Source organism: Vulpes lagopus, chromosome 11, assembly GCF_018345385.1.
Source record: "Vulpes lagopus strain Blue_001 chromosome 11, ASM1834538v1, whole genome shotgun sequence".
Classification (NCBI taxonomy): domain Eukaryota; kingdom Metazoa; phylum Chordata; class Mammalia; order Carnivora; family Canidae; genus Vulpes; species Vulpes lagopus.
Window position 1 is genome coordinate 13,505,661 of NC_054834.1, and position 71,706 is coordinate 13,577,366.

A 71,706-nucleotide genomic window follows, 5' to 3' on the forward strand; every position below is an offset into this window, starting at 1 on the left:
CAACTACTCCAGATGATGACGATGATGATGGTGATGATGCATTTATGGCATGCTGATTAAGCGCCAGATCTTGTTCTCAGTGCTTTAATATTACTAATTTCTGCTATGTTGTAAATGCTTTTATTACTATACCCGTTAGATGAGAGAAACTCCGAGAGTGAGGTGCTTATTCCCTTATCTTCTCAATGTTTCTTAGTTTAAATTTTCAAGAGAAAGACTCCTTACTTTTCTATACCAGGACCCATCATAGGTCATTAGCCAAGCTATGGATTGGCTCGTATTCAGCTATAATCCCGTGAGGTCACAGTCCTTTAGAACAAAGTGGAGTTCCATAGGCTGGACTGTGATGGGTCGGGCACCACGGCTGATACACTTGGTACATCCTCCAAATGATACACATGTGCAGTGCTTTCTGTTTCCTTTCATGTTTGCTCCTGGATGAGAAACCTATGTCTACTTTGGGGTTCTGAGCAAATGAACATCAACAAAACTTCTTGAGGGCAGAACCAACCTGCTGTAAGATACACAGGTGAACTCCTATGGGATCAGGGATCTCTGCTGTACCAGTGCCCCTAAAAAATATTTAAGAGGCTCACCAGATTTGCTCGGCTGACCAGCAAGCTTTACCTGGTTGGCCTATCAAAGACTAAGCTTTCAGGTTTAATTGTGGGTGTGCTACTGGGGTTAAGTAGTTGAAGCATTGGAGGAAGGTGAGAAAATATAACCAAATGGACATATCCTGAAAATTGGGTGGCATTGACACCCAGAGAGTCTGTAGACCCATCTTTCCTCCCCTCCCCAACTTTACCGGCTCCTAAAAGGAAATGTTTTTCTGTCACTCTGCCAAGGACAAACCTCATTGTTTGTTTTAAGAGAACACTCCATTAATTCTGCGGTATAGAAAGGGAGTTGGAGTTTTGCATTGGTCTGTGAACATCTCAAATATTTACGCATTACACTGGCGAATTTTAAGGTGTTCGTATTACTCATGCTTTTGTGAAAGCTGTCTGTAGGAAAATTGGACTGTTGAGGAATCTAGAAACACCTGGATCTTTTAAGATCATCAAGAATTAACCAGTTTTCCATCCGAGTCTCTCTGGCTTACTTTTGAAAGCTTCCTCTGCTTTGCAGGCTATCGTTGTTCTTTCTTTTATAGGATGCAAATCTTCCACTGAAAAGAGATCTAAGTGCGGGAGCATTGGGAGACTTGAGTGTTGTTTTTACCAGGAAACCAAACTGGAGGAAGATGATGGATAACTGTGAGCAGACGACCTCGTATTTAGATGACTGTTTATGATTTACATTTTATTCAAATTCTTAGGAGTTCTTGGAAATAAACACAGAAGGAAAGCTTTGGGAAACCACCAGCTAAATACCAATGCCGATGGAGGACACTTATCCTGCTCTGCTTTGTATCTGGATTATTTGTGGCCATTTCCAACTCATTAGGTTCCAAGACCCTTGAGAGTTGTGTCTAAGTTATGTTATGTTCTTAGCCCCCATGGTGCTTCATATTGTATATAATAATCATTGTGCCTAAACGGACTTTCATTTAAAGACAAAAGTTTTTTCCCCTATGTTGGAAAAAATGAAGATCTTATCAGCAGAGGACTCTAGAAGAAGCACACGGTAAACACAGCATAATCAGGGCTAAAGGCTCTCTCAGTGTGACAAGCTCTTACTGCTTTAAAATAATATATATTGGGGCGCCTGGGTAGCTCAGTCAGTTAAGTGGCTGCCTTTGGCTCAGGTCATGATCCTGGGGTGCTGGGATCCAGCCCTGCATAGGGCTCCCTGCTCAGTGGGGAGTCTGCTTCTCCCCCTGCCTCTGTGTGCGTGCTCTCTCTGAAAAAAATAAAATGTTTATTTAAAAAATATCTATTAAAATAATATAGAATTATTCTATTATTGAACTTTTGAGATGAAGGATGGCTCAACCAGAACTCTCTAGGAGAGCTTCGGAGGCAATCTATAGAGAGTACAACCTGAAGGCATGCTACTGTCTAAATTTGTTGGGTAGAAGAGAGCAAAACTGGCAGAGCTCCCAATTAAAAGCCTCTTACTTTTTACCTGCCACCCTTCGCTTCCTCCTTTCTGTCTTCTTGGAGAGCTCTTTGTAGTTATCTTTTCCTCACACTCTCCAGCCACTGCTTTCAGATTTTCAGATTTTCACAAGGTTCTAGTACATTTAAAAGTCTGCTAATACTATAGTACGTGAGGCATCAGGCAAAGAGAAGGTAAGAACTTTATTTTTTTAAAAGATTTTATTTATTTATTCACAGAGAGAGAGAGGCAGAGACTTAGGCAGAGGGAGAAGCAGGCTCTCTGCAGGGAGCCCTATGTGGGACTCTATCCCAGGACCCTGGGATCATGACCTGAGGCCAAGGCAGGAGCTCAACCATTGAGCCACTAGGTGTCCCTAGAAGGTAAGAACTTTAAATGAAGGCCCCTAAAAGCATGCTGGGGAGGGGGTGGGGAAGGACCTTTGGGTTTGGGAAAACTGTAAAATCGTAATCAACATCTTATCATTTTTTAAAAATGATGCTATTGTCATTGGGTCATACTTTTCCTTTTGTGTATAAGCTCAGTTATCACATAGTAGCTCATGAAGTTGATGGGAGCAGATAACCTCATTTTAGAAATAGCACCAGGGAGAAATGAAAGCAGGGAGAAAGAAACTCATTTGGATAGCACCACTCTTGTCCTAAATTAAGATGTGAGATTTCTACTCAGCCTTTGCAGTAAGGAACCAAGCCTGAGATGAAACCAGTAGAGTAAAGGCATAATATATTAGCATCAGGGTCTTGTTTCTAGAATAGAAAGAGAAACACCCAGAGAAATAGGAAACACAGTCATTACTATATTAATCTTTTCGCCTCAAGGGAGATTAATCTTAGCCTAAAATCTAACATGAGGTTGGTCTTAGAGAAGACTCTTATTTGTTGATTCCTGGAATTGCTGTCACAACTGGAATAGTTTATTGAGGTGCCTGATGGATGCTCCTTTACTTTAGGGCCTAACAACAATAGATTTCCAGCTAGTGTTACTATATAGAGGTTGTGCCTATAAGCAAGGTAGATAAATTGACTTAATAAATTCTGGTTGGGGTGCCTGGGTGGCTCAGTGGATTAAATGTCTGACTCTTGATTTCAGGTCAGGTCATGATCTCAGGGTTGTGAAATGGAGCCCTGCGATTGGCTCTGTGCTAGGCATGAAGCTTACCTCGGATTCTGTCTCTCCCTCTCTCTCTCTGCCCCTCCCTGTTTGTGCACTCTTTAAAAAATGAAAAACTTGGATCCCTGGGTGGCTCAGCGGTTTAGCGTCTGCCTTCAGCCCAGGGCATCATCCTGGAGTCCCGGGATTGAGTCCCACATTGGGCTCCCTGCATGAAGCCTGCTTCTCCCTCTGACTTTTTTTCTGCCTCTCTCTGTGTGTCTCTCATGAATAAATAAATAAAATCTTAAAAAAGGGGAAAACTAAAAATAAATAAATAAATCATTCTTGTTGACTCTTCTGATCTTCTGGACCATTGATGTTCCCTGGTGTTGTCACTTGCTTACTATTTTTTTCTTTTCGCTTTTTTTAATATAAAAGTTTTATTGAGCTATAATTCACATACCATACAATTCACCCATTGAAAGTATACAACTATATATGCTCACAGAGTTGTGTAACTGTTATCACAATCAATTTTAGTACGTTTTTCATCACCTCAAAAAAAAATCCCATGACCATTAACAGTCACTGCCCTGTTTCCCCCCTACCACTATCCCCTCACTAACCACTTGCTAACCACTAATCTACTTTTTTTGTCTCTGTAGATTTACCACATCTGCACATTTAATATAAATGAAATCATATAATATGTGGTCTTTTGTGACTGGCTTCTTTCACACAAACAGCGTGCTGTTTGTGATACATGCTGTAGCACGTATCAGGGCTTCGTTCTTTTTTGTTGCTGAATAATATGCCATTGTACATTTTTAATTCATCAACTGGTGAGTCTTGGGTTGTTTCTAATTTTTGCCTATTATGAATAATGCTGCTCTGAACATTTTGTTCTGGTTTTTATGTGAATATAGGTTTTCATTTCTCTTGGTATATACCTAAGGGTGGAACTGCCAGGTCATATGGTAATTCGATGTTCAGTTTTTTGAGGAAGTGCTGTCTTCCAAAGCAGCGGGGCCATTTTCCATTCCTACCAGCAATGTATGAGGGTTCCGATGTCTCCACATCCTCACCAACCTTGTTATTCTCTTTGTGTTTATTGCCATTCTAGTGAGCAGGAAGTGGTATTTCATGTGGGTTTGATTTACATTTCTTGAAGGCTAATGCTATTGAGCATCTTTTCATGTGCTTATTGACTTTAATATTTTCTTTGGAGAAATGACTATTTAGATCCTTTGTCCATTTTCAAATTGAGTTCTCAGTTCTAGTCCATTGATCAATATGTCTATCCTTATGCCAGTATCACATGGTCTTCATTACTGTACATTTGTAGTCAGTTTAGAAACTGGGAAATTTGGATCCTTCAACCTTGTTCTTCCTCTTTGAAATTGTTTTGGTTATCCTGAGTTCCTTGCATGTCCATATTAGGATCAGCTTGTCAATTTCTATAACAAAGCCACCTGGGATTTTGATGAAGACTGTGTTGATTCTGTGATTAATCTGGGGAGTATTGCCATCTTAACAATATTGTCTTCTGATCCATGAATATGGGTTCTTCTATGTTTATTTAGCTCTCCTTTTATTTCTCTCTTTTTAAAAATATTTATTTATTTGAGAGAGAGAGAGAGAGAGAGAGAGAGAGAGAGAGCAAAAGAGAGCTTGAGTGCAGCAGGAGAGAGGGAGAAGCAGGCTCTCTGCTGAGCATGGAGCCCAAAGTGGGGGCTTGATTTCAGGACTCTGGGATTATGACCTGAGCTGAAGGCATACACTTAACTGACTGAGACACCCAGGTGCCCCGTATTTAACTTATTTCAATAATGTTTTGTAGTTTTCATAGTATAAGTTTTGCACCTCATTTTTAAATTTGCTCCTAAGTATTTTATTCTTCTCTGTGTTATGGTAAATGGAATTTTTTTCTTTCAGATTATTCCTTGCAAGTGTATAGAAACACAACTGAATTTTGTACATTTGATTCACTTTTGCTCTAAGATAACACTTATGCTGGTAACAAAAAACACCTACAAGAAATACTGCTTGTTCTAAATAGATTGTTCTAATGAAATAGCACATTATTAGCCAAGCAGTGGCTCTGTTTCATCCTGAGGACTGAAATATCTCATTAAAAAGCAGATACATAATGCAGAGGGATTTAAAGGTATCATATCCATCCCATAGATGGCTTTTGATGCTTAAGTACCTCCCGGAGCAGGTAAATAGCATTGTTTATGTCTATTTGTTCTAGATAAAGACAATTTTCTACTAATTGTCTTCAATTTCTCCAGCAACAGCTAATAATTACCTAAGTACTGGCACCCCAATTCTCTTCTTTCGAGTTTTGGCTGAGAACTCAATTCCTCAGGAGGTCTTTCCTGAACCATCTATGTCATAGTTGCATTTCTTTGGTAACACATCACCTAGTTTATTGCCTTAATCACACCTCCTACAATCTGTAATTATCTCATTTGTTTAGTGTTTGTCTGTACTACACAGTGTAAGTCCATGAAGATGGGGATTTTTCCTGTATTTGCTTGCTACAGAATTTCTAATGACTAACACCACTAATTTTTGTCCACTAGGGAATAAATGGATTTTCCAACTACAAAAACATAGCATTGATAACTACTAAACATGCAAAGCAATAAACAAATGGCACTGACATTGCACTTGTGAATGCTTTTATATATACCTGGAAGAACAGTAGAGATAAGAATAAGAGGGTCAGAAAGACTCACTCATTAGCTAAGTGCCTCAACTTCTCACATGAGCCTCAAAGCCTGGGTCCAAATTCAGCTTCCTACAAAAAAAACGATCAGTTAGTACATACCATGATCCTTCGGAGTTGCCCCCCCCCCCCCATAGGTTAACACTTGGATGTTAGATTTGCAAGTGTCCATATTTTATGGCTGTTTTGGGAAAGTTCATGAGAGGATTTTCTTTGAATCTGGGTACATTTTAGATTCTAACAATTCTAGTTGTCACAGTATTATTCTTTTGATTATTTAAGTCTAGTTAGACATCCTGAAATCCTTCATTCTATTCTGTAGTTTCTATATCCGTCCAGATTTGTGTAACTTCAAAATATCCCCAAGTTAATTGACATGCTCAGTGAAGACAAAATATTATAAGAATTCAAAATATGCCTTACATATTTCACTAAGATAAATATAACTTCTTATGAGCGTTCCAGGAAATTTTAGGAAAAGGAAATGCAGCTTTAGTTATCAATCAACAGCATATTTCATGTTATTTACAGAACCAGAGGGTTGAATTTAGAAGGCAGGGCCGCTAACGAAATGATGAGCTTTTATCGAGCTTTGCAGGTGAGCTGATGGGAGTTCTTGCTTACACAAATCCTGTGGTAATTTCGATTTCTGGTTCCATTTTCCTTTTAAGAAGAGCAAAGGCCAGGAAGGATAAGAATCATTCATCAGTGATAAACATTTAAAGAACTTGAGCTCTTATGTTTCAGAAAATTTAGAAAGCCAGCTGATTCATGAAAGTTTTTTCATACCTAATATTTAATCCAGATTAACTAGGGAACATGATTTTTCCCTAAATGTGAACCAGAAAAAATACAAGTAGGAGACTTAATTACTCTTTCTCTGAAGGAATTGTGTATTACTAATTCTGAATTCCAAAGATTTCACATGGTGTCAGGCATACAAATGTTTGATGATCATATTGAAAGAGAAAGGACATTGTCTTGAAAATAGATTGGGTACTTTCAGCCTTGACCTCATGGCACGTTAAGGGTTGAGGATGACTTCAAGTGGACTTGGGGAGAGTGTTTTGGAGGCCTTGCTTAGTAAGGGAATCTGGAGTAAGTGCTGTTCTGGCTAACATTTCTTTCTCTTGCTTATACAAGACTAGTCAGTATTATAATTGTACTGACTGTCCTGTTCTAGGAAAAAGAATCAGGCAGTCTCTTCCATGTTTTATTTTTTTTTATTTTTTATTTTTTTCTTCTTCCATGTTTTAGAACGATATCCCCTTTCCCAGTGTGATTTGCTTGATTTTCATTTGCTCTATTGATATTGGACATGGGGAAGGATTTTGAGACCAGGATATTCAACCGATGCCCTAAAATGTTAAGAGTCTCCAAGGAAGAAGTAAAGTAGACCTCCCAAGTTAAGCATCCTTAAATTAGAGCCAAAAGTTAAAGAAGCAGGCTGATTTCTTTCAGATAACAACCCTGGTTGTTATGGAGATGGGAGGGGGAGGAAACAGGAGGATTGTGAAATGTGCTGTGGAAGAAGGGGTTACTTATATAAGCTGGTAGCTCATAATATACCCCTTAAGCTAGGTAGGAATCATTCTCGAACCTGGCTCCCATGGCACTTTGGGAACTTGGTATCAATAATTTCCTAAAATTCTGCAAAACTGATGGTTCTTTTTTTGGTAACCTTACCCCAAAACTCTAAAAGATCACAGCTAGAGAAAAAGGCCCTGGAATTGACACTGACCTCCACTGTTCTTTCCCAGGTCATTTTTATTCTGATCTGAACATGGCTGCATTGAGAATTCAGCTTCAAATCACTTATAATGATTAGTGAGTTGCCTGAGAAATCCCCATCACCCATCCTGGTATACATACACTATGGGACTTCCTCCACTTCCCTTTGATAAGCCAGTCTTTGCAAATGCTTTAAAAGATGCCAAAAGCCACCTGGGCTTATTTTTCTCCTAGAACCAGGCAGTAAAGAGAGACTTGATACTACGTAATTGTAAGCAAAACAAGCTCAACCATTGCTCCTGAGCTACAGCTGCAGAGCCCTGGCCTTGACCCTTTAATGAATGGCCCCGGGGGGTGGGGTGGGGGAACAATCTTCAGGCAGCTTCTGGGGAGGGTGCGTGTGCGAATTTCTTTAGAAAAAGGTTTCCAGGGAAACCATATAACTTCTATTTTTTTTTTCTTAAATGTATTAAGCACTAAACGTGCCTGCTTGTGCCTGGATTTTTCACTTGAAGTCAGGAGCTGCTGAAGAAGGGTGTTTGCATGAAACACACCTACATAAGCCAGAAATCATTTTTATGCTTCCTTCACTAAAATGTCACTTGCACACTCAGCTGGGGAGAATTAAGTGACCTGGGTTCATCTGTGGGGTGAAAGCTAGGGAAGATGAAATCTAGTTGCTTGAATTGCCTTTCTTCCGTGTCAGCATGATGGTTATTGAGAAATGATAGTCATGTCCTATGTCCTTTAGACTATGTAGACAATAGAATGTCTTTCTGTTTATTGTTTAATATATGAAGAAATATTCAAAAAATAAAAAAAGAAAAAAATATTCAAGCAAGGCACACCCGGGTGGCTCAGCGGTTGAGCAGAAGTCTGCCTTTGGCCCAGGCGGGTCCTGGGATCGAGTCCCTCCATGGGGCTCCCTGCAGGGAGCCTGCTTCTCCCTCTATGTCTCTGCCTCTCTGTGTGTGTGTCTCTCATGAATAAATAAATTTTAAACATGGGATCCCTGGGTGGCGCAGCGGTTTGGCGCCTGCCTTTGGCCCAGGGCGCGATCCTGGAGACCCGGGATGGAATCCCACGTCGGGCTCCCGGTGCATGGAGCCTGCTTCTCCCTCTGCCTGTGTCTCTGCCTCTCTCTCTCTGTATGACTATCATAAATTTAAAAAAAAAAAATTAAACAGTCTTAAAAAAAAAAGAAATATTCAAGAGGAAAAACCACAGAAAACTTGGCCAAAGTGTTCCTACACCTACATATCCCGTCTCGCGGCCAAAGACCCTCAGCAAGCGGGCGCGGTACTCTGCCCCTGTCTCCAGGGGAGTAGAAGCCGCCACGTGGCCCCGCCCCCCTGGTCGGAAATGATTGGCCTAGGGGTGGACAAGCCGAGCCAATCATAGCCTTCCCGGAGTTTAATTGGACCGTGGAGATGCTGGGGGTTCAAGTTAGACGTTGCCACCGCGGGAGGGCTGAGGCGGGCGGTGCTTAGGGACCTGCCCCAGCCCGCGGAGGAGACGGGTGCGGACCGGGAAGGGGGGATGCGCGCGGAGGAGGAAGGTAAGGCCGAGGGACGGAGGGAGGCTGGAAAGCCTCGATGCTTTTTTAGTTCCTATTTCTTTGGGAAGCTTGGATGTACTTCTTTTTTTTTTTTTTTTTGGATGTACTTCTTGATTCAAGGTTTTATGAGACAGATTCATCTCCTTAAAATAAACCCCACTTTGTTCTTAAGTTAGAGTGGTTTTTCTGTGACTTCCAGTGAAAAGGCCTCTCCTACGACACCCAGCTTCGACCTCCACGGGCCTGAGAGGTGGGTGCGCGGCCTTAGGCTCTTGGCGCCGGCTGGGGCCGCCTGCAGGAGATGCGCTTGGCACCCCGTGGTGGGTTCTGGTGGCGGTGTCCACGAGGTTCCCCCCCCTTTTTTTTATGGACCTGACCCTGACCAGGCTGACCAGAGAAGGGCTAGGATTGAGGAGGTTCAGGATGGTCCCCGAGAGGGAGACTTCTGGGGTTAGGGGGGGCGTCAGGTCCCACAACACAGAACAGTGGATGTAGAAGGAACCCGATGCAGAGTCTTGCTCCACCTCTTCTTTGAACAAATGAGCATCGTGCAGCCCAGAGGGGCTCACTAGTGTGGAGCCAGGACCCCTCACCTACAGCAGGGTGTTCTGTCCCCAACCCCGTTCTCCCTCTAGCACTTTCTTTTCTAAAGATTTTATTTATTTATTCATGAGAGACACAGAGAGAGGCAGAGACAGGCAGAGGGAGAAGCAGGCTCCATGCAGGGAGCCCGATGCGGACTCGATCCGGCGTCTCCAGGATCACACCCCAGGCCAAAGGCAGTGCCAAACTGCTGGGCCACCGGGGCTGCCCTCCTCTAGCAATTTCTTAATGCAAAGAGTATTTAGATTCCTTTGGAGGGAAGGAAAAAGAATTCTCTGCCCTCTGAGTGTCTCCAGCTGGGCCTAGGAATGACCCCATAAGACAAGTTAACCGGTGAAAAGCATACAAGTCTTATTAAGTTTTAAGGTATACATGAGGGCTTTGTAAGAGAATGAGGACCCGCAGAAGTGACCAGAACAGAAAGCTTTGATACCTTCTAGATAAAGAAATGGTACATTTGGGAAGAAATGGCAAGGCAAAGGAGTTTGGGGCAGGGGCAGTAAATTGTGGGGCGGTGACTGAGAGATATGTTGGTGCGGGAAGCCAGTGGAACAGGAGCATCTTGTTAGTGTATTTGTATGGATCCGTCCTGGTGGTGATTCCCACGCCTCTGGTGATAAGGATGCGCTTTCCTCCTGATACGGGGAGGGCGGGCATCTCTCAGGGAAGCTTTTATGAAAGGGGGACCCCAAAGCATTCTTCTATCTGCTGTTTCTCAAGTGGTTCCAGTTAAAAATAATATGCCAAAGTGGCATAACTTGGGGTGGCGTGTTATAAACTCCTTCACCTGAGTTCTTCCCTTCTGCACGGTTTTTGGAATACACCTAATCAAGCACTTATACCACATATATGGCTGGGGATTTTTATGGTGCTTATAATGAAATTAGATGTTTATTTTAATTTTTAAAGCAAGTTGGGGAAAAATATGTGTCCATAGGTGAAGGGAATGAGTAATTGCTTCCCCCCCCCACCCCAGTAGACCTGTATGTATGGTGTTTGTCTAACTTCCAAGTAACTTCTCTTAGCCTGTGCTTGTTCTGACAGCAAATAAGCCATGATAACATACCAGGGTCACCTGAACTTATTTCACATGTGTAGAAACATGATAAAATCTAAGTTTTGTCTTTGTAGCACAGGACCCCTTAAATCACATTCATTGCACATATTTCCAAATTTACTTTTTAAAAAAAAATATTTTATTTATTTGAGAGAGAGAGAGAGAGCATGAGCACAAGGGGGGCAGAGGCAGAGGCAGAGGGAAAAGCGGACTCCCTGCTGACCAGGGAGCCCGATGCGGGGCTCAATCCCAGGACCCTGGGATCATGACCTGAGCTGAAGGCAGGTGCTTCACCAACTAAGCCACCCAGGGCCCCCTCAAATTTACTTCTTAAAATGTTTCTTTCTTGATCCTTATGTACTCTGTGGGAGGTTACGAGCCACAGTTTTGTTCTTGTTATGCCTCTGCTGTGTGTCCTGGTTCACACCACTCTCTTGCCTCATCTGTTGCAGAGGCCTCTGGGGGAACCCCTGTATTGCATTTGCTTCAAAAAACTGTCTCTAGAATTCCCTTTTTATTTTGCAGTGGACAGGATTTTTTTTTTTTTTTTTTGGCAGCTTTGTGCCCATTTCTCTTTCTTTTAAAAACAGCACTTGGATTTTCCTTTGAGGACCCAGCACCCTTGAGTGAGTGGAGTTTGGGTAGGGCTCCCCCCCCCATCCAAAGATGGGCACTACATTCCCCTGGCTATAGCATTTACTTTGGTAATGGGTGGTGTTCATTATCCAGAAAGATTCATCTACCAGAGCTCTGGTGGAACTATTGGGGAAGAAGCCCTCTCTTCTCACAAGGGACCGAGCCTAAGCCCCTGGGATGTAAGTCTTACTTGCTGATGGCCAACTTTGCCATAGTGTGGAGAGATTCCCCGTGAGAAAGAAGTCAAGAAGGGGAAAGTAGTCCTGAGAGATGATATCATTTATTCTTTGGCACCAGCTGAGCCTGAAGCCAGATGCACCTCTTTACTTTCCAGTCGAGTGAACCAATACATTCTCTTTTGCTTAAGCCAATTTGAATTGGGTTTCACTTACTAGCAGCCTAAAGCATGCTGGCTAATGCATGGCCAAAGCTGTTGTCCTTAAGCGGCATTCGTGCTTCTCTATTGCATGCAGAATAAGTCCTCCTATTTTTGGCTTCAAGGCTTTTTATGATATTCCCCATTTAGTGCCTGCTCTCCATTCGTTTGCCATACAGCTGACCCTCCTGGGGTGGTGGGTCTTTTTTTTCTTTTTCTTTTTTTTTTCTCTTTTTTTCTTTTTTTTTTCTCTTTTTTTTAAGATTGTAAGATGCAGAGAGAGAGGGGCAGGGACACAGGCAGAGGGAGAAGCAGGGAGCCCGACGCGGGACTCGATCCCGAGACTCCGGGGTCATGCCCTGGAGCTGACCCCCCAGCCCCGGGCTGCCCTGGACTCTCTACCTGTGTGACTGCAGGAGGGGCCCTGGCCTCGCGTCCCCGCCCCCTCCCAGAGCAGGTGGCCCAGAGGCCGGCCCTTCGGGGGCGCCCGCTGCGGCCGCCAGGTGGCGCTGCCCCGGCCCTGTTGCCCGGCCCCGCCGAGGCCTGTGCACCGCGTGGACTTGGGCTCGCTCTTCCCGCTGATTTCCACGTGGACGCGGGTGATACTGAACCATCTGAGCTGCCTGCGTCGGGGAAGGGCGGTGACGGCTGTTGGAACGGCGGCCGTGGGCCTGGGCTCACCTCCCGTGAGTGGTTCTTAGAGTTTCCACTTGGCTTGATGCTTGCCTTGAACTTGCATCTTTTTTTTTTTTTTTTTTTAATTATTTATTTATTCATCTATTCATGATAGACAGAGTGGGGAGGGCAGAGACACAGGCAGAGGGAGAAGCAGGCTCCCTGCAGGGAACCCGACGCGGGACTCGACCCCGGGTCTCCAGGATCAGGCCCTGGGCTGCAGGCAGGCTCTCAACCACCAGCCACCCAGGCGTCCCTGAACTGGCATCTTTGAATCAGTTAGAAGGTAGAGGGGAATGAGAAGAAAAAGTGGAAAGGCCAGTTGACACTTGGTTCAGCGGGCACCCGTGGACACGCTCCTTCCTCCTCCTCGTCCTTTTCTAGAGTGAAATGCTGTTCTGGAAGGGCTCTCTGATGACCTCGGGTGCTCCTGTGCTCCCCTTCTCTCCTCTTCCCCCCCTGCTGGGGGCACTTGAGCACAGCTCTAAGATCCCTGCAAAAAAGGAGCTCATGTTTTAAAAAGTTGGATATCAAAACATAAATAAATAAAAAAAAAATAGAAAGTTGGATATCTATACAAGTATGCAAAACACGCCTGGCGTGAGTTAGGTCTTTGTATTTGTGCGGATACGTCAAACTTTTTGGTGTGCAGGTTTCCTGACAAGGCTGGAAGTAGCAGACTTTAAACACATGGATTATTCTTAGATTAGTGGCTGCAGCTGCCGTTTACAAATCCTGGCGATGTTTATGACTCTGCTGTTTTTAGGTTCCACTAACATTGCCAAGCAGCTACTCTGTGCCAGGCACTGTGCTAGGTACATTAATTCCTTTGTCTTTTTCAATCTTTTTTTTTTTTTAAGATTTCATTTATTTATTCACGAGAGACAGACAGACAGAGAGAGAGAGAGAGAGAGGCAGAGACACAGGCAGAGGGAGAAGCAGGCTCCATGCAGGGAGCCTGATACAGGATTCGATCCCAGGACCCCAGGATCACACCTTGAGCCAAAGGCAGACACTCAACCACTGAGCCACCCAGGCGTCCCTACATTCTGTGAAGTTGATAGGGGGAAAGTTAAGTAGGAATTAGTAGCCTTGTTACTTGATTCCAGGTCCTCTAACTTTCCATAGGTCCAGAACCCATGGATAATGTGCGTTGATTAGACTAACTTGTCAGGGAAGGATGTTATTTTAAAGCTATCAAAAAAAAAAAAAAAAAAGCTATCCTTGGGGGCGCCTGGGTGGCTCACTTGGTTAAGCATCTGCCTTCCGCTCAGATCATGATCTCAGAGTCCTGGGTTTGAGCCCAGGTTGGGCTCCCTGCTCAGTGGGGAGCCTGCTTCTCCCTCTCCCTCTGCCCCTCCTGCTCCTGAGCTCATTCTCTCTCAAATACATAAAATCTTTTTTTTTAATTTTAAAAAACATTTTAAAAAAGACTTTATTTATTCATGAGAGACACAGAGAGACAGAGAGAGAGGGGCAGAGACACAGGCAGAGGGAGAAGCAGGCTCCATGCAGGGAGCCCGACGCGGGACTGGATCCCGGGCCTCCAGGATCACGCCCTGGGCTGATGGCGGTGCTAAACTGCTGAGCCACTTGGGCTGCCCAAACACATAAAATCTTTTTTTTTTTTTTCCAAACACATAAAATCTTTTTTTTTTTTTCAAACACATAAAATCTTAAACAAAAAAGGATACCCTCGGTATCTAATATTGACACAGAGTGGAAATTATTTCTCCTTTGAAGTCCTCACGGGAAGACATCATATTTAGAAAGTTACTCAGATTTCCATCAGTTCTTGGAGAAGTCAGAGTCCAAGGATGGTGCCTTAGAACTTCTTATTTTGATTTCTGGAGATTCTTCAGCGTTTCTTAAGAAGGAGCATGGAAATGGTGGCTTTCATTTATTGAGCAACCTGACATTCTAGCTTCACTTTCATTATTTCATTTAATCTACAGCAATTTTGTGAATGAGGTACTACTGTTTTCCCAGTTTACAGAGTAGAGAGCTAACACTTAGATTAGACAAATCTTTTTTTTTTTTTTTTAAAGATTTTATTTATTTATTCATGAGAGAGAGAGAGAGGCAGAGGCACAGACAGAGGGAGAAGCAGGCTCCATGCAGGGAGCCTGATGTGGGACTCGATCCCGGATCCTGGGATCACGTCCCGGGCCAAAGGCAGACGCTCAACCTGTGAGCCACCCAGGTGTCCCTAGACCAGTCTTTCAAGTGGACAATGTGTACCGAATTTGGAATGATCCAAAGCCAGAGCCACTTAACTACTCTTTACTGCCTCACCTAAACTGTCCCTGTGGCATCTGGCTTAGATTCTGAAGGGATTATCCCCACATCGCTGGCTTACAGGCCACTCTGCATCCGCAGCCACACACACTTAGCCCGCGTTTCCATCATGATATCTCAAGTCTCCGCAGATTAAAGGAATCAAACTGCTCTACCATTTGAAAATTTGCAGAATGTGCTTTGTCACGATGAGCAATTACCGCCTAAGTAAGGAGTTGCTTCAAAATGGAGTTCTCTCTTCTGGTTTCCAGAACCGTGGACTGTGGAGAGCAGGGCCAGGGAGAGGTCAGGGAGTTTCCCAGTGGAAGCCCTCGTTATTTTATAGAAGGGGTGTTTGGTAGCGATGCAAAAAAGACATGAGGTGGGGGTGCTGGGGACCAGTGTGGCTTTGGCCACCATACGCTTCTGGTACTGGGAGGTGCTGTTGAGCCACAAGCCTGCTCATTGGCTAGAAATGGTGGGGGTCATGGCAGGTGCATCTCTGAAGAGAGTAGGGACCCATTTTAACACTTAAGTGTAATCAAAAGAATTTGGAGTTTGATTCGGAGTATGAAACCTCTTAGAGGACTGTCCATCCGGTATGAAGTATGGAGAAGTGCTGGTGAGGGGCTGCAGGTGGATTCTATACTCCTTGCTATGTCCCGGTCCCCATTAAGTCCTCCAAACCAGATGACCAGTGCATTATGAACCCAGACTCAGAGGCCAGCTGCCAGAAGGAAAAAGTCCCACCAAAGCAGCAGGCAGTGAGATTTGATTTGTACTAATGAGTGGATGTAAAGAAAAAAAATCTGACACTCCTGGAAAGTGAAAATGAGGCAGTTTGCACCTCCAAGGGGGACCTCATGTGTGAGCTAGAGAGTTCAGTGTGGGCACAGGGGCTGTGGAAGATTTGTAGAGCTGAGAAGAGCTGGACCCAGTGAGACATCCCTTAGTGACTAAATAGCATCCCTGGAGGCCCCCTTCTCTAAAAGTATTGTCATTTTGGGGGGACAGATCTGGCCTGCCTTAAGGAATGAAAGATCACAGTCAGGTAGGGTTGGGTAAGGCAGGAAACCTTGACGTAGTCATTTATATGCCAGAAAGTTCTGACGACAGTTTGGATGTCACCTCTTGATAATTACTGATTTTGCATGATTTTTTTCTCCTTTGAGAAACAAAATTTTCTGAGCTTTTAGTGAGGCTTGATGTAAGCTAAAGGATATGATTATCATGCAGACTGCATTGTTTGTCCAAAATCAAAAGACTATTTTTTTCCCTTTTTAAAAAAGTCAGCTAATATAAAGTCACATTTCCCAAGACACAAGAGGAAAAAAAAAATGCAAGGTAAAAAAAAAAAAAAGATCATGATTGACAGTTTGGTGTGAATATACTCTCCCAGCCTTTTAATGTTACTACAAACCTACATTTTTACTTGAAAAGGACTGTACCTAATACTGTCCTGTGACCACCTTGTTTCACTCCTCAATAGGTCATAGATCTGCATGGATGTCAATATACCTTATCTTTTCAGGGGCTTCATTGTAGTTCATTGCATGGATGTGATTCAATTAACCAATCCCCTACTGAGGGACTTTTAGGCTGTTCCTGATTTGGGGCTCTATTACAAAGATTACTGGTAACCAGTCCTGCCTATAAGTCTTTGCACACTTGTCCAGTGATTTCTAAAGGATAAATTCTCAGATGTGGACTTGATGGGTCAGAGAAGACATATCTTCTTAATTTTGATGAAATTTGACGAAATGCCATACATAAATGTATCAACTTGCTCTGCTTTCAACAGTGTAATAGAATGTTCTTTCTCTCAATTTATCACCAACTCTGGGCTTCACAGATCTTGGCTAATCTGATGGTGAGAGGAAACTTATCTTAATTTGCATTTGTTTAATCAGCAGTGATTTGGGGTCTGCTGTCCTATGCTCATCGGCCACATGTATTTTTTTGGTGAATTCAGTGTTTTCTGATAAGGTATTTTTTACTTATTGTGTTACTAGAGCTTTTTATCTATCTATTAAGTAATTAGCACTTTGTCACATATTTTGCATGCAATTAAATCTTTTTCTGGTTAACAGCAGAAAATATCAATCAGGTTTACTTACATAAACTCTGTCCCCTCACACACCCTACAAAAGAAACCCCTACAAAACTGATGATTGTTAACACTCTATTAGTTTCCTAGGGCTGTCATAACAAAACAGTAGAGATTTATTGTCTCATAGTTCTGGAGGCTAGAAATCTGAAGTCAAGGTGTTGGCAGGGCCTTGTTCCCTTGGAAGCTTTTAGGGAAGGGCCCTTCCTTCTCTTTCTGGTCTCTTCCAGCTTCTGGAAGCCCCAGGTGTCCTGTGGTTTTAGACACTGTAATCTTTACCTCTATTACATTCTCTCTTAAGTATAGCAGTCATTGGGTCAGGGCCCACCATCATGACCTCATCCTCAGTGTATTACATCGATAGAACCTATTTCCAAATAAAATCACATTCACAGACATGGGGGTGGGGCAGGGGTTATCATGTCAACATATCTTTTTGGGGGACACATTTCAACCCATGAGAGACATCCATAATGAAGGGTCTGCTACTGCCACCAGACTATAAACTCTTTAAGGACTGAAGCTGGGTCATTTTTGGTCCATATTCTCATCCCCGGTACTCAGCACAGAGTCTATGGCAGACACTCCATAGGGATTTCTTTCTTTTTCCTTTTTTTTAAAAGGTTTTATTTATTTGAGAGAGAGAGCATAAGCGGGAGGGAGGGGCTGAGGGAGAAGGAAAAGCAGGCTCCCTGCTAAGCAGGGAGCCCCCCCCCCCAAGTGGGGCTCAATCCCAGGACTCTGGGATCATGACCTGAGCCAAAGGCAGACACTCAACCAACTGAGCCACCCCGGTGCCCCTCCATAAGGATTTCTTTAAGAATTTGACTTTCAGGAATATCTGAAATACCTTCAGATAATTAATTTCTGAAAACCTTTCAGAAATTAAGAGATGTGTACAGAGGACACAAGGGGTCAATTCTTTCATTTTGAATTTACATTGAACAATTTCTCATTAAAAGGCAAATGCAGGTGGGGAGACCTGGACCATCCAGAAGAGGGAATATCTCAACTTTCTGAAGGAGTATGTTTGCTAAGGAGTGTGCTTTAAGGGCCTCTAGCATCTGTCCTAAAAAAAAATGAGTCTTTTGTAAATATGCAGACGAGTACACAGACTAGAACCAACTTTATTGACCAGAATTATTAGGTTGGGTTAAACAGAAGTAAGACAGCGGAACCCTTAATAATCCCCCAATATTTTTCTTTGTGTTGTAAAACATAATTGATCATTTACTTCATAGCCATGTACATAGAACCTAGTTTACCAAATGCCAGAATTTGTTTTAGAAACTTACTTTCTAAATTAGTTTTTGGCTCCTTTCAAAAAATAATTTCCATTTACAGAGGACTCACAGCCTCCAAATTATCCTGCAAACTCTAGATCTAACCTTTCTCTAAAAAAACAATTTAGCTCCTGTAAAATATATACTTAGTAAAAAGTTACTTTTAAAAAAATCAAGAGCTTTCTCTAGGAATTTCTGTATTTTATCTATAATGTCTCCAGTCCCTCATACTTTAACCAGGGCTTGTTAAGTACTGTCATCTGGGGCTAGGTCTCAAACGTCTGCTTTGCTCTACTTAAACAGCCATGATTCCAGTCCAAAAACAATAGGCCAATGTTTTAAGTCCTAATGTACAGCCATGGAGATGAGGTATTTTAATTAGAACAGATATAACATTTTGATCTGAACTTGTACAGACCTAGTCCAAATGTAAAATTGAGCACCAAAGCCATTATTCAGATACATGCAGTGCAGCTCATGGGCTTGTGACCTGTGTGGTGACTCATAGTCAGAAGGTCCCATGCTTGGTTTCATGCTCGGCCGTTGCCATCTCAAGTTTCTTAATAATTTTTGAATGGCAGGGCCCACATTTTCATTTTGCAGTAGGCTCTGCAAATGATGTAGCCAGTCCTCAACACACACAAAAGCTGCTTTGACCCGAATCATCTGACTTGTAATCTTTGTTTTCATCTGGCAGTGAAAACTGAGTTGTGGGGAAGTTCCCCCAAATCTCCTCCCAGGGGGAGATGACCCTTGTTCTAGAACATTTTCAAAGATCTAAAAGTTGTGGTTCATGTGATTCACTGGGAATAATGAAGGAAGGAAACACACCTAAGTAATTTTTATCTGCAAGTCTAAAGAGTTAAAGTTCTACTTTCAGTGAAATGTGGGAGAACCAGGCCCAATGTGCTGTGTATCAGTGTATGGAAAGAACCTGTTCATTTGAAGAGAAAATAGGTATGCCCATGTGCCAATAAACTAAATATAAATACATTCCTCTGTAATTCTTCTATCAAGACAATTTCAGCAATTCAAATAAAAAGCAGAATTTGCAAGGCCAAGCTTGGCTGTTCTTTATAAGAATAATGAATACATCTTCTTCTGAATTAGAAAGTGTCATTCTTCCTATTCATCTTCAAAAGAATGGTAGGGAATAGTTGTTGTAAAAATGCCATAAAACATCTCCCTTCCATTAATACAGAGGATTAAACATTTCATTACAGGGCATGGTCCCCTATACAGTGGGGATAGAGTGTGATTTTAAAAGGACAAGTTGTCAAGGAAGAGTTCTTTCTAGACCCCTGACGAGCCAGGGGAAAGGCTCAGCGGGTGTGGAAGCAGTGTTACCAATACCTTCAAAGAGCTTTTGCATATACAAAAAGAAAGATTTGGGCTACACTGAAGTCAAACAGGTATCTATTTAGAAAAAGTTTAAATTAAATATTTATATCTGATTGGGTTTAAACATAGACACTGTTAACAGAGTGATTTCTAGGTAAAGTGTTAACTATATGTAATTTTAAGATATTTTATAAATAATTTAACGGTCTTTCTCTAAGGTGAAACAACACTTCCAATAAATAGCAAAAATATTTAGGAGATGAAAAATAGTTTTTAAAGAAGACATTCCAATTTCTACTAGGAAATCTGAAGAATATGTCAGAGTTTAAAAGTCCTTTAAACTGAGAGATGGGCAGGGCAAGTAGTGTTCTTCCTAACTAGAAGTACTGTTTAGATATCCAATACCTTCTTCCATTGAAAAAGAAAAAACTGCCTAGACTAAAATTTAAAATTAAGGCATTTGGAAACGAATCCCTATTTCCTAGAATGTCCTCTTTAATAAAATACTTAAAAGTAAAAAGACTCCACCAAACATTTTTACAGATTAGTACCTAAAGTTCCAGTAACCCTAGAGGAGAGATGGCTTTCCGATTTTTGAATTCTAGGGTGGATGTGTTCGACCCTCGAGGATTTCACAACTTGGGTAAAAAGTTGTGAGAGGGTAGCAGTAAAGGAAGAAGGGAGGCTGGGAGGAAGATAAAAAAGGTAAAAAACCGAGTCCCTTTAGTATCTTCCTGATTCCATGCTAGTGAAGGCTCGAGTAACTGTATTTGACAGTTTACTCTTGGGCAGAGTTGAGATGAATGGTCTCATCTCTGTTACTCTTCATGACCCTGCAGCCAGACCAGCAGAGAAGGGCCAGGGCACAAAGGTTCGGATTTTCCAGTATGTGTGCGGGCATCTCGGTTGGACACTCTAAAAGAACCTAATTACAAAGACACTGAAAAGACGAGCTGGCCTTCCTTTGCTTTTAGCAAATCGCTGACATCTACGGATGCTGGGGGGTGGGGGGGGGATGTTTGCAAGTGTCCTTCAGGGAACTGAGAGGTTACAGCGATTACATCTTTTCCTCTCAAGAGCTTGAGGAGCATGAGAACAACCAAAATTCAGAATAAACCCAGATGAAAATAGATGTCACTAATTATTCTCAAGAAGCACTCAATAATAAGATAGTCAAACCAAAGCAGGCAAGATGAGGAAGTAATTGGTTTGTTTAGACTTAGAATGTTCTCCAACATCACCTGAGACAAATGAGAAAAAAAACCAAAATAACAAACCTGCACATGATTCTAAAACCGAACATTCCTTAAGCAAACGATCCAACATGCCAATATTTTTCTCTGGTGAAGAGTCCAGCTAGGAACAGGGCTGTCTTTCTGAAGTGCCAGCCTTCATAACGTCCTGTTACATTTTTAGATCCAAGTTTGATGACAAACATGCGGACTTAAAGCTTTAGGACACCTGACTTCTTTTGCATTCTAGCCTGGAGAACTAGGCAGAATGTTTCTCTCCTTGTTTGATGCCCAGGACGAGATGCAGGAACCAGTTAAACTGCACAGTCCATCCTTTGTCCCTGCAAACCTCGATCTGATCGAGAAAATACTTCTTAGCTTCCTCTTCGTTCTTCCCCACTGTTAGAGCATCCCGAATATATTCGATATCTTCTTTGCTTGTTAACTGGGGCATTCCCGTCATCAGCATCATGGAGAACAGGATGATCAGTAGGTTTGTGTGGTGGCGAAGGGCGAGGTAAGCCTTAACGCAGACGTCCTGGACAAAGGAAAGGAAAAGGCTGTTAAGGTTGTTGCCGTAACTAAGTAGGCTAAAGACCATGGGGCTGTCCCAGAATTTAGATGGTGTTATCCTGTCCTCATGGATGGAAGCCATCACCAGTTGGGCAGGTGCCCCTCCTCAGATGGAAGCCTTGATGAGAACATAGACTATCTTTAGTGTTGTTGCCTATGTCCAGGGTGTGCTCAAGAAAACTAATTTGGTACACTATATTTCATCTTTTCTCTTACTCTACCTTTTATGTCAATTTCTTTCCTAGAGAATTGAGGGTGGAAATTTCTGTAGTCTCTGAAACAGGGTGAGTCCGTTTTTGAACGCCATACTGGAAGCAGTGAACTTTGTTTAAGAATAAGTGTTTGCCAAGGGCTAATGGAATCCAGGGAAACGATGGGAATGTGGCATTGGAGATTTTGTTTTCATCTCTATTTTACAATTTGTCCGATTCTAAGAAAAACAGATGTATTAGCATTTCGTTGATGTTCAAAACTGTTTGAATAAACCTGGTGATTTTCATACAAATTCTAAATACTTAATGAGAGGGTTTTAAATGCTTTGGCTCGTGCCTCTTCCAAAAGCCTTAGAGCAGGTGATACAGGTGAGTTAAGTCTACTTGTTAAGCAGGGCATGCTTGTGCCAATGATCCCAAAGTATAGAAGAAATTGCAAGGTTCTCAATTTTATAGCATTGCGAACAACTCAATCTTAATATTGTAATTTGGCAGAGATAGTGTGTTAAGAGAAAACTGAAGTTAATGATTACAGATATAAATATTTCAAATAAAATACGGAGTAAAATATTAAAAGAATAATATACTATCGCCAAGGAGAGTTTATTCTAAAATTGCTAGATCATCAAAAGGTACTGTATTAAACAAAAAAAAATAATAAAAAATAAATAAAGAAGGAAAAAAAAGAAAAATAAACAACAAAAAAAGAAAAACAAAAAATGAAAACAAAAAAAAGGCACTGTATTGAAATCCACTTCTGATTTTTTTAAGGTTTTATTTTTAAGTAATCTCTATACCCAATGTGGAGCTTGAACTCACAACCCTGAGGTCAAGAGTTGAATGCTCTACTGACTGAGCTAGCCAGTTGCCTCCACTTCTGATTTTTTTAAAAAAGTTAACATGTAACTTAATATGTAACTAAAATGTAAAAGATAAAACGGTTAGTATTTACAAATAATTTCACTGACTTCTGGGAACACTCAGTGGAAAAAAGGAAAAAAACTATAGTAACTAGTTTTTATTAAACTAGCTTTTTATAAAATTAATACATAGGATGCTATAAATAGGAACCATCAGTTAGAAGCATAATGAAAAGACAGATGCTGTGAGTAATGGTAACAAAACCCCCCATGATTCCTGGGATAAATACATACACAAAGCATGCAGAACCCGTTTTTTTTTAAAGTCTAAAAATTTACTGAGAAATTAAAAAAGTCCTTGAATATGTGAAGTGATGTAGCATGATCTTTGGAGATAAGATTGCTTATAATAAAGATGCAAATTCTTCTGAAGTTAATCTATCATGAAATTTCAACAAGAATTCCTACTTGATATTTAAACTCAAGATATGTTTGGAATCCTTAGGGCTTAAGAGAACATTTTGAACAAGTACACTAATGAAGAACAGTGCTTGGCAGGCTAGATACTAAAACATATTCTAAAACTACAATATTTAAAACTCTGGGAATAGCACGTGTTCTTTTCCAAAAAAAGATAAGACATTTTGTAGATGAGAATGGAAAGTTCAGCACATGGATCTGAATACGTGGTATGTGTAATGCGTAACAAAGGTGACTTATCCAATTAGTGAGGAAAAGATCTATTGTTGGATAAATGCGACTGGTGTAACTGGCTCATCATTTGGGGGACAAATAAAGCTTACTCTGTGTGTTATGCCAAAAATAAAATTCCCGATGCATTAAAGATTAAATGTAAAAAGGGCAAACATTTAAATAATCCTAGAGTGGGAAAAGCCTTTATGAAGATGGCTTTCTGAGGTGTGATCTATAAGGTAAAGGTGGAGAGATTATGGAAATGTTATTGAAGAAAAAAAGCTATACACAATGATAGAAGAGATGAATGACAATAGAAAACATATTTACAACACAAGTCACTTCTTCATTACCGGCCTCCAATAGCTCTTACAAATCAATAAGAAAGAGTGGATAAATAGTCGGCTAGATGTATAAGCCAGGGATATAAATGAGAATTCACACTATAAGACATAAAAACAGAGAATAAACATGAAAAAATACTCAACCTCACAAGTAATCAAATAAATGTAACGAAATGAGATGGAAACGTTCACCTACCAAATTGGAAAATTAAAAATTTTTAAAAAAGAATAATATCCAAAGCTCACCTTTCACAGGCTGGCAGAAGGTGGAAATAGGTATAATTTTCCTAGCAGACAATTTGATAACATGCATCAAAAGCTTTAAATTACTAATAAATGTTATAGAATTTTGTTGAGGTGGCAGTTACATGACCTGTGCTATTCGTCAAAATTCAAAGAAGTATACATACAAAAAGGCCCCGTTCTGCTGTAGGTGAATTATGCCTCAATAAACTGGACTTTAAAAAGTTTATTGTTTCCATGCTTAAAATTTACCTTTAAAAAATGGGATCATTTTTGCAGTGCTCGATCTATAAGAATATTCATTAGAACATCATTTAAAAATGAAGGAACTTGAAGGTAACCTAGACATCCTACAAGTGGGGGTTGATAAAAAAGGATTGATGACAGTACCTTTAAACATGTGCTGAGTGCTAAGGTGAGATTGTATAGGAATATTGAATGACCATGTAACTGTGTCTGAGTTAAAAAAGCAGACATAACACATGTGGCATAAGCCCATGTTGGTAAATGAACACAAAACATTTATGTAGAAAAAAGACTATAAGGTTACAGGCCAAAATATTAAGATAGTGACTTTTCTTTTTGCTTTTGGATGATCTTGTCTGTGTCACTTGCATGTGGCAGGAAAAGCGCAATGGTAATGGTGGTCATGCCTGTATCATCCTGTACATCAAAGCAGGACAGTGTATGCATCGCCCTCTCCAGGTAGAAAAACCCATGGACTATTCTGGCATTAAGTGAGACAACATATATAAGATGCCTAGCACATAGTGAGTGTTCAATACGTTAGTTGTCTCCTTTCCTGCCTGGACGGCAGATCCCTCTTTATTTCCTCTCTGCCTACTTGCCATGGAGCTGGAGACTCCCAGACCCAAAAGCCTGGGATATTCCTGCCTCAGCCCTAGTGCATTAGTCTCTTGCATCCTTAGTGACTCCACTTTTGGCCAGAAATCATTACCTTTTGCTCATCCAGAGGACCCAGCAAACTTGCTCTCATTTCTTGGTAATTACACAGGCGAAGGGCAGACTCCACCCGGGGCAACTGGCTCATTAATTTGTCAGCTTGCACAGTTTTCACAAGGGCATAGATGGGGATGCCTTTTGATTTTGAATTAGAGTACATGCTGATTTTTAATTATTTTCGATCCTCTGTACACTGGGGGCTCCAGGCACACCCCTTGCTGTCTGAGCTCACTGTGTAGTCAGACTCTTTAATAGAAAATTTTTGAGAAGGAAAATCAATCTGGGGCCAAGGTATTCTAACAGCAATCAATGGGTGCTCAGTGAATAGTTGTTAAGCGGCAACCCACGGATTCACTTGTCACTGTAACACACAGAGACATGTTCAAGGAAAAGAATCACCCTGTGTCTCTCTTGATTGCCCTCTCATCCACAAAAGGCATTTCCCCTGGCTTGAATTTATTCAGTTTTGATTTTCACTGTGTGCGAAGGGTCCTGTCTGTGAGAAAGAAATGTCATCCCCAAATTGCATGCCCCACGCTGGTCAGACAGACACAACGTGTAGAGACTGAATTCTCTTTGGCTTAGCAGTGGTTAGAAGGGTGGAGTCACATCGCTGCCTGGATTCAAATCTTGGCTTTATTATGGACAAGTTGCTTGTCATTGGAGAAATCACTTAATCTCTCTGGGGCTCAGTTTCCTCATCTGTAGAAGATGAGGAGTAGCACTACCCGCTTCATACGGTTGTGGTGAGATTGAAGTGTGTATAAGTGGTGTGTAAGTGATGGGCAATTAGCAGTGGTCGTAGGAGAAGTTGCATTATTGAGCACGCACTTCTCGACGGGGAGGTGGGTAGGGAGTTGGGGGTGTGTAGTGCTGGGCTGCATCTGCAGGGGGTTCTCCTGCTGGAGGGGCACAGCTGGGCACTGGCGCCGCTCCCCAAGCCCCAGAAGTTTCATTTCTGCCCTTCCCACTCAGCCCCCGGGTGTGTGAGAGCGCCCTGGCTCCGCTGCCTTGGGCCGGAGGCCTGTGGTTTAGGGGACTGAGGATGTGGTCTGGGGAGCTCAGGGGGAAGCACAGAACACAGAAGTGTCTTGCTGGAGCAGTGGATTTTTCCTTTCTGCCAGGGCTGCCCGGCACTGTCCTCCCCAAATCCTCAGTCGTCCTTCTCAGCTGCCCGGGGAAGGCGGTCTAATACTGAGTGGAGCAGAAGGGATAAAGGAAGACTCTGACCTCAGGAAGTTGGTGTGATGTACTTGTGAACAAGAGTGAATGAGGGGAACCCTGACAAACTGTTCAGGTTAGCCCAAACACTCTCCATGGGTAGTTAATAGGTAGATTGAGCCTACACGGCGCATCAGCTCTTAATTCCACAGTTGGTTCAAATGCCTTAATTATAGCATCTAGTACAAAAGGAAAGGATTGTTTTTACAAAGCTACCACTCCCATAGGTCTTGGGAACAAAAGAATTCATTATCATTTCAGAGTCAAAACTACTAGTTGGTTTGTTAACTGGGCCCAATGTGGTTCACCTAAACTGAATACTTTCGATATACAATCTACTAATTTTTTCACTACCAATGAGCTCTGGCTGCTTTAGACCGTCCAAGGTCAGATGGCATAGGCCTACTTTTTCTTAAACTCCTCCATTCTCATCTAGAACCAAAGTGGAAGTGAAATATTACTGCACAAATCGACAAAAATGAGGAAGTAACCCCAGGACTACAAAACAGGAACTTCAGGGTTGAGGAGAGAGAGAGAAAAAAACAAAGATTCATCAATGAAAGGCAAGGTCCTCACCCACTGACTTTTCCTAAATAGTAAGCCTGCCTCTGTCTGCTAGAGGAAGGCGATCGTGGAGAGAAATAGTATTTCTGTCAAAGAGGAGTTTATTTTGTTTTGTATAAAAAAATCAATTAATTGGCCAGGCAATGCCTTTAGAAGTTGTTTTGGCAAAATGGGGAGACACTGATTAGCCAACCTAATAATGCAGGAGGAGGAAGCACTTTCTCGTAAATCTGAAAGAAGAGTGTGTCTGACACTTGGCTGTACATTTGTTGAGTTTGAATTAGGAATCTTATCTCTAAGGACCTCTTAGAAATGATTCTCAGGCTAGCTCTGTCTACCAGGGGCAGGGCTCTACTGTCATGTTCTCGAATACTTACAAGCTCATTAGAAACCTACAGGTTACAATTACACTGCCCTGCATTAGTTAGTCTAAATGGACTGTATGTAGGGGTGTGTGTGTGTGTGTGTGTGTGTGTGTGTGTGTGTGTTCATTCTAGCCTGTTCCAAAAAGGATTGAAGGTGGATTATCTGGATACATAGAGGTCAAAATAACATTACTTTGAAGTGGGTAGAAAAAAAGAAAGGAAGGACAAAGGAAATGATCACGGTGGGTTTCAGACAGAGACCAGTTCAAACGCTATACATCACAAATGCTATATACCTGCGATGGGAGATCTTCAAATATATCTCTAGCCAAAAGGAAAATCAAACCCGTTACTTCATCCAATGCTCAGAAGATTTTAAGCTACTATTTGTTTAGGAGAAATACAGCCTTTCTAGAAACTACAAACTGATAGAGATTTCGCATGAGGATCTCTATAAAGAGGATGCTTTTTGTAACATGGTGGAAAACACCCTCAGCAATACTCTTTGGGTAGACAAAACAATTCTCTAAAAGAAACTAAACATTGAGAGAAGATGCCAGTTGGAAGGTTATTCCTGACAAAGGCTTAAAAGTCACAGGGGTCCAATATCTTAGGCACTGAGTGACCCTGCGTGCTGGCCGATTAACGCAGCAGCCCAACTCAAGGTCATCTTTCAAGGCTGCTTCTGGGGCAGATTCCACACCAGTGGATTCCAACACCTACCAATGGCTGATGCTGGACCCTTCTCTGAGGCTGGTTTCCAATGGAGTACTGAGCATCTCCAGGCCTGGAAAGGAGGCTGAGCTTGACCTTGTTAGTGGTCCGGGGTGCAGATCCCAGGAGGGAATCCTTTCTCAACTCAGTGTTATTATGGGCTTTTCGACAGATAAATTTGTCATCTCCCTGTTGAGCTATTATAGGCCTCCATTACAGTAATTTATGGTTCATCAGTTGAGCTCCAATCGACTTCTTTGCTTTGCTTTCTGCTCCCCCTCCCCCCCATGCAGCTCTTGTACTGCTTGAAATTGGATGCAAATTTCCTTCCTTGATCCAAATTTCACCACACATTCCCATCTATAACTGTGTTCCATCCATACCCGACAACTGTACTTTTTGTTCCTAAATACTGATACTAAATACTGACTTCATGCTCTGGCTAAGGTTATTCTTTCTGCCTGGATGTTCCTTCGCTCCCTGTATCTGCCTAGCAAAATGGAACTGATCTTATCCATCAAGGTCGGATAAAAACCCATTCATTCACACTCCCTTTCTATCCCCCAGGGCAGGATTAATTGCTCCCTCTGCAAACCACTTTTGAAATCCTTAGAACAAAGCTCTGTGTGTGTGTGTGTGTGTGTGTCTTCCGCTGTGTGCTGGGGCTGTGCTTCTGCTCCTAGTCACCTACGCCCAGCACAGAGTCTGGCACACTCTAAGTAGTCTGCAAACACATGATGAATCAATGCTGGACATGCATAAGTCAAATTCAATTTTGGCAAGAACTTTAAAATGAGGATGGATTGGGGCGCCTGGGTAGCTTAATGGGTTAAGCCCCTGCCTTTGGCTCAGGTCATGATCCTACTAGGGTCCTGGGATCAAGCCCCGAGTCAGGCTCCCTACTTACCAGGAAGCCTGCTTTTCCCTCTGCCCTTCCAACCCACTCATGCTCTTTCTCTCTCGCTGCTCTTTCCTCTCTCGCTGCTCTTTCCTCTCTCTGAAATAAACAAAATCCTTAAAAAATTTGTTAAAAAAATAAAATGAGGATGGATTAGAGAGCAGTCTTATGGGAAGGGGGTTAAACTATAAAGACATCTTGCCTGGCCAAAGCAGTACCTGAGCTTTCTTGGGGCCTGGCACAGTGCCTGAAATGTAGCAGATAGTTAATAAGTGTATGTTGAACTAACTAACTCCTGGGCCTGGTGACTACAACAGGATGGAGCAGGAGGCCCAGAAAGCTGAGCCTGGCAGGTTATAAGTATAGATAGCTCTCAGTGTAGACGGATGCAGGGTTCCCGCATGAGGAAGCGCAGCCAGAGGACAGGAATGGGGAATGCCGGGGAGGGGGCCAGAGTCCTCAGAAGTGTCAGATGGCAAGGTCCCTGTGGTCCTGGTGGTCCCTGTGGCTGGAGGCTAGGAGAGTACTTGAGTTACCAACAAGGCAAATGGCAGGAAGGGGCAGGACCCCAGTCCTAGAGGCAGGTTTAACAAGCAGGGCCATGCTGTAGAAACTGAGGCAGAAGTGGTTAGAAGAACCTAGGATACAAGATGAGAGCAAGATGACTGCAGAGGTGGTTCTGAACAACCCAAGGCAGGATTCAGCATGGAGACTGGGCACGGGGCTGAGCCTGTAGGGCAAGGGGCCTGGGTATATGCCCTGCTGTGGGGACACGGCCACCAGTGGTGGGCACCAGGCAGGGCCTGAGGAAGCTGCCACCCAAGATTAACACAAGGACTAGGTTCCAGACTTCTCTCCTATTAAACGCTTCTTAAGAGTGACATCTAGGGGCAAATGCCTTTTAAGTATGCTCCCCGAGCTGCCTGCTTTGCATAGATGTGCCCCCGGGGGTGTCATCTAGCTCCCCTGGTTTCTTTAGCTTTATCTAACATACATATGCTTAGTGCCTACTGGATGCAAAGAACATCTTCAGAATGCTTGTTTATAGTAGGCCACTTTGTTCACACTCCTTGGAAACTACACATCGAGGGTATGCTATAGGTATAGACTGTGTGTCCTGTTGTCTTGGCATGACCTACGGACCCCATGGGGGGGTGGATAGGTAATATTTACATTAGTAAGGGAATTGCCACAAAAATGTGAATGGGCACCATAGGGCGCTTACACATTTGTAGGAATTAATAAAACATTAGATTTCATAATTAGGATTATCTCCTCTTCTGATGTGTGGATCTGTGACCTGCATCTTGAAGGCTTACGAACATCGGTGTGGTTGTAGTCTGTCAATCTGCTCCTAAGTTGCTATTTCATAAGCTCATAGGATATGATGCATGCTGGAGAAGGAAGAAGCCCCACGGGTCACCTGCTCTCACCCAGCAGCTCACCCTTCTCTCCTCCGCACAGCAAATACCTGCAGAGCACTCGCTATGTCTCAGGCCCCACAGGAGGGATTCAGGTCAGACGTGACCCTGCTGCACAGGCTTACACACACCATGATACCTGCCACAGGTGCTGTGAGGGCACCGTGCAGGGGCGGGGCAAAGCACAATCCTCGTGGAGGCGATGGCTCTGGGGAATGTCCTGAAGCTGAGACCTGAAGGGTGTTCCAGGGAAAGTGCCACCGTGACCTTGGCCGAGTGAGAGAATGTGGGGAGAGTACCGCGGGGTCTGGCTGGAGAGGACAGGAGCTCCTCGACCAGAGCCTTGCAGGGCAAGCTTAGAGGTTTAGATTTTATCCAAAGTGAGGTGAGAAGCCACGGAGCAGTTTAGAGAGAGGAACACTGTGTCTGTCGCTTAAGTTCAGTTTTTAAGCAAATTCTGATTAATTTACAACCTTCTAAAAGGCCAAATAATAGAATGAAGGAAAAACACTAAAAGGTTGACAGTGTTCTTTTTTGGAAGGTGGGATAATGGGTTTTTAATATCTTCCTGATATTTTTAATATCTTACTGGCTTAAAAAAATTATTACTTTAAAAATTAGGAACCCCATCCGCAGGTTCTTCTATGAAAAGAGGAGGAAGCCAGATTTCATTTGCTAATGATATAAATGTATGTGCATGTCATCTACGTTCTCAAGTCATTCAGTGAAATTTAAAGCACAGTGAGTCTAAAATAGTCAGTGGGTAAAACGCGGTTTTGTCTTTTCACTCTTTGGGAAGGAAGAGATTTTTCAAAGGAGAATTTATCAACCTCGTTATCATCGAAATGTTTCTGTTTGGCACCTGGTGTAACAGGATGCTGCTCCAAAGGCTAATAGATGTTCTTGGGTTCAAATAGTGAGTATGCCTTGGTTTTGTGCCCTTTTGTCTGATTACAGCTTGCTTCTGAAGTCTATTATCAATATGGTCCTGGGCTCAACTAAATCTTTTGGAAAAAAAGGAAAAGGGGGGATAAAGCAGGGCCTTCCTCTTTCAGTTTTTGGCCTTCTAGCCTCTGGCCCAAGCTAGGTGTGTTTTTTCGTCTTTGTAGAGAGGCTTCCCTCATGCTTAACAAAAAAGTGGGTCAGCTTTTCTCCACCCTCCCTAACAGGTTATTCAAATGTGCTGCGTGCATGAATTAACCTTACCATTCAAAATTAGCAGTTCGCTGGAAACGAGGACACCTTTGATTCAAAATGTAAATATATTACACCATCTCCTAGCCTGCCTAAAAATGGCAGCTTTATTATACAAGATCCTGCGGTGCTATTTAGAGAGTTTAGGGATGTACTCTCAGAGCTTGAAGGACCTCGTCTCAAAAGGGGAACATAAAACTAAGAAACAGAAAAGCTTCCGGAAGGCTTAGTAGTATGTTAAAAAAGAAAAAAAAAAATTGTTACAAGGTCTGAGTCAAATAATGAAAAACCTGCTGCTCATTTTTGTCAAGCTGGAAACTTTAGGAAGTCTATGTATGTATAATTGTGTACGTGTATGTGTGTGGCCAGCTTTTTTCCTGTTGTGAGTGGGGAACGTGGGGCAAAGTATGGGGGTGGGGGGCAGACAAGAGAGGGCTTGGGGGGGGGGCGGGCAGGCAGAGCTTGGGCCCTCTCCTTGCTGTTTTACCAGAACAAAGCTACTTTTTTTTGTGTTCTGTATATTGCCCTCTTGCTTGAGGTCTCATTTCTAAGAGGGCTTCTCAACTTAAACGTTGTCAAAGTTAGAAGGCCTGTTGCTGTGTGTGTAATGCTGGAGGCTGCTGTGTATTGAATTTCGGCTGAGGTCCAGGCACTGGGATGAGGATCCCACCTCTTCATTTCAGATAATCCCTAAAGATGGCACATGAAGTAGGTCTTCCCCAGGTCACTTTATCGAAGAGGGACCCAAAGTTCTGAATGCATGAATCCTTTGTATCACCTGCAGAGATTCTAAGTAGCAGGCCAGGATTCTGCTCCAAAGCCCAGCCTTCACCCACAGTACTGCTCTGGATCTGTGTGTGAGGCTCCAAGGACATGTATTCACCGGTGCTTAAAGAGCATTAGTGCTCTGAAACACAGACAAGCAAGGCCAGTGAATCTACAAAGGGGCGCGCGCATGTGTGTGTGTGTGTGTGTGGTGCACACCTGCCTAGAGGTCACTTAAGTGAGGGGGGTTTACATGGCTTGGAAAAGCAGCTTTGGTCGCCGAGGACAGAGAAATGGTCCCGGCCCGAGAGAACAGTGCAAAGTCTCCCTGCAAAGGTTTGATGCTTTGGATGGAACCTCTCTGTGGCCTCCCACATCCCAAGTTATTTCTCATTAAAGCTTATTTTGAAGTAAATGATAGAGAAGATTAAAGGGGGAGTGCTGCTAGGATTTTAGGGGTGGTTTGGGCACTGTGGGGTCCACGCGAATAGAAGAGATGGGGGCAGGCGTTCTGGGGAAAACCACCGACAAAAAGAAAAAGAACACATGCCCAGAGGCAAGGGGGGGCCTGGCAGGGAGGGCAGGTTCCCAGGCGCCTGCCTCCAAATGGCATGCTCGCAGCTGGGCTTGGCAGCTACTCAGATGAACCCCCTCCTCTGGGAGAAGAGAACTGAGTGTCCCCCTCTTTTTAAATGGCAACATTCTCCCCGGGTTGGGTTTTTTTTTTTTTTAACCGTTTTCCTCTTCCAGGAAGTTGTCAAGATACACAATTTTTAACTTTAAAGAAAAACAGGACTGAAATGTGTCAAATCCCTGGAAATAGTCTGAAACCCAGTTGAGTTTACACAGAAACAGCCCCCCCAAAAATCCTAAGACCATCTGGCGCCAGAGATCTCAGTTTCTCTGACAACACTCCTGGAACTGTGGGAGGGTGAGTCCTGTAATCAAATTGAAATCGGCCAGGAGAACAAACAAGAACAGACAGGTTTCAAAACAAGACGTATCCTGGTTCTTGTTCCACTGAGTTTCAAGGCCCAGGCCACCTCCCGCGGATAACAGGAGACTCAAGAGAAGACTCTGGAAGAAGATTTGTTCCTGAAATGCCAACTGCAAACTGATCTGTGTTGAAGAGGCCTTAAGGCTGAGGGGAGGGGACGGGGTGCTCTTTAAAGGGGACCTGAGGCACACATGCAGATAAACACTCTTCCTCTACTGATCTGTTTGTATGGGGTATCGTGCCAGTATTTTATGTAGCAATTAGTAGTCATTTAGAGTTCTATTCATTCACAGTTATTAAATTTGCAAGTGGGTATTTGAAATATTTGATAGTCAAAAGTGGATGGAGACCAGGAAGGAATGAAAAAAGAAAGGAGGGTGTGAACATTCCCCGGGAGATGGGTTGACCCATGTCAAAGCTTGTGTACACTGGTCAGCAGAACGTGCCAGAGCTGTTTGTACCACCTGTAGACAAGCTGACGGGATTTCAAATGAGAGGAGAGACTGTCCTTGACACGAGTGAGATGCGTACAGGGCGTGGTGCAGCTGGAATGCCCTCTGTCAATAATTTGATAAATACACACCTGTAGCAAAAATTAAGAGCCGCTCACAATTGTTTGAGAGTCCTGAAAAATACAGGTAAAATTTTTGGCTTTTCTGAGGCCCTGGCTTGAATAGGGAAATGCACATTCAGAGGCTGCACCTGCTTGCTGGGCCTTCCTCCTTAGAGACCCTCTTCGGTACAGGGGCCAGCCTGGCCTTCCCTATTTGCCAGTCCCACTGGTCACGGATGGAATGCTTTCACTTGCTGTTTGCTTTTAGGTGGGAGGTTACTGAGAAGTGGCATTTTGCCCTCGGGGATGGAGTGGAGGAAATGGAAGAGGAAGGCATGGTCAAGCCAGAGAGAGTGGGCGAGACAGAAAGGCGCTCGCGGAGCGAGCAGGAGGGCTGCTATGCCTGGTGGGCACCGTCTGGTCGGTGTTCTCGGAGGCGAGTAAAAGGAGGCCAATTACCTGAAATTTCTGGAAGTGTAGGCTTGTCTTCTTTCCCGAAGTTCCCATCACAAACAGGAAGTCTGGGGTTAGCACAAATGGCACTCTCTCTTTATTAATGCCCAGGAAACTTTTGTAATTCCCAAGAATGTGTCCAAAGTCAATATGAAATAGATTTCCTTAAGAGAAGAAAACGCCTGACATCATCACACTGGCACAATTGCTTGTAACAACACTCTGGTTTGTTTATTTCCTGAAATATTTTTTAAGTTGCCTGAAAATGAGCTATCTTGGGCGAGAGAGCTATTTTTACCCTGTTTTATCAGCTTGTGATATTTTTCGGCTTAGCAGGTGTGTGTAGTAGTAACCACAAAGCACTCTTTGAACCAAGTGTGTTTTTGATATCCTTCTGGTGTTCTTTAAATGACGCCAAATGCCATTAAAAAAAATTCTCGGCTCGTCTCAGAATTATTCTTAGAAATAGAAGTCCAGACTCTCAGGCTAGTCTGTCAGCATTATGCCTGGGACTCTCTTATGCCCTTGATGTGACTCAGAATAGATGGAGGTTCACTCTGCTTGGGGGAAGGGCATTCACCGTTTACTTTTGAGTAGCACCATTGAAAAAAACCATTTTGGGGGTTGCCTGGGTGGCTCAGTGGTTGAGCATCTGCCTTGGGCCCAGGGCGGGATCCCAGGGTCCTGGGATCTAATCTGCATCAGGCTCCCTGCAGGGAGCCTCCTTCTCTCTCTGCCTGTGTCTCTGCCTCTTTCTCTGTTTGTCTCATGAATAAATAAATAAAACCTTTAAAAAATTAAAAAAGAAAAAAACCATTTTGAATCTCCTTTGAGTCCATGTTTACCATGGGCACTATTACCACTAGGATGGCCACCATCTCTTCTTGTCTAGATAGCCTGTATCATGTGCATGGTCCATGAAGCATGTGACGTCTCTCGGTTCTCACACAGAGCAGCAATTTACCCCAATATGGTGCTTTTTTTTTTTTTCAGACTCCACTCTTAAATTGGTCCAAATTTCTTAGAGAAACATTTCCTGGAACTGCCACTCCCACTGTCAGGGAGGTCAGTGAACTCGTGACAAGGGGTAGGTTAGGAAGGCAGAGCATTTCAGGGCGAAGGGCGTCTGGGAGTTCTTTTTGTCACTTCTCTGTAACATCTGACACTAGTGATCACACCTGCCCTCACCAGCTTCTGGGATGTGCCCCTATGCTAGCTTTCAGGCTGTTCTCTGGCTTTTCCTTCTGAAGTCTCATTTCTGGCATCTTCTTCCATTATTCACTCTCAGGTCCTCTCTGGGGTGATCACAGCATCTATGTCGCTGCACGGTAATGACTTCGATGTGTGCTCCCACCTTGAACTCTGTTTAAATACTACTCTGTGCCCAGGGAGGGGGAGAGGGGGAGTCAGTACTAGTTCAGTGGGGACAGTGTTGTGGTGGCATGGCAATGTAAATGTGTTTAATGCCATTTGCACACTTGAAACTGGTTAAAATGGCAAATTTTGTTATATGTATTTTACCACAATAAAACAATTATAATAAATAAACTCACCTGTCTCTGTGATCATAATATTGTCATTGTGCCTGTCGCCTATTCCCAGGACGAAGGTAGCCACACAGTAGCCAGCACAGGAGTAAACAAATCTCTCCACAGCTGCCTGAAACTAATTAAAAAGCATCCAGATATTAGTTGTGTTCTAACCAGAAAAAGCAGCATGAATCTATGACAGCTGACTTCCAAAAAGGTACCATTCTGGGAACTCTTTTCAGAGACCGAGTCGGTTGCACCTGATTTCATTTAATGTCATATCTACTAAGCGCTGACTTTCTCATTGCTCTCCTTATATTTTAGGTGAAGATTCAGTGAATCACAAGAGCAGCAGGAGGAAACAAGAGTCAAAGAGCAACAGTTCATCAAAGGGCTCATTTCCTCTCCATGCATCGCTTGCCGACAACTCCACAGAACCCATAACCATTTCTCCTTCATTGGTGAACATATGTTTTGCTTGTGACCACGTCAAGTATGCACGGGTTCACAAATCTACATGTATAACAGACTAATAAACGCTGCTAATTATATTCCCTCCCCAAAAGGCTGCTAACCATGCAAATGAGAAGTGCTAATCCTGTGCAGCAGAACTTGAAATGACAGCCAAACAGCCCAACCACGCAGCTTGTGAAGGATGCAGCATATGTACTTCAGAAGGATGGGAGAACTGACATTTGCAGCATCCATAATTCACCGTTTAGATTAGAGGGCAGTGAGTAAATAAGAAATTACTTTATGGGATGTGTTGCATTTCCCAGGTAGGAAGGGATTCATACTGGTGACTAAAGTTTTCTGCTGAACGACCAAAACAGACTATCATAAAAGGTGCCAACACGTTATTTCATGGAACCAAATTTTATGCAAAGCATGCCTGATAATCAAAGGTGAAACAAATGCTCACGGCATTCTGGACAGAGCGCCTCCGTTTTAGGCGGATCTGCTGTGTCACACAGGAAGGCACTGCAACCCCCCGCGGCCTCACCAGTAAGGGATTTTGCCCAACGTCAGGAGGCATGACACTGGTAGATGCTTTGCAGACACGAACCCATTCTTGCTACATAAATGGCAGGCTTGGCAGGAGCCTTCAGAGCTGGGAAGCGCAGGAGCTCACCTTTTCTTCAATAGCACATTTTTCTTTGAGCCAGTGATTCAGGACTTCATCTTTGAATGCGCCTGTGTTGCCCACTGTGCTTTGCTGAATTTTGGCAATTGTTGTGGCATCTTTCACGATCTCAATCATCCCTGTGGGAGGATGCACAGAATCCGGTGTAAATTGGGGCCTGATGCCTGACCCAGAGGACGAATGGTTGTGTGTCTTTGTTGACTGGAGGGCAGAGGGCTTTTCAACCAGGGGGGTATTTTTTTTCTTTTAAAGATTGTATTTATTTATTCATGAGAGACACAGAAAGAGAGAGGCAGAGACACAGGCAGAGGGAGAAGCAGGTTCCCTGCAGGGAGCCCGATGCGGGACTCAATCCCAGGGCCCCAGGATCACGCCCTGAGCTGAAGGCAGATGCTCAACCACCAAGCCACTCAGGCTCAACCCTCAACCAGGGGGCTGTTTTCCAGGTTTGTGCAGTTGGTTTTCTCAGGAGGGACAGAAAGAAAAGGAGAATGAGGTAGAAGTTTTGTGGGACATGCTTTCAGTGTCCCTGAATGAAAAGAGGACAGGTCGGGTTTGAAAGGTAATAAGGAAAAGCATTTATGCATATGTGCTGGGCAAACTGCCTTTTTCTTTTTTAATCACAGGGTCAAATGGGAGTGGTTTTATATAGTTCTCGGTTCGGAAGCTTGAATAAAAATATGTTTCACTGAAACAAAACTGTTAAATGTCTATAAAAGCATCTAAGAGTAGAGTATGTGCTGCACCTGTGTGGTGCAGTTAAGTGTCTGCCTTTGGCTCAGGTCATGATCCTAGGGCCTTGGGATGGAGCCCTGCATCACACTCCCGGCTCAGCGGGGAGTCGGCTTCTCCCTCTCCCTCTGCCCTTCCCCAGCTCTCTCTCATTCTCGATCACACTCTCTCTGTCAAATAAACAAATAAAATCTTTAAAACATGTTTAAAAAAAGAGTAGAGTAGGTAATAGCTTCAATAATGTGAATTCTAAGATATTAAAATAAGTGACAGATCTTACCATCTATTTTTAAATGTTATTTGTGAGAGAGAAGTTTAATGTGCAGTGAAACAAGTTACAGCTTAGACGTGGAGAAGTAAAGGGGAGGGGATGAGTTCTTACTAAAATCATTGCCATGTATAGTCACAGGATTGGAATCACACATTAGTGTATTTTCGACAGATCCACATTAAATCCAGAGTCACATGCACCAGTCTTGGAACATTTCCTTCCTTTTTATATGGGTTATGTTTGTAATTTTTCTGTTATTAAATGCCTACACTGGGGGACTCATGATCCTTTAAAGCGAGCTAAGGGGGATATTCATCTCCTGAGGGAACCACATACCTATTTTGTCGCCAGTTGAAATGCAACCATATGGCAGGAGGTACAGATCCAAAGATTCCGTCTCCCAAATGGATTCCATGATTCGTAGAATCTAGACATCAGACACAAAGGCGTTTCCACGATAAATATATATTTGTTTAACGTATTTTTTCTTCTCCCTTAAAAAACAACCTGACAGTCTTACCTGGTAACACAAAATATGTAAGTTAAGGCAAACTTTCTAAGCGACACTTGTACTTTATCAGCGTGGTGCCCTAAAGTTCCCCTTCCTTGGGAGCCTCTTAATTTTGGTCTCTGAGATGTGCTCTGAGGGAGAGGATCAATGGATTTAGTGTGGGGAGAGGCTGTAGCCATGTTTCAGCTACTTAGATGTTCCATTCCAATTATGCACATTTGACCACCACACAAAAAAAATGTTCTGCTCTAACATTCTCACAGGTTTTTATCCATAAGACACTCTTGGGCTAAACCAAGGCAACACTAACACCGAAGAGAATGCTAGCTAATTTACTGAGTGCTGTCTTATGTCAATCCTTTGTGTTTACCCTATAACCTGAGTATGATTATTATTCCCATTCTGCATGTGGTTAGACTAAGGCTTCATGAGCTTATGTAACTTGCCCTCACCTGCCAAGCAGCATGTGTCAGCCTCGAAACAAGTAAGTACATAAAAGGCGAGTGCAAACTTCCCCTCAAAATGAGAGGAACAACACAATGATGCTTTGCGTTTTTGAAGCTCTTGTCTTTGAATAATTCAAAGGATTCTATAGGTTTATTGGAAATGCAACAAACCTTTAAAAGGTTTGAAGGATTTCTTTTTCTTTTTTTTTTTAATACTTCTGGGACAATATGCATAGTATTCTTTTTTTTTTAAATTTTTTTTTAATTTTTTATTTATTTATGATAGTCACAGAGAGAGAGAGAGAGGCAGAGACACAGGCAGAGGGAGAAACAGGCTCCATGCACCGGGAGCCTGACGTGGGATTCGATCCTGGGTCTCCAGGATTGCGCCCTGGGTCAAAGGCAGGCGCCAAACCGCTGCGCCACCCAGGGATCCCCATAGTATTCTTGAAGAGAGAGCAAAAGGTATTATTTCCATATCAGAAATAAGTACAAACAGGGCAGCCCGGGTGGCTCAGCAGTTTAGCGCTGCCTTCGACACAAGGTGTGATCCTGGAGACCCGGGATTGAGTCCCGCATCGGGTTCCCTGCATGGAGCCTGCTTCTCCCTCTGCCTCTCTCTCTCTCTCTGTGTCTCTCATGAATAAATAAATAAAATATTAAAAAAAGAAATAAGTACAAACAGAAACAGAATTGAAAACATGACCAGTTTTTAAATAAGCCACATTTAAATCAACAAGATTTGCCTATTTTAAGTAAACCACACTAAAGATTAGAAATTATCTTACTAAATAAAAAAAAAAGGAATTATCTTACTTCTCTATTGGTGAGCTAGAATATGGAGACTATTACTTTACTGGTTTGCAAAGCCAGAAATGTTAGAAAATATGGAAAGTGATTAACATTGATCACCATCCACCCTCTGTTCTAGGAAGCCATTCACTCTTGCTATTGAACTGCATGATTTCTGCAATCACCTGCCTGTTGTGTATGTGGATATATACCAAAGGGATGTAGCTAAGGAGAGCACAGATATGTCTATAAATATGAATAAAGTGAATGCTAGGGGGCCAAATATGTCTATATTTTATGTTACCATCCTAGGAATGGGGTGACTAGAGAGGTTAGATGAGGGAGACATCTAGCTATATGGGAAGGTTGGCTGTGCATCTTCTCATGGATGGACAGAACTGGGATGCTCACTAGCTTGCACACCTAATGGTCCACAGCCAAGCTCCCCCAGTGAAAACTCTCTGGATCTTTAATCATTGTATGTGGACAGAATGGGGGGATGGGAATAGAATCAGTAGAAGGCATTTTTTTTTAGATCTAATACGGAATTCATCTATCAGGTAACAAAAAAATTCCTTAAGGGTAGCGTACCTGTAAAATCAGCATGTCTTGGCGCAGATCGTCCCCGTGTTTAAAGATGATCCCAATCGTTTCATTCGATAGGGCTGTAGGGTCAGCACATTTAAACTCAAGCCATAGGGGCTTTTTCTTGGAGGCCATCACTTTACATTTTTCAATCTGTAAGGAAACAGCCGCATGTTTCCTACACATAATGAATACATACTGTGCAGATACAAATCCTCTTGCAAAGCATTAGTACAAACAGCCAGTTGGAAAATGATGTTTAATGATTTGGGTAAAATTACAGAAAGTGTTCTTACCAAATCTGCAAATGCCCTCTGAGAGCAAGTCATACGCCTCAAAGCAAGAGTTCTCAAACTGTGTTCTAGGAACCCTGAGAGTCTGTGGAGGTGCCCAAGAGGCAATGGCAGGTCCCATCTTCCACATACCCCACTCCTACAGGGCCCTGGTACTCCCATGTGCCCGTTAATACAGAGCAACTCCGCCATTTACTCAAGCTCAACATACCCAGTAAACAAAACATAAAGCCATACCAAAGCTGATCATAATCAAATTGCTGGAAACCATGGTGCTAAAAAGAAAATCTTAATAAAGCAGCCTGGGGGAGAAAAGACATACATGTACAGAAATCAAAGATAAGACAGGAGACTTATTGTCAGAAAATATGCAAGCCAGAAGAAAATGCTGCTGAAAGGGAGGGAAAAAAAAGTCAGCCTAGAATTCTCAATTCAGTGGAAATGTCTTTCAAAAATAAAGGTGGAATAAAGAGGTCCTCAGACAAAAGCTGAAAGAATTTCTAGCCAGAAGACTTGCAATATAAGAAATATTTGAAGGAAAATGATGCTAGATGGACACATGAACCTATACAAAGAAGTAGAGAGTCCCAAATGTGGTAATTGTGTGGCTAAGTATAAAAAAATGTTTAATCTATTAAATCTAATCAACTTTTAACTGTTTAAAGAAATTATTATTATTGGGCTTAAAACATATGTTGGAGTTAAAGGCATGGCAAAAATAGTACAAAGGATGGGAGGAGGGTAATGGAAGTATATGGTTGTAAGGTTCTTACACATATATGAAGTGGTTTATCTTCTGGATGTTACCCAGAGCATGTGATATTGATGTAAGGACATCTACCTGTTTATTTACTTATTTAAAAGGTTTGCTTATTTATTTTAGAGTTGTGGAAGGAGGGACAGAGGGAGAGAGAGAATCCTAGGCTCCCTGCTGAGCACAGAGCCTGATGCAGGTCTCCATCTCATGAGCTGGGGATCATGACCTGAACTGAAATCAGGTCAGGAGCTTAACAGACTGAGCCACCCAGGCACCTCAAGGATAGATATTTAGATCAATAAAGTAGACTAGAGAATCTAGATATAGACTCATTTATATATATGAGTTGATATCTGACAAAAATGCCAAGATACTTCAACAGGAAAAGGTTAGTCTTTTCAACAGATGGTGCCAGAAGAGTTGGATATTTGATTCTTAAAAAAAAAAAAAAAACACCTGATCTTTACGTCTCATTGTACACAAAAATGAACTCAAAATGGATCAAAGACTTACATGTAAGAGTGAAATCTGTGAAACTTCTAGGAAAAACATTTGCCACATTATGCAGTATTTCTCAACTTTGGCACTGTTGCCATTTTGGGCTAGATCATTTATTATTGTTGGGGGGGGCTATCCTGTGGATTGTAGGATATTTAGCAGCATCCTTGGTCTTTACCCACTAGATGCCAGTAGCATTCTCCCAGTTGTGACAATAAAAAAATAGCTCCAGACATTAACAAATGTGTGTGTGTGTGTGTGTGTGCGCGCGCACGCACGCGCATGTGTTGAGGGGTGTCACACCTGGTTGAGATGTACTGGATTAAGCAAATGTTGCTTAGGACACAAAAAAACAAACCATAAAAAAAGTGGTCAGTTGGACGTAACCAAAATCGAACCCTCTGCTCTTAAATACACTACCAAGAAAATGAAAAGGCAGGCCACAGACTAGTATTTGTAAAATGTATACCTGATAAAGGATTTGTTTTTTTTTTAAGATTTTTTATTTATTGATTCATGATAGTCACACAGAGAGAGAGAGAGAAAGAGAGGCAGAGACACAGGCAGAGGGAGAGGCAGGCTCCATGCAGGGAGCCCGACGTGGGATTCGATCCCGGGTCTCCAGGATCGCGCCCTGGGCCAAAGGCAGGCGCTAAACCGCTGTGCCACCCAGGGATCCCCTGATAAAGGATTTGTATCCAGAATATATAAGTAGCTCAAAACTAAGAAGGCAACCCACATTAAAAATGAATGAAAGATGAGAACAGAAACTTCTCAAAAGTAGATAACGAAAATAAGCACATGAGAAGATACTCAACATCATCGGAGAAATGCAAATAAAAGCCACAGTGAGATACCGCTTCACCACTGGAATGGCTCGAGTTAAAGATTGGTGACAGTAAGTGTTGACCAGGAGGTAGGACAACTGGAATTCACATACATTGCTGGTGGGAATATAAAACAGTAAGGTCACTTTGGAAAAACAGTTCGGCAGCATCTTATAAAATTAAACACACACGTACCGTGTCTCCGCTATCTGGCTGTTAAAATATTTACTTGAAAGGTAAATGGAAAACAAATCGTATATCCCCACAGGGGAATACCGCGCCGTCATAAAAAGGAACAGACCACTGACACACAGTGACACGGGTGGATCGCAAGAGCAATAGTCTAAGGAAAAGGATCCAGATGCCACAACCACATACCGTGGGATTCCACTTCATGAAGTTCTAGAAAAAGTAAAATGACGTGACAGGAGCAGATCTGCTGTCTAGGCTGGGGGACGGAAGGAGCGAAGGATTAACTGCAAAGGAACGTGAAAGAACCTTTCCTAGAACACGTCTGTGGAAATGTTCTATATCCTGACTTGGTGCTGGTGATATACGTGGGTCAAAATCACATCGCACTGTACACGTAAGATGGACAAACTTTACTGTGCGTGAAGGATTCCTTAAGAAAGCTGATGTAACACGAAGCGGATGGGAGACTGCCTGGCTTTGAGGCTCTGAGTAGCTGGCAGTCAGGGAAGGCCTTGACAGGAGCCCTTGCAGGGACTTTCCAGCTTCTGTGGCTCGACACAAACGTTAGCTTTGCACTAACGTGCACCAGCAGTTTCAAAACACAAAGACCGCTTGGAGATGTGAAGGTGATACCTACCACTAGTGCTCCTGCCTTCAGTCCAGGATCATACGGCACTCGAAAGCTTTCTGGGAGATTCAAATTCTGCAGGTTCTCAAGCTTTTGCTTAAGTTGTGAAATAACTGCAATTGTCAAAAGTGCACAAAAGTTACATGAGTTTGAGAAATAGCCGATATTACCTGTAACAGTTCCTGAGGCCACATCTCTTTACCACGTTCTACCCATCTGGCCTGGTGTGGAGCAGGAGCACAGGGTGCAGGGTTCTGTCTTTGAGGAACCCACCATAAGAGATGGCAAGATAAGTCAGGCTTACTGTGGGGTATATGGCCGTGGATGTGTTCTACGGCAGAGCATAGAAGCTTTTGAGCCAGTCAGGTAGGGAAAGGATATTTTGAGGGTAATGCGAAGGCATGAATACTGTCATTTTCATCCCAACATGTGAAACTCTGAACTGCCATGTGGTTTGGGGAACGGACATGTAAAGAACATACAAAATGCCATTCAGTGAGGGTTCTGTGTAAATGCTTTTCAAAAGAGGAAGTTAGATTACGTGGAGACAACGTGATGGCCTCAAAATTTAACTTAAAATTTAATTCAAGAGTTCTTTAGAATTCTAAATTCTAAGGCTGAAGATATAGGGTGAAAATTACTTCCTGGATAACATATTAGGGGCCAGTACAAGTGTTTCCCTTTCTTACTTACAAGGCAAATAAAAGTAAGATGATTATTACCATTCTTAATTTTTAGCAGAGGGCATTATTGGTGTATTGGAAAAGAGTTAAAGGGAGAAAGTGGAAATTCAGAATATTTTCAAAAGTTTAAAATACTGTCTGAGTATGTTAATATGTGTCCATTAGGGGCCACAGTGCTGGAGGTAGGTATACAGAAATGAATAAGAAATATCCCCTGGTTTCAAGGCGCATGTAGTTTACCAGACCAGAAAGGTGTTAATGACCATAATAAAGTATCAAGACTCAAACCTATGGGAATACAGAGAAAGAGTGATTAATTTTCCTAGGGGCAGGAGCAGGATTTTTTAGGGATAAGAAGATCATCTTAGAAACGACTTCCGAGAGAAGGTGTATATATGTATGTGTGTAAGTACACTGACCTATATAAATATATATGTAAATATACACAGATTTTTAAATTAGCTTCTCAATAAAATTACGTACATTTAAAGTGAGGAAGAAGGTAAATATTTGCAAATCACTACTCTCTGAGTGTGTGCAATTGTTCTTAAAGCAGTGCATCTTACATTGGCATAATGCTTTTAAAATTTTTCGAAGAGTTGAATGTCTCTCATCATAAATTCATCCTTGGTGTGTTTACATGTATAATTCAAAAAAATATGAACCTGAGAAAGGAGAGCTTGAAATTTGCCTACTCCACGAAGACAGAAGATAAAGAAATCTGCTCCTGGCTCCCTTTAGGGAGGCGAGACTCGCCTTCCTGAAGGAGAGGAGTCATCACAGGGCATCTGGAGAGCAAGGCCTTTGGGAAGCGAACCAAGAAAATACAGCCACTGTACCTTGGGAACTGACATCGTATTTTTCAGCAGAGAGTGATTTGATATCAATGGTGACCTTCTGTAGCATCTCAATCACTTGAACTTGTTGAGTGAAGTCGTGCAGCATGGCAGTGCCGCAGCCCCTTAGATAGGCTTCCAGAAGCACGGCAAACCTCTGCTGGTAGTGCCTGGACTGGGCTATCTCGCTTCTCAAGAACCAAAACAAGAAATGACCAATTCTTTTGTTCTGGGGGGGCGGGTGGGGGGGAAGGAGAAGAAGAAGGGTGAAATCATGGTGACTAATGCTCTGTCAGTCAATTCTTGCTAACTGCTAGAATGTCACACTGTCGCCGAAGTGTAAGTACTTACTCTTAAGCCACGCTTCAGCAGAAATCTGGCGAGGGCGCTGTCATGATATGGTTCAAATTTCACAGCCTGAAAGGAAGAACACGTGGGCGCTTTGTAGGGTTGCATTTTGTGTTGGTTAATCAGGAAAAGGGAGATGGAGGAAAAATGCTGTCTGTCTTATTGGGTCTTTTTCTGGCTGGGGTGAGGAGAATCTTACCAGCCACTTAGGTCTACCCTTTTGCCTTTGAGGACACTTTGGGCCAGAGTGAACCGCTTGCTTAAGGACTGGGATTAGAAGCCAGAACTCTTGACTCACCGTTATGTGCTTATGATAACTTCAAAGGTGAAGTAGTAAGGCTTTAGCTCCCATTAAGGACTTACTTGATTTATTGGAAGGACACAGGGGACACACGGGGGTGGCCATAACAAAATCTACAAAAGCAGAATGTTGAAGAGGTTGTTGGAAAGAAAATGGACAGTGGAGATAAGAGTACACGTAAGGAAAAAAATATTTGTTAGATGTGAAGATCCTAAAGATCCCATGGCTCCCCTTTTGCTCAGGATGCGTGTTGGGCGTCTCGCTGGCAGGTCACTGAGCTGCCTCACAGGCCCTTACGCCCAGGCCTGGACCATCCCCACTGAGTGATCACTACCCCCTGCCCTGCTGCCGTGTATACAGAGCTTGTCTGAAGAATCTCTGATTTTAGATGCTCCTTTGGGTTTCGTAGTTTTCATATCACTTGGCTATCTCAGGGATACTGACTTGGGTGGCAGGCAGCTCCATGGCTGAAGAAAAGGCACTGATAAAATGTAAAAAAATAACTAAGAATGGTGGGTGTATGAATATCTGTTGTAACATTGCTCTGTCTTTGCAATAAGTCTGCTAACAGCCGCAAGACTGGCAAGTAAGAGGCATACAAAGTTATAGGGTGGATGTCACGTGTGTGCGTAAAGAGAGGCTTAAAGTGAAAGGACTTAGAGCATATTCCTTTTATAAATAGAAATGGCCTATCTTCCCCCTCCTCCCAAAGACCCAAAGAAATTCCCATTCCACTCTATGTTTTCCGGCCCATGAGCTTCTTGGTACAATTTCCAGTTCTAACTCTGGTCTTCCAGCTGGGAAATGATTAGTACTGATATGATACTATGTCATTTATCCTCATGCTGTCAGAGGTGCTTCTGATGCTTGTGTGCCTGCAGCCGCCAGGAAGGTCTGAATTCTGAGAATGTGGTTATTAAGCCACGGTACTAACTTCAGAATCAGTTGTAAGTTTCTAGATCGAACGTGAGTCTTTCTGACCTTATTCGTGTTTCACTTCTATAAACACAGTGCAGATCTCAGCCAGGAGACCATTTTAATCAGGAATGAGTCATTCAGCCATAGCTGAAAACGTCTCAAGTAGTTTTACAAATGACGGCTCTTTTTCAAATTTATGACCACAAATGCAATGTTAGTATTACTTACTGACCTCTTTCGTTTAAAACATTTCCAAGAAGAACCCTATTTGCTTTCCAATTCTGCAAAATTCACTTGTGAGACTGACAATGAAAAAAATAATTCATCGGTGAATTAAATTTCATTAATTGTCCTTTGTGTTATGTATCTATCCTGGTAGGCAGAGAAAATAAACATGAGGTACAGTGAATAGATGAAGACGGAGGTCGAGTGTAATGTTTCAAGCATCTGCCTGATGAGAAGGTGAAGATTCAGAGTTAAGGGTGAGAATATCCAAAATGCTCATCAGAAAACTCTGAGGCCTTCCTCTAACGATAGATCATGATTTGACCGTTTAGTGTCTGACACTTAGCCTAAGTCCTAAAGATCTCAGATCAAATGTCACTTACTCAGAACTGTCCCTGGTTTCTTCCAGCTAAACGAAGTATCCCCAGGACCCCTGCCAATTGTTTCCATAATACTCTGCAGTTTCTCCCAAAGCATGTGCACAATTTGTTATTAAATATCTGTTTGCATGTGTACGCACTCACTGTCAATCTTCTCCGTGGCACCACAAGCTATGGGGGGGGGGGCAGAGACGGGCTCTGTTGTGATCACTGCTCTATATCTAGCATCCAGAAAGGGGTTGGAGGGGGGAGAAGAGGGGGAAGCGCTCAGTACGTGTTGTTGAATTAATGAAGGGACATGTCTACGCTCTAAAATAAACATTTCTCTTCCAATTCCTTTACTTCCTCTTCCTTGGTAAGCAGCACAATACGATCTGGGAACTGCTGTGGTGTGCAGAACTGTGCCCCTTTTTTTCTTCAACTTCCTAGGTAAACCTTAGGCAAATCACTTGGCCCCTCTGGACCACAGGCAAAGAAAGGCGCGAGAACCAGAGTGGAAATCCTGGACCGGACCTGTCCAAAGAGAGGGGCTTTCGAGGCGCCACCCCAGACACAATGTGTGATAAGCGTGATCAGAGAGGGTGACCTTTGCTCTCCAGGATACACTATCCTGACCCTGGAGTGATGCAGGATATTGGAAGGGGTGAAAAGACCAGGGCCTGGAGGCAGACCCCCTGGGGTTGGGTTTCTGCTCTGATGCTTTCAAAGTATGTGACCTGGAGCACGTTACTTACACTCTCCGGGCCTCTGTTTCCTTACACATAACACGCAAACGTTAATTTGACCTCCCTCATAGTTGTTGGGAGAGTTCAGTGTGAGAATACAGGAAAAACACGCAAATGACTTGGAGCTTTGGAGTCTGGGCACAGGGGAGGTTCAATAAATCGCATCTATCTCTCACTCGGTAAATGAGAACAAGGTTCTCCTGTGGGGCCAGTTTGCCTAAAAAGCAAAATTACTTAGGTCTTCAAAATGCTTACTGGCAACCCCTCCAAGTGAGTAAAAAAAAAAAAAAAGTCAATGGGACAGTTTACTACTTTTTTTGACGTCGCTTCATCAGGTCTGTGACTGATTGTGACACTGTGGACAAAGGGCATTTGGCAACTGAGTGGGGTGTGCCCGTGCACATGCAAATAAACCCTCTGAGGAGAGTGCTCCGGGGAGCACGCCAGCATCCCCTACCTGGACCAGCTGCAGCAGGTAATGCAGGACATCATCGTCCTCCAAGCTCTCCAGTTTCTGAACTGCGATGGCTCTGACGTTCTCATCCGAAAAGTTGCAGTCCAGGAGTTGCATGGTTAAGCCCACGTCCAAAGCGCTTTGGTCCCAGACCTCCCGTCTGGCCAACAGCTGGTATGTTTTGGCCACGATCTCTTGCTGTCCCCATTTGACGGAGCTAAACAGCTTAGGATAGGCCTTTGGATGCTTGAGACTTTCGTATCGGAAATGCCAGAGCAATTCCTTGTCCTCGGCCGTGAGAGGGTTAAGTGGATCCGTGGCTATGATCGCCTCCAGCTGCTTGCGAAGCTGGTTGGGCATTTCTGCTCGAACCCGGTCCGCTTCGGGGTCAGGGGTGGGCCGATGCTTGGGCAAGGCTATGGGGTGACAGTAATTGTCCAGAAGGATGGAGATGGACATGGAGTTCTCCTTGTCGGGGTTGGTGGCCGACGTGAGCTTGTCGGCGTTGAAGCTGCCCTGGTCCTCGCCCTTCCCGGAGATCTGCCACATGTGGAGCACGTACTCCCCGCGGCGCAGCAGGAAGCGGTGGTCTATGAGCAGCAGGTTCACGTAGTAGAGGAGCTGAGCTTTGCCCCTGGCCTCGGACCCGGGGCCGGGCGCGTCGGCCGAGGCCTTGGCGGCCGGCGTGGGGGCCTTGCTGCAGTAGACCTGCAGGTTCAGCAGGGCCCCCCGCGGCAGGTCCTTGATCTTGATGCTGAACTCCAGCCACACGTTCCAGAGCACCTCCTCCGCGAAGAGCTTGGGGCTGGTCCTCCGCTGGCAGAGGACCTGCTGCCCGTGCTGGATGTTGGCCTCCACGAAGACGGTGAGGTCGGCGTGGCGGGGCAGCACGGGGATGTCGATGCCCCGGATTTTGACCCTGAACCTGCGGTCGCAGTCCCACAGGGACACGGTGAACACGCTCTCGTGGTCCTTGCCGTGGATGGTGAGCTGCTCGTGGTAGCCGGTGGCCCCCGTGCAGTCGTCCACGAGCGGCCACTCCTCCTTCCTCACCTCGTCCAGGGCCGGGTCCGGAGGCGCGTCGAGCACCAGGTGCATCTCCTCTCCGTTCTTGAGGCACTGCCTCACCCACTGGAAGTTCTGCAGCGGCGTGTCCCCCACCAGGTACTCGTCGCGGCCGCACACGCGCAGCACGAAGTCCCGCTCGCTCTGGCCCTCGGGGATGCCCATCAGGGCCTTCTTCTTGGCCATCTTGGCGAAGAAGCCCCGGAGGATGGCGCCCGGCGTGTCGTCGGCCGACACCTTGACCGTCTGGCTGGTGGTGCCGCGGTGGATGACGATGAAGACGCAGTTGTTGGGGATCCTCTTCCGCAGGTAGTCGGGCAGCGGCTTGGACGTCACCCACGGGTGCATGGCGTAGAGCCGGGGGTCGCGGCCGGCCACCTCGAGCATGCGCGGCGTGACCAGGCGGCGGCGCGTGAACTCCAGCTCGTTGTCGTGCACGTTGCTGACGTCGGTGACGTCGTAGCCGATGAGCGCCGTGAGCTGCCGCTGGAAGGCGCGCGTGGCGGCGGAGGGCGCGCGCCGCTGCACCACGTGGACCTGGCCGGGGCTGCGGCGCAGCAGCTGCCAGTAGCGCAGGCAGTCGAGCGTCTGCACCACCTGGTAGCGGTCGTAGATCTCGTACCACTGGCCCTTCTTCTGGTAGAGCAGCACGAAGTGGTCGGGCCCGAGGCGCTGGTAGAAGTCGGCCGCCGCGCTCGTCTCCAGCGCGCGCAGCCACACCTGCGCCTTCATCTGCTCCACGTTGCCGTGGCCCGCCACGTGCAGCAGCGCCGTCTCGGGGGCCTTGCTGCCGCGCTGGCTGGTGGGCAGCACGAACTCGATGGGGATGAGCTCCATGGACGGCAGGCCGGCCGCGGGGCCGCGCGCCTTCATCCTCCGGCGGCGGCGGCGGTCCTCCCTCAGCACCACGCGCGGCTCACGGCCCTGCGGCTCCATGCCCCGCGCCACCTGCGGGCCGACAGCGCGGGCTGCGTCACGTCACGCGGGGGCTCGGGAGAGAGCCCGGAGGGGGGCACGCAGGTGGGGGTGGGGGTGGGGAGCGGGGGCCCACGGGGGCTGGTCCGGGGGTGGGAGGGGGGTACCCGGGGATGGGGAGCGGGGGCCCACGAGGGCTGGTCCCGGGGTGGGAGCGGGGGCCCACGAGGGCTGGTCCCGGGATGGGGAGCGGGGGCCCACGAGGGCTGGTCCAGGGTGGGAGCGGGGTACCCGGGGATGGGGAGCGGGGGCCCACGAGGGCTGGTCCCGGGGTGGGAGCGGGGTACCCGGGATGGGGAGCGGGGGCCCACAAGGGCTGGTCCCGGGGCTGGGAGCTGGGGTACCCGGGGATGGGGAGCGGGGGCCCACGGGGGCTGGTCCGGGGGTGGGGAGCGGGGGCCCACGAGGGCTGGTCCTGGGGGTGGGAGCGGGGTGCTCAGGAATGGTGAGTGGGGGCCCACGAGGGCTGGTCCCGGAGGTGGGAGAGAGGTACAGGGGGGTGGCGTTGGGAGCGGGGGCCATGAGGGCTGATCCCGGAGAGATGGGTATGGGGTACTGGGGGGTCGGGAGCGTGGAACCGGGGGGTCAGGAATGGGGGGCCCACGAGAGCTGATCCCGCAGCTCAGTGTCTGGGTGCCTTGAGCTGTTGAAGTAATCTCCCCCCCCCCCCCCTCAAGGGGTCAGCCGGGGTTAGGAAAACCTCAGAGGGTGGAGGTGAGGCTCAAATAAAGTAATATCCTTGTTCAGTATGGGCGACAGGTATATGGGGGGGGGGTCATTCATCATGTCCCTTCATTACATCTGAAGGTTTGATTTTTTTAAAAAAATATTATATTTATTTATTCATGAGAGACAGAGAAAGAGAGAGAGGCAGAGACACAGGAGGGAGAAGCAGGCTCCACTCAAGGAGCCCGATGTGGGACTCGATCCCAGATCCTGGGATCACGCCCTGGGTGGAAGGCAGGCGCTCAACTGCTGAGCCACCCAGGCATCTCTAAAGGCTTAATTAAAGAAAGAGAGAGAGAGAGAGAGATGTGAAGCACTCATCTCTACAGTCCCTAACGGGTTATAATGGCTTAAAGTTGGTAATCGTTCTTCAGCACCCTGGAATGAATAAATGAGCAAGATCATGCAGTTAAAGGACAGAGTTCCAATCTACAAGTTGCACCATGAGATGTTGAAACCGCCCCACTTTGAAAAACAGGCCTTCGACTTGTTTCATCTTTGTTCGGTCTTACACTTCTCCTTGGGACCCAGACACCTCACCCAACCACGCTTCACATTCTCGATTTTTCAAACTGTCTGGATCGGGTTTCTCCTCCCTAGCCAACTTCCTGTCTTTTCTTTTTTTTTTTTTTTTTAAAGGATTTTATTATTTATTCATGAGAGAGAGACTCAGAGAGAGAGGCAGAGACACAGGCAGAGGGAGAAGCAGGCTCCCTGTGGGGAGCCCGATGCAGGACTCAATCCCAGGACCCCGGGGATCACAACCTGGGCCGAAGGCAGACGCTTAACCACTGAGCCACCCAGGTGCCCCCTCTTTTCATTTTTTCCTTTCTGGTTAGGAAAGGTAGTAATTTCATTTGATAATATTAAAAAAATGCCACAGTCGGTGAAGCTGCAAGCAAGAACATTGGGCAGATATTTACGTTTTGGGATTGTGAAATGTGTACACATTCCGGCTGTCGTTGCCACATTAAGGCGGTATCTTAGAGGAGTCCCCCCCGGGCTGTACTCTTCTAGTATGAACATTCAGATATTTTTGACTTTGCACCAATTCATTCTATCTGCTCTGCCTTCGATAGTGGAGAAGCCACAGGATGGAAGGAAGGATTTCTGGACTCCGGAGACCTGCTATTTGGACCCCAATCGATTATTTAACTTCTTTTTTTTTTCCCTCATATTTTTCATCTCTATAATGAGAATTCATAACTGTATTCTCATCAGCTCACTCTTTCCTCAAATCTTTAATAAGTACCTACCCTTCATAGAGCAGTTCAGTTAAAATGTGACAGGATGCCATAGGAAACCCTTCAAATAAATGCTAAAAATATTAAAATTGAAATACAAACAAGGCGCTTTAATATTTAGTCTCAGTACATGGTAAGATATATTCTAAAGAAGAACCAAACCTTGATATAAAAATGAACGTTTCAGAGGCTACCGTTTACTCTCTGAAATGACTAATGTTAGCGAGACTCATGACTACTTATTTCCTTAATAGCAGACCATTTGATATATACCAAAAAGGAGAGTTTGATTAAAAGATAAGAAAGACAAGTTTCATTAGATCCAAACTTCCATTCGAATCTTGACCTAAACTTACTTTTAAAGTCAGTATTCCCTCTCTTAAAATATTATGAAGTTGTATTTAGTAAAGACATGAAATCAACTGTCCCAAAGGACTCTCCCCTGCAGCTGTTAACTCACTGTTTGGTCTGTGGCTACACTGTAGAATAACTGCCAAAGAAGAGAACCGTAAGATGCATTTATATTGACACCAAGTTGGACTAAAATAGGTCCAAGTTTAGGCAAAGTACAAGTACACAGGGACAACTTCTGCCTCAGTGATCCCAAGCCATCTCACAAGCTACAAGACGCAGAAGAAAACGGACCGGCTAAATACTCACTGCTTTCCTTCATGGCCGTGGCTGAGCAGCTTTCTCCTCTTAAGAGAAGGCGTCAGGAACACTGGTAAGCCCAATAAGCGCTAAGCATGCATTTGGAAGAAGGTGAAGCCGGGCTGGCATAAGCTCCTGTGCCCTCCCTCTTCCTCCCAAACAAAAACAAAACAAAAAAAAGACAGATGCACCTGCAGAGCTTTTGCCGGGGCCTTGTGGATATCCACACGTATGGGCTGCACTAGACAATGAAACGGAGACATTCAGTGGTGGTTATCATCTCAAGAAGCGACAACCATTCCAGATAAAAATATTCTAGCTGAGACGGAAGTGTCACTATTTCGAGTCAGACCCAACAAAGGGGATAAAAAAAAAAAAAATAGAAGGAAGTAATACCTGATAAAGCAGCGGAGGTGATGATGCTGAAGGATCATTTGTTTAATTTTTGAAAACAAAACAAATTCGAATCTACCCAGTGTAGCCTCTAAACTCTTCCGCTTTTCTGGGTCTCCCTTCGTATCCAGATGCAGAGGAAGTGTTGCAGTTACCAGGAAGGAAGTTTTAACCAAGTTGATTATACGTGTGATTGCTCATTTTAAAAGTGTCAGAAATGCATTTCCTGTTATAGCACAGAGTGAAGCACCAGAGTGAAGTGTTTACCAAATATATATTCTGCTCTGTGAGTGAACTTTTTTAAAAGGGGAGAGACTGAAACAAATTAAAATACACATTCGTAAGACATAAACACACGAGACGTACTTTTTCTAGGCTAGTTCTTAGAAGAAAAGGCCTAACAGCCACAATATTAGAGAAACAACCTGGTAGGAAGATTTCAAGAGGCAAATGAAACCCATTAGTTCTGCAAAACTCATTTAATTAATTAATTAATTAATCTTTCCTTGTGGGAATTCAAATGAACCCTTGTTCATATGCTGTAACTGAGGGATGGAAGGAGAGAAACCTAGTGATCCAGGGGCCTGAGTTTCCAAGCTGAACATTTTCAAAGACGAGGTCTGGGAGCTTGTTTCCTTACCTTGTTGAGACATTTCTCTATATTTTCAGAGCGTTCAGGGTCTGAGATATCACTGTTGTGTGTGTGTGTGTGTGTGCGCGTGCGCGAGGGTGCACCCATGAGTGCCATAGGGTGAGACTTACTGTGAGCAGTGATAGGCTGCAGAAAAAAATAGAAGGTTCCTCAGTGTCATGGGAAAATTGGAGCTCTGAGCATTGTCACACCATGAGATAGTCACTGAGAGATGGCTCCTGAGTCCCATGGGGGTAGAGAATCCATTGAAAAGCCATCCTAAATAACGTTTAGAGCAGTTCCGTATTTTCCAGGTGACCTCAATTCCTTCTAGAACCCCCAAGCCCACTCAGATCCTGAGCCAGTTCCCCTCTTCTTCATCCTCAGGGTTTCCCATATGGGGGGTTCATCCCCAGTCTGGGCTCTCATGGACTCCAGCTGAGCCCCAGGAACAACAGGTAGGATGGCGCTGGCCTCACAGCTTTCTTGGACACATATAATTGAGAGATTCTCTGCGTTACTTTGACATCAAGATAAATTGTTGTTGATCGATCTATCTCCTTTCACAAAGATCCCCTGGGTCTTAGCTTTCTGCAAATAGTTTCTTTTCTTCCTTTTTAAAGGAAGATTTTATTAATTTATTTACGAGAGACACACAGAGAGAGGCAGAGACACAGGCAGAGGGAGAAGCAGGCTCCTTTCGGGGGAGCTGGATGTGGGACTCGATCCCAGGACTCCAGGGTCATGCCCTGAGCCAAAGGCAGATGCTCAACCACTAAGGCACCCAGGTGCCCCACTGCAAATAGTTTTTATCATAGTCAAATAGTACCTATAGTCGTTGACAGCGGTAGGTAAATCATTTGATTCAAAGACTGCCTTCCAAATACTTGGAAGGGCCTCATCAGCTTCCCAAGGTGTATTCTTACTTTGGAAGAGTCCCTTAGGAGGCTGGCAGATTTAGAAGTGTCAGAGTTGGCCCTCTTGGTTGATTCTGAATGAGGGCCCAAGGAACCGTGCTGGAGGAGCTTGCCAAGCTGTGCTTCACCCAGAGTGTGGAAGGGGAGGCTAGTGGGGGGAGGTGAGCTGGCCACAGAGGGACCACGAGCTTGGTTCACTCTGTTCCCAGACCATTGAACAGATTTCTCCGTAGCCCTGGCTCATTCACATTCAGGGGGCCACATCCCAACCTGGTATCTACCCCCTGCCACGTTATTCCAAAATGCTAGATGCTGGCTCTCGGGTCTCCTTGCCACTGAAAGAACCGCTCAGCTAAGTCCAATTATGCAAATATTGTCTGTTCTATGACTAAACTTGCAAACAGTTCAGGCTTTATTGGTGGTTTGAGATTAAAAATACCCTGCCCTTCCCCAAATCCTAATATAGCCACTAAAATTTGACTATATGTCATATGCGTTCCAAGGCAGAAGTCATGGTCAATGTCTCCTTCCTTTCGGTGGATACTTCCTCCTTGCAGAGGAATCATGTACTAGTCAGGGCCTCTTTCATCCTCAGAAAACCCCTAAGCTTCATCATTAACCTACTTTTTAGGTATGTGTCTCTTTTCATCTTTCTCTCCCCCTCTCCTGTGAATCTCCATGCATCTAGCACCATGTTTTACAGACAGTCGACATACATGACCTTCTGTATATCACTTCCAACCATCACAGGAATGACAAGCTAGAAGAGCTGAGACAATAACACAGTAAGATTGATCAGTGGTCAATAAAATAGATTGAGACGTGCAGTATGATAGTATGTATAGGTCAGATTGTTTAAGTACATTATATCATGTTTTGTTATAAAAATACAACATTTTGAGAGAGGGGGTCACCTTGGGTGGGATTTAAAAAAATTTTTAATATGCAGAGGGAGGCCTAGGATTTAAGGGAGGAGGAGGAATCATAGGGGAAGGTTTCTAAGCCTTAGAGTATCTGGGGGACAGCAAAGAGATCCGTTTGCGGAAATGGAGGGTTTATGAAAGACAGCAGTGGGAGGTACGGAGGTTCGGGAAAGACACGGGAAGACTGGCATGTGCTTCCCAAACTTATTTCATGTCCCAGCACATGAGAATAGCAACAACATTTGTATGGTGCACTGGGTACGATGGACTGAATATTCCTGTCCAACCCTCCAATTCATATATGGAAATCTTATCCTCTAATGTAGCAGTATTAGGTGGGGACTTTGAGGATCTGTGTCTTTGTAAAAGGAACCCCACACAGCTCTCTGGCCCTCTTTCTGCCATGTGAAGGCACAAGAGAATATGGCAACCTGGAAGAGGGCGCTCACTAGAACCTGACCATCAGGCACCCTGATCTTGGAGGCCTAGCGAGAAATACATGTCGGTTGTTTATAAGCCACCTCGTCTACAGTATCTTATTATAGCAGCTCAAAGTGACCATGTCACTAAGGTCAAGCCAAGAGGCTCCTCAAAGCACAAGACAGTGCCTGCCTCCCAAGGCCCTAAACGCTTTTGGGGCACACTCTTTGGCAAGCTCTGTGGTTGTTGGTGGTTGTTCCTGGTTGGGGCAGCTATCTGATGTAGACATGTGGGTATCTCTTTGGCTTGAGAAAGCACTAGAATCCATCTTTTCACATTTTTTAGTGTAGCCTCAGATGGCAGATACAATGTGAACAAAACTGCAAAAAGTCATTTTAACCCAGCAATGGACCTTACTTTTATACCTTGCTTTGATGTCTGGGCACACGTACGAATTTTTGTGAAGCTTTTTGGTCCATATCTGGTAAGATGAAAGAGAAGCATCCTGGTATTGTAGAAACACTAGCAGTCATGAGACCTAGATTTATTTCTGCTTATTCTCTGGCCTAATATTTGCCCATCCATCTCTCTCACCTTCCTAATCTACCAAAAGGACAACCCCCACCCTCATTATCTCATAGGAAGTTGTAGTCAAGCTTCATGTTTCAATGGAACATAAACTTATTTGACTAAAAACCATCCAAGACATCGTGTTGGATGTTCTGGAGGACATATGATTCCAAGTGTCACTCAACCAACACGACATACAGAGGAAGAAGAGGTCTGTGCCCTTCTGCATTTCTTTTTCCGAGAGAGAACTTTCCCAGAGGCTTCCTGGGTTCCCTCTGGTCTCTGGCCAGAATTGTGGCAAGTGCCCACCTACCCCTCAGCCAATCACTGGGAAAGGGGATAGAATTTCCTTGAGTGGTTTAAATGAATCAGGATTTTCTCTGCTGAGTGCCTGGATGGCAGAGAAATGTGGACACCACAACAAAATGTCAGAGCTCTGAGAGCAAGGACAGAGGGGCACTGGGGAGGGCTGCAGGAGAGTTTGTCACAGCCTTGAATGCTATGAGGGAGGTAGGCTATTATCATGCCACGTGGGTAGAGGGGAGCCCCTCCAGGTTTAGAGAGAAGAAGCTACAGGAAATCATCACGGTCAACACGACACAACTGCAAGGATCTACAGCCGGTCGAGTTGCCTGTGGGGCGTTGGCATGCATTTTCCATTCTTATTAGCAGAAATTGGCCATTGAGAGCACTTTTGCTGATACAGCTTAATAAGCACTTCACAAATCTCTAGGAAAGATTTTTCTGTAAATTGAGTTTTAGAAATCCCAATTCCTTAGCATGATGTACCAGACCATTTGTGATCTGTCCCTTATGTTCTACCCTTAACTTGATGCCTTATTTTCTAAATCACCCCCTCATTTGAGTTCAACTCTTTCTGCTCTCCCACTTGCTGTGCTTCGCATGCTGCTCACGCTGCTCCATCTCCTCCCTTAGTCTTTTCTCCTCTCTCCTTCCCCCATTTCCTAACCCTCTCAGCCATTTGAGCAACTCCTCTTCTTCAACTCCATTTGCCTAACCCCCTTGGGCAGGGCTTTCTGGTTTCGGGAGAGCATGGGGTGAGGAAGGCTTTTCTTTACATCCGTAACTACCCCAAGAATAACACCAAAACCAAACCCTCCCATAGCACGTTCTATGGGGCTTAAGTTGTTCTGAGCGCTTTATTTTTTTGTATTTATTTATTTTTGAGTGCTTTAATACATTAATTTATTTCATCCTCCTAGCATGCCAAGGAGGGGCACAACTCTTACCCCACTCACAGATCATGAAAACGGTGCACAGACAACGTTAAGTGGCTTGCCCCAGGTCCCACAGCTGGCAAGGGCAGCTGTCACGGTGCTTCTCCAGGCGAGGGTAGCTGTTTTACTGGGCTGCCTCCTTGGTGAGACTGTGAGTTCTCGGGGACAGTGACTGCTCTGCTCATCACTGAATTCCCCGGGGCCTCACACAGTGCTTGGCACATACAAAGCCAGGGCCTTGATAAATAGTTGCAGGATGGATAGTTTGTATAGAATATCTCTGTTTTGGAAATCAGTGGGTTCCCTTGCATTTGCAGGAAGCAAGGGGAATATTGGGTGATACTCCTGACGGAAACTGAAACCCAGGCATCCCCTCCCTCCCCTCTAACGATGCAACCCAAAGCCCTGCAATTTGCCTCCTCTGGAAACTTCAGAACAAGAAATTCGGGGAGGAAAATAGCGTGCAGAGTGTGGAAGGTGGGAAGAAACCCAGCTGAACATCATAAGGAACTATAATGCTTTAGAAACATCCCCTTGGGGTCCCCCCGGTGGCCCAGTGGTTGAGCGTCTGCCTTTGGCTCAGGTCGTGGTCCCTGGGTCCTGGGATGGGTCCTGCATCGGGCTCCCCACAGGGAGCCTGCTTCTCCCTCTGCCTGTGTCTCTGCCCCCCGCCCCCCCACCCCGTTTCTCATGCACGAATAAATAAAATCTTAAAAAAAAAGAAAAAGAAACATCCCCTTTTTAGCCCCTCTGCTGGATCCCATTTATTAGTCCTTTTTGTTGTTCCCTGAATAAAAGGAACTGAAATAGAAGACCCCAAACAGCCTGCACCACCCATCCCTGTAAACACACCGTGGATGCCCAGTCGCAGCCCTGGGCCTCTGCCTTCAGGATTCGCTGCAGACTTTCTAGAATCCTCATCAACTACCTGCACGCCCACCTACCACCTGGTCACATGCCTGTCTCTATCTCACGGTCCGAGGTCCCGACTGAGACAAAACTGGCAGCAGGGAGTGACGCTTGCAAACCCAGGCCGGTTCGTGGTTTCCCTGTCCCCGGGCATAGCGGAGACTCGGGGGACAGGCCGGAGGGAGCCGCTCCCAGGGTGACAGCCTCGGGCCGCGGGGGCCTCGCTCCTTCCAAAGCCCCGCGATCTCCGCGGGCAGCCTGGGGGGGCGCAGCCGGTCGGAAGGAGAAGAGTGCAGGAGGGCGGGGGGGGGGGGGCGAGGAGGGGGCGGGGGGGGCGGGAGGGGGTGGTTGGGGGGCTAGCGGGGCGGGAGCGCCGACCCGAGCCCGCTTCCCCCGCCCCCCATCCTCCCCGCTCTCCCGTCCCGGAGCCCGGCCCCCCCCCCGCCCCCAGTCCCTGAGCCCGGTGCCCCTCCCCCTCTTCCCCACCCCCGTCCCCGAGCCCGCCGCCCCCCCGCCCCGCCCCCAGTCCCTGAGCCCGGTGCCCCTCCCCCTCTTCCCCACCCCCGTCCCCGAGCCCGGCGCTCCCCCGCCTCCCCATCCCCCCCCCAGTCCCTGAGCCCGGTGCCCAACCCATCCCCGAGCCCGGTCCCCCCCCCGCCCCCCCATCCTCCCCCCCCCCCGCCCCTGCCCCCAGTCCCCGAGCCCGGTGTCCCCCCCTCCGAGCCCCCCCCCCGCCCGCTCCCGTCCCCCAGCCCGGCCCCCCTCCACCCCCCGTCCCCGAGCCCGGTCCCCCCCCGCCCCCCCATCCTCCCCCCCCCGCCCCTGCCCCCAGTCCCCGAGCCCGGTGCCCCCCCCCTCCGAGCCCCCCCCTGCCCCCCCATCCTCCCCCCCCCGCCCCTGCCCCCAGTCCCCGAGCCCGGTGCCCCCCCCCTCCGAGCCCCCCCCCCGCCCCCCCATCCTCCCCCCCCCGCCCCTGCCCCCAGTCCCCGAGCCCGGTGCCCCCCCCCTCCGAGCCCCCCCCCGCCCCCCCATCCTCCCCCCCCCGCCCCTGCCCCCAGTCCCCGAGCCCGGTGCCCCCCCTCCGAGCCCCCCCCCCGCCCCCCCATCCTCCCCCCTCCACCCCCAGTCCCGAGCCCGGTGCCCCCCCCTCCGAGCGGGGCTTCGCCTTGAGCCTTCATCCAGCTGCGCGCTCGGTGGTCACTCTCCTGCGTGCCTGTCACCCATCGATGCCGATCGGAGAGAGCGTTTACCTACAGCTATTTCTACTTAAGAAATGTCTGAAGCCTAAGCTCCCTCTCCTACTTTCTCCGTTAAGAGCGCCCCTTCTTTGGCTGACCCCTGCCGGGGCCCATCTGGGCGTTGCTGTGCCGTTAGTCACCGTCATCCTGTGCTGGCGGGTGGGTCCCTGCCCGAGGGAGCTTGCAACACAGCAGGGCAGACCTAGGTGAGCCCTCCGAGCTGCCCGGGGAAGGGTTGTAGGGGTTCAGAGCTGCCTTTCCCCCGTGAGCCTCCAGAGGGGAGGCCTGGAGAGGGGCGGCAGGGGGAGCAGGTGGAGCTGGGCAGGGGGTGAGCGGGAGGAGTGTTCCAGCAGGAGGCCTGTAAGCGGCCTAGAAAGAGGCCAGGAGGGGGGGGGGGGGGCTGTGGCCAAGTCCTGGCATTCCTGACAGCGCCAGGGTGAGAAGCTTTCTGTAGGATTCCTTTAAGTGGGAAGAGCCACACTGAGCAGGGTCGGGTGGGAGCACATCACTAGGGACTTTCTTTTTTTAAATTAACAGCTTTATTGAGGTTTACTTTACATACCATTCCCTTTAGTTTTAACCTTGCAAGTGGTTCTCTGGGGCAAAGGCGACAGTCCTAATGTATTCATTAGGATGTGCTAACTAGGCTAATCATGTAACAAAATCTTAATGGTTTATTGCTTTCTCTGTCGTAGGGCCAAGCTGGTTGGGTAGGGGGGTGCTGTTCTAAGCGCTCATTCAGGAACCAGCTCCAAGTAGCTGCTGTCCCCTTGGGTTTTGAGGCCCAGATTGAGTCTAGGAAGGGCTCACATCACTTGTACTGTGACTTCACTGGTCAGAACTCTGTCACGTGACCCACCCAACCCCATCAAGGGGAGCTGGGGAATACCCTCCCTCTGTGTGTCCACAGGGAGAAAAGAAACAGCATTCTGTTTGCAGCAACATAGTAGGGTCGATTCAGCTTTGATGAGCGTGATAAAATCTAAGTAGTAGTATCATACGTGTAGGTTCACGTGGGATGAATTAGTTCTGTCATGAGACACTTAGAATGTGACCCATTGGCATTAGACAGTCAATGATGGGGTGATTGTATCTCTTCTTCATGTGGAATGGTCAGTGATAAGTAAAGGCTTTTACGAAACCAGACACTGGCAGTTCCCCGCAGTTGTCTTCTCCAGACACTCTGTAAAAAGCAGTTCTTCCTTGTATTTGCCAGAATTCTCTTCTAATCAGGCGTTGCAGTTATCCAGAGAATATGCATCAGAGACTGGAGAGAGATTCGTGAATAACTAAGGAAATACATTGATCTTGCCATTGTCAAGGCCAACCAAGACATTTTAAAATCACACTTAAGAGTATGTTGTCAATTATTAATACTAACCCGTCAGTATTAAAGTTTATCTATCATAATCCAGGTTGATTTTCAGAAACTTAAAAAATAAAACTATTTTTATTTTTAAGATTTTGTTTATTTATTCATTGAGACATAGAGAGAGAGGCAGAGACCCAGGCAGAGGGAGAAGCAGGCTCCATGCAGGGAGCCCGATGTGGGACTCAATCCCAGGTCTCCAGGATCAGGCCCTGGGCCAAAGGTGGCGCTAAACCGCTGAGCCACCTGGGCTGCCCAAATAAAACTATTTTTAGTAAAACATTTATATGTATCATCAGCAGAGTAGGGGATTGATGGAAGGTCCAGGTCATGTAGTCATTTGAAGACCAGGCAGACAGAGGCTCCACCATCTTCAACGTGTGGCTTTCTAGATTGCTGCAGGCGTCAACATCCAGCCAGAAGATGACAGTGGCATATGGCACAGGAGATTTTTATGGGTTGGGCCTGAAAATGGGAAATGACACTTCCATTTACGTTTCATCGACCAGAACTGAGTCATGTAACTATACCTATTGCAAGGGTCTGAGAAATATAGTCTCTTTTGCAGCTCACCAGTGACTACCCAGTGGAAGTGATGGGGAAGGTCATCCCTCTTTGGTGAGCAGCTAGTCATCTCTGGCACAGTGGGGCTACCTAACTTCTCTCTTTTTTTAAAAGAACTTACCTATATATCCTGGCTCTACCCAAATGTGAAATACTAGGGATGTTGGTTTTAAGAACAAAAAGGAGATTTTGCTTTAATATGATGGTTCTAAATGGATGAAATATTTTGTTGTTATTGAGTTGATACTATAAGTTTGTTGGATTGAGACTATGAGTCCCAAACAGAGGGATAGATAGTGTGGATGGTTATCTGGTGCCGATGTCCAGAGGAGATAAGAAGCAAGGCAGAAGGGATAGCCAGTAGGGCTGTTGACAAATTTCTCTAGTTCTCCTAGAAGGCAGGAGGTAAGACAATATTCCCCTACCCCCTTTGAAGTTAAGATGATCATTGATTTGCTTTGACCAATGAAATATGAGCAGAATTGTGTCACAAGCTGTTGTGTTTCCTCCCCTCTGCTGTGGAAAACTTTAAGCACACGTGTACATGTTGAGATGTAACCTTGTCCACATGGCCCCAGAAAGGCTGGGATCAGCAGAGCTCCCCAGTTCACTCATGTTGAGCGTGTATATGGGCAGGAAATGTACTGTTGGTGGGTCAAGCTACTGAAATCTTGCAGTTGTCTATAGCCAAAAGCAAATCTAAGCATGCTCTGACTGCTACATCAGGTAAAGGTTCTTGAAAAGACAGGCTGTCATAATATTCTGGATCAGATTTTAAAAGGTTAAATTTCACTCTAGGGAATTTGAAATGTAGAGATGTTTTGAGTGAAAGATTTTGTTGATAATCAACTTTAAGTGGTATAAACCGATCCTATGTCTTCATCAAGGTACAATTTATCCAACTTAAAAATACTTAAAAAACCCCTCCCCCTCCCCACCCCGCAGGTCCGGTCCCCCGCGTACTGCCCCCTCCCCTCCCCACCCCTCCCCTCCCCACCCCCTAAAAAAAAAATACTTAAAAAAGTGATGCTATAAACTTCTTTATTATAAAAAATACTTCAGAAACAGCATTTTATCTAATGCTTTTAAAGTACACAATTAAAGAAAAATAACGTCTAATTTCTTTTTTAGCAGGTTTTAAGTGAGATGTAATTTTCAGAGTTTTAGATGTAGATTTTATTAAGTAAATTATATATAATTTTAAAAAATCTTTGTTCATAAAACTGTTCCTCTTTCCCCTCAGGGAGTTTGTGTGGCATTTCTTAGAACTTCTTTTTTTTTTTTTTAAATAGGATTTATTTATATATTTTAGAGAGACAGTGTGTGTGCATGTGTGCGTGTAAGTGTGCATGTGAGCAGTGGGGAGGGGCAGAGGGAGAGAGAAACTGCCATGCAGACTTCCAGGTGAGTGCAGAGCCCAGGCTCTATCCTAGGTCTCTGAGATCATGACCTGGGCCAAAAGCAAGAGCTGGACATTTAACTAACTGAGCCACTGAGGCGCCCAGAACTTACTTTCTTTCTTTCTTTCTTTCTTTCTTTCTTTCTTTCTTTCTTTCTTTCTTTCTTTCTTTCTTTCTTTTTCTTTCTTTTTTTCTTTCTTTCGATTTTTATTTATTCATGAGAAACACAGAGAGAGGCAGAGACATAGGCAGAGGGAGAAGCAGGCTCCCTGTGGGGAGCCCGATGCAGGACTCCAACCCAGGACCCCAGGATCATGACCTGAGCCAAAGGCAGATGCTCAACCACTGAGCTATCCAGGGGCCCCAGAACTTACTCTTTCTTAGTGGAATTGAAACAACTGGAATTAATACGAGGATCTTTTTCTCCTTTTATTTCCTCAGTTCTGCTTTAAAAATTCTATGATTGCCATATTTAAATCACAGTGTCAGGATATTTACCACCAGTGCCAACATTCACTTGGAAGCCTTATATCCTCTGCCCCAATATGCCTCATGATGAACAAGGATGACGACAGTGGTACGAACATCTCAGCATGAGACAATAGGTTGTGAGTCTTTCCTATTTTCCAGTGTAGCAGGACGTTCAAACCTTGGTAGGCAACAGGATGGGCTACCCTAGCATTTCCTGAATGCCAGTTTTTGCTCTGGCTGTCAGAACCCTCTGGGAAACTTGTTAAAAATGTAGGTTTGGGATGCCTGGGTGGCTCAGTGGTTGAGCATCTGCCTTTGGCTCAGGGCGTGATCCCGGAGTTCTGAGATCGAGTCCTGCATCGGGCTCCCTGCAGGGGCCTCCTTCTCCCTCTGCCTGTGTCTCTGCCTCTCTCTGTGTCTCTCATGAATAAATAAATAAAATCTTAAAAACAAAAATGTAGGTTCTTGGTTTCACTCCCATTCTCCCTGAATCAAAACATCCAGAGAAGACCTGGGAATCTGCATTTTTTATAATCTCTCCAGTTGATTCTGCTGGACATCTGGGTCTATCTCAGCCAAGGGCATCAGGGACCCTCCAGAAGGCAGAACATGGCAGTGTGCTCTCCATCCTTTCTCGGTCATGAGGATATGTGCACTTGTCTGTTTGCCCCAAAACTATGTGAGATGGTGAGATCCTTTAAGAAGGAGAAACTTCTGATAAAAAGTTTGAACTTTGAGTTAACTAAATACCCCAAAAGAGACTTTTTTTTTTTAAGAGAGAGAGAGAGAGGAGGGGAGAGGCAGAAGGAGAAGGAGGAGAGAAACTCAAGCAGACTCTATGCTGAGCGTGGAGCCTTACGCGTGGCTCGATCTCAGCCCTGAGATCTTTGCACAACAGAATCTTGGTATGTACAGCATACCTCTCTATCCTTCAAGCAACCCAGCCTCAAGTTTAATTTGATGTTAAAAAAATCTAATTTGACATTAAAGTGATTTTTCAAGCAAAATTTCTAAGATACTGTTCCCTGGAATGTATTTTGGGACATGTTGACTCACATTATTTGGCTTCTTCTCCATGTGCGTGTGTATACATGGGTACCTACACAATCTTATAGCATCATCACGCACAATTTGGTGGCTTCCCCGAATGGCAGCCCCAAAGCACTGACTATCCCATGGCTGCTGTGGGGCTGGGATATTGCAGATTGCAGCTTTAGAAAGTGGGATGTAGTGAACAGATTGGGAATGGAAGGTTTGGTGTCTTAGTCTATGTTCCTCCAGAACGACAGCCTCCAAATTGAGACAAGGATTTGGGTGCCAGAAGTTTACTTGGAAAATGATCCCAGGAGGCATAGTGATAGAATTAGATGGGGAGACAGAGAATGGGGGAAGGTCAATAAAGGTTATTTCAATGACTACTGTGGGCACAAGGGCTCAATCCCTCTGGGACACTCCAAAAACTATGTGTGCAACAAACTCCAGGAACATCCTACTGACACGGGAGGAAGGTGATTATTATATATAACTAATCAAAAGAACACAGTCTTGATGTGTATTTACCTGCACATATAAAGTCATCTAAGTCTTTATCTCAGATAATTTAAAAAGTTGATCTCAAAATAATTTTTTAAAAAGATTTTATTTATTTATTTATTTATTCATTCATTCATTCATTCATTCATTCATTCATGAGAGACAGAGAGAGAGAGAGGCAGAGACACAGGCAGAGGGAGAAGCAGGCTCCATGCAGGGAGCCCGACGTGGGACTCGATCCTGGGTCTCCAGGATCAGACGCTGGGCTGAAGGCGGTGCTAAACCACTGAGCCACCCGGGCTGCCCTCATAATCATTTAAAAAAAAAATTATTTGGACTCTCTTAAACTCAGGCAGTCATAGGATCATATGAAAAAGTTACCTAATGAGAAATAATTGAACTAGCGGGAGAATGGGAGCAAGAGGATTTTGGAGAAGCCGTTTCATTCCCCTTGTTGAGGTACCCATGGCCTAGACCAGAGAGTGGCTCTGAACATAAAGAAGAATGAGTGATAATTGCAGGCAGCCTGGAGGTAAGTAAGAAAGGAGTGGACAGAAGCAAAGGAATCTCTAAGATGTTAAGCCCATGGGGATCCCTGGGTGGCTCAGTGGTTTAGCACCTGCCTTTGGCCGAGGGCGTGATCCTGGAGTCCCAGGGTCAAGTCCCAGGGTCAAGTCCCAGGGTCGAGTCCCATAGTCGAGTCCCGCATCAGGCTCCCTGCATGGAGCCTGCTTCTCCCTCTGCCTGTGTCTCTGCCTCTCTCTCTCTCTCTCTCTCTCTCTCTCTGTGTCTCTCATGCATAAATAAATAAAATCTTTAAAAAAAATAAAAAGCCCATGAACCAGGAAGATAATGTTACTTTTGACAGAAATGGGAAAGTGAGGAAAAGTCCCATTTTAAAGGCCAACATCTTGACCATCACTTATATTTGGGGCTGAAGTTTATTTTTAACTGGGATCGACCGACTTCACCCTTCCTTCTATTCCTTTCAACAAATACATGCTTTACTTTGGCACAAGGATTTGCTGGATAAACCTAATATCTGATAGGAATGACTGAAAATTTGGTGATATTATAAATGTATAATTTAAAGTTCTGATTTGGAAAGATTTACGTAAAAAAGTTAAGAGTCCTAAAGGGTACAGACAAAAGATAAACTCTAAATACACAGCAAAATAAACATATGTAGTACTAAGTGAATTAAATTCTTATTAACGTGTGAAATAATGAACTTTTAACCTCTGCGGTGAATTCTATTGCAGAAGTAGCTTTAATTGGCTTCCTACAATTGCCTTGTTAATATATGTAAATTAGCACCTAGCGTCTCGCCCTAAAGTTATTTAATTTTAATACAGCTTTCCCTCTGAGTTAGTGTTTTCTTAATTGAACCAGTCTGGTCCCCAGTCTCAATTAAACTGCCAAATTTCATTCTTAGATAAGAGGATATTCTCAGATATTCTGACTCAAAAAGCTTTGTTTATATCACATGTCAGAATATCATCTTTGACTTTAATATAAAAAGATGATCTGAACTGGTTACTGACTTAAACAGGCAGCATTGTTACCAATACATCGCAGGGGGTATTTGGTATATAACTACAAATGCTTATGTTCCATACAATGATGACAATCACGGGAAATACAAACTATATGACTAGAAAAGAAAGAAGAAGAAGGACAGAGAAGTGGAGGAGACAAGGATGAGAGTAGTAGAGGGCTGGAAGAACGAAGACTGGATTTTAGGAAACAAGTATGACTTAGGGGCAAGAGGAAATCCAGCCATTCAAAAAATAAGAAATACACAGAGAAATAGAAGAACCAGGAGAGTGTGACAGCAGAGAAACCAAAGAACGAGAGCCTTCCAAGAGAGGGTGAAGGTGGCTGGTGACCAATCAGGTAAGAAGGAGCAGATGAAGGTGCTGGACAGATCATTGAATTTCATCAAGAAGTGTTTGGTCATGACATGGAAAGAAGTTTTGGAGGGAGGGGAGGATTGGTGTCATATTGAGGTGACAGTGGATATGAAAGAACAAAAAGAGAGCAAATAGGAACATAGGTGAGATTCAGAGAAGAAATTACCACCTTTAGCCAAGAATTCCCTGCTGGCTCCCTTGAAATGCCTGGTTCACCTCAATTAATGACCGAAGCAAATCTATTCGTGGCTGTGATTCATACTCAAAACAGTGTCTCCACGTTGTGTTTTTAATTACCCAAGACAGGGATTCATTAGCCAGTGAGTGGACACCTAATGATTAGCCCACGTAGCTGGAGTTGTGGTGTTATTAACGTGATTTGGATCAACGTTCCCTTTACCATGGATTTACCTGGTCACAGAGACTACAGAGGCTGTTAACTGCAGAAGGAGAGTTTTGGTCTCTTTAGATCAATGAATCTTACTTCTCTGAGAGTGAAAGAAAAAAGCTGAATCTCTAAATGAGAAAAATGCTCAACAGTAAGAGTAGCTGTGGGAACGTTTTGCGTCTCCCTGGGGATCCCCTCACCTTCTATCACAAGCCTTCTGCTGCATCTGAGTTTGTTGGTCATTTTCTCTCTTGAAAATGTGCTCTCTTGGCTCACCTGGTGCTAGCTCTTCTCTGGTTCTCTTCTTCTCTGACTCTCCCCTAAGCCTCCTTAGTTCCTTTTTCTCCACCAGCCTCTCTCTCTCTCTTTTTAAAAAATATTTCATTTATTTATTCATGAGAAACACAGAGAGAGAGAGAGAGAGAGGGAGAGAGAGAGACAGAGACATAGGCAGAGGGAGAAGCAGGCTCCCTATGGGGAGCCTGATGTGGGATTTGATCCCAGGACCCCGGGATCAACGCCCTGAGCTGAAGGCAGATGTTCAACCACTGAGTCATCCAGGTGTCCCTCTCTGCCAGTCTCTTAAAGGGTATTTTCTTTTCCCAGGTACAGTCACCAGCTCTCTTCTTCCTTTTTGCCCTTCCTCCCCCTTGATCTCATATCCTGCTACGGTATCACCTATCACCAACACTCAGGTGATCTCAGATCTTCATGCTCAGTTCCCTTTTCCTAAACTTAATATCCATAGTCCCAGCTGCCTACGGAATAGCTACTCTGAAAGATTTTTTATGAGGTACCTTGAACTCAATAGTCTGAAACCAGACTTGCAGTCTCCTCACCCAGTGCCTCGTTCCCCACCACAGCCATTCTATTTCCCTTAGTTGATGGCATCAGCATCTACCCAGCCAACTGAAGTAGAAATCTTGGAGCAACCCTCATACTTTCCTCTTCCCATCTCCCACATCCAGTTTGTTTCTGAATTATGGTCACTCTGCTCTTTGATAGTTTACTAGTCATTTGTTCATTCATTCATTCATTCATTCATTCATTCATTCAACAAATTAATCTATTGTTGCTGGACCCTGGGGTAATGGTATCAAACAAAACAGATAAAGTCCATGTTCTTGGAACTTATATATGATGGGGGAAATAGACAACACACAAACAAATGCATAATGGTGGCTGGTATTAATTGCTAGGAAGAAAAATAAAGCAAGGTAAGGGAACACAGAGTAATGGAAAGGAGTTGCCATTTTAGATACATTGATTAGAGAAAGCATCTCTGATGAGGTACAAATGAAGAGACAGCTGAGTAAGTGAGGGGATGATCCCCATGAATGTCTAGACATAACCCAGATTCTGCATTCCCACTGGCTCTGCCTGGGTCCAGTCTTCACCATGGTTCTCTTGAGAGTTTTTGGGCTCCAGACTTCATATTTCTTGGTCTCACACGACTTCTCACTCCTTTCTGGCCCTGGAGTATCCACCACATAGTCAGTGCCCTGAATTCTTTTTTTTTTTTTTTTTTTTAGATTTTATTTATTTATTCATGAGAGAGAGAGAGAAAGAGAGAGAGAAAGAGAGAGAGAGAGAAGCAGGCTCCATGCAGGAAGCCTGATGTGGGATTCAATCCCAGGACTCCAGGATCATGCCCTGGGCCAAAGGCAGGTGCTAAACCACTGAGCCACCCAGGGATCCCCTGAATTTTTTATAGTTCTTTGAACATACCATCTTTTCCTTTCCTTAGACATGTTGTATGTGTGTTGCTCCTTTTGCCTGGCGTGTCCCTTCTCCAGCACCACTGCAGGGTGAACGCCTAGTTATCCTTTCCATATCCTTGTAAACTGCCCTGTTTTCTCAGATAAGGCAAACAGGAATAAGTCATCGAATAAAATTCAGTCTAAATTTTACCTTTTTTTTCAATCTTTGAAACTCCTATAAAAACTTAATTTTCCCCTCCTCAGCACTGCCAAAGGTTGTTTTTTTTTTTTTTTTTTTTTTTTTGGTTTGTTCTTAGAACTAGAATCTATTGCAGGGCTTAGGAAGCTATTGCTCTAATGGACCAGAAAGTAAATATTTTAGGCTTTGTGGGCCATATGGTCTCTGTCATAGCTACTCGGCTCTGCCATGGTAGCATGAAAGCAGCCATAGATAATATGTAAATGAATAAGCATGGTTATGTTCTGAGAACATTTATTTACAAAACAGGAGGTAAGTCGCAGTTTGCTGATCCCTGATCTATCAGCATCTTGTATTGTAATCCCTAGTTTATTTTTCGGTTTCTACAATTAAATTATGAGTTCTTTCAGGATAAAGGCTCAGTGACTGTAGTCACTGTAGTCCTAGCCTGTGGCCAATTGCTTTTTTGAATGGTTGGCCACACCACTGTCTTCCATCCCCCATGGTCTTCTGCAGTGTGATCAACCACTGCCCTTCTAGAGGTGAGGTCTCATTCTGCTCCCTTGAATCTGGGGTGGCTTGTCGCCATAGAACATTGTGGAAGTGAGGCTGTGTGATTTCTGAGCTGAGATCTGAAAAGGCCATGCTCTCTGTTTCTCTTGTACCACTCACTCTGGGGATGCTCCCTCTGGAAACCGAGCCACCATTCTGTCAGAAGCCCAAAACATCTGCAAGTGGAGAGGCCACTTATGGATGCTAAGATCGACAGTGCCAGCCCCACCCATATTTGAGTCTTCCCAGCCCAGGTACCAGATAGATAAGTCAAGAAGCTTTCCTATGATTCTAAACCTCACTCCCCATCCTGTTGTTCCAAATCCATCAACTGAGGCCCCAGGTACTGTCAAACAGAGTAGAGTTACTGCCTCCAGCTGGCCATGACCAAATTGAAAATTTGTGTGTGTTCTACTCCATTAAAGGTTTTTTTTTTTTCTCCCTGAGATATAATGGACATATATCATGTATGTTTATGGTGCCCAACGTGTTGATTTGGTGCACTTATGTGTTGCAAATGATCACCACCAGAGCTGTTAGCTATGGTATCTATCATACTATGTGATTACTGTTTCTTTTTTTGTGATGAGAACATTTAATATCTACTCCCTTAGTGACTTTCAAGTATGTAATACAATATTATTAATCACACTATTAATGTAATCACCATGCTGGATATTAGATTCTAGGAAATTCTGAGATGGTTTATTACTTAGTAAAAGATCATTGGAACATAGTCCATGCTAGGGGTTTTGGTTTTGGTTTTATTTTTAACATTAAAGCAAGGACACAAATAACCCGGATGTCATTTGGTCTATGATGTGTGATTTTCACTTTAGTTCAGTATGTGAGGGGTACCTGGGTGGTTCATTCGGTTGGGTGTCTGACTGTTGATTTCTGCATGGGTCATGGTCTCAGGGTAATGGGATAGAGCCCTGCACTGGACTCATGCTGAGTATAGAGCCTGCTTGGGATTCTCTCTCCCTCCCTCCCTCTGCTTACCCCGCTTACTTTCTCTCTCTTTCTCTCAAAAAAGAATTTCAGTATGTGATATATATGAGTGTAAGTTAACATTCATCTAAATCCTAGGATCTTAAACTAATATTTTGAGATGCTTTAATCAAGAATACACCTTTTATGTAGTTAATTAACACTTTGAGCCCTCTAACTGGGAATCCATATTCCAAGGAGGTTAGCACTAGTGTTTTAAGCAGAGACAGGCAAGTCTACACCAGAGGGCTTGTTAATTAGCATAAGGGATGTTGGGAATAATATTTCATTGGTGGAATATGTGGTTTAAAAATATGTGGTAAGTTAGAAAGATTTGAGGGGCCCTTGAATAAATAAAATGTAACAGCCAGCAGGCCCAGCAACAACACTTTTTTGGAGTTAGGACTTAAGTTCTAGAAATCCACTTGGTCCTGTGTTCTCTGCTTAGTGAAGGAACATACCACCTAGGTTTGCTGACTCTGTTCTCATAACATCGTTGGACCCACCTCAGAGGGAACACTTTTCACAAGGGGTTTATTGGAATATATAGCCTAGGACAGACAGCAGGGACTTCTCTTAGGGTAACCAGGTTTTGTTCCTGATTACTAATAAATTCATGTATGTGACGTTAGATTTGAGATTTCTGTTGTATCATCCACCTAATAGTTTGTAGAGTGACAGCCTTACTTCTATCCTGACAATTTGTTGATTGATCAAATTAGCTTAGGTTGGTTTGCAACACAGAAATACTGATAGCTCTGTCTTGTAAAGGGGATCAAAATATTTTCCAGCTTACATTGTGTTTCAATTGTGGGAAAAAAAGGAGATTCTTTTTGTCAAGCTTTGTGGCACA

The 71,706-nt window shown here is 44.6% G+C and overlaps 1 protein-coding gene across 2 annotated transcripts; it reads right to left on the minus strand.

Annotated features, from left to right (window-relative positions):
• Positions 1 to 18,023: 18,023 nt before the first annotated feature.
• PIK3CG (phosphatidylinositol-4,5-bisphosphate 3-kinase catalytic subunit gamma) lies at positions 18,024 to 53,048 on the minus strand. Of its 2 annotated transcripts, none has more exons than XM_041723644.1 (11): positions 52,932 to 53,048; positions 47,878 to 49,887; positions 44,875 to 44,940; positions 44,527 to 44,752; positions 43,014 to 43,117; positions 39,816 to 39,962; positions 37,812 to 37,902; positions 36,461 to 36,591; positions 35,353 to 35,464; positions 33,806 to 33,963; positions 18,024 to 21,304 (listed from the first exon to the last, which is right to left on the minus strand). In XM_041723644.1, exons 2-11 carry the CDS (start codon positions 49,873 to 49,875, stop codon positions 21,026 to 21,028), a joined length of 3,312 nt encoding a protein of 1,103 aa, XP_041579578.1. In that variant the 5' UTR covers positions 49,876 to 49,887; positions 52,932 to 53,048; the 3' UTR covers positions 18,024 to 21,025. The 2 variants fall into 2 exon arrangements, with proteins under 2 accessions (XP_041579578.1, XP_041579577.1); XM_041723643.1 differs by lacking the exon at positions 52,932 to 53,048 and adding an exon at positions 52,545 to 52,812.
• Between the last annotated feature and the right edge of the window lie 18,658 nt (positions 53,049 to 71,706).

Coding starts and splice junctions, on each gene's coding strand:
- PIK3CG (XM_041723644.1), bottom strand. CDS start 49,875: ATGGAGCCGCAGGGCCGTGAGCCGCGCGTGGTGCTGAGGGAGGACCGC. Junction 39,963..43,013: donor TGAAGGCAGGAGCACTAGTG/GTAGGTATCACC, acceptor GTTTCCTTACAG/ATTGAAAAATGTAAAGTGAT. Junction 36,592..37,811: donor TTCAACTGGCGACAAAATAG/GTATGTGGTTCC, acceptor ATCCTCCCACAG/GGATGATTGAGATCGTGAAA.